General features: G+C 44.9%; 4 protein-coding genes across 8 annotated transcripts in view; 1 reads left to right on the top strand and 3 right to left on the bottom strand.

The window, feature by feature from the left end:
- Nucleotides 1–2,138: 2,138 nt before the first annotated feature.
- LOC146175877 (uncharacterized) lies at nucleotides 2,139–8,611 on the bottom strand. Its single transcript, XM_084580877.1, has 3 exons — nucleotides 8,453–8,611; nucleotides 6,439–6,519; nucleotides 2,139–2,535 (listed from the first exon to the last, which is right to left on the bottom strand). The coding sequence occupies exons 1-3, from the start codon at nucleotides 8,609–8,611 to the stop codon at nucleotides 2,449–2,451; spliced, it is 327 nt and encodes a 108-aa protein (XP_084437003.1). The 3' UTR covers nucleotides 2,139–2,448.
- Nucleotides 8,612–19,997: 11,386 nt separating this feature from the next.
- spri (Src homology 2 domain-containing protein sprint) lies at nucleotides 19,998–53,904 on the bottom strand. 3 transcript variants are annotated; one of them, XM_084582237.1, is made up of 19 exons: nucleotides 53,587–53,904; nucleotides 50,654–50,807; nucleotides 48,137–48,317; nucleotides 44,550–44,690; nucleotides 41,807–41,994; nucleotides 39,735–39,826; nucleotides 36,864–38,329; nucleotides 34,818–34,962; nucleotides 34,664–34,736; nucleotides 34,187–34,289; nucleotides 32,290–32,379; nucleotides 31,836–31,951; nucleotides 30,173–30,248; nucleotides 28,874–29,005; nucleotides 27,970–28,027; nucleotides 26,300–26,544; nucleotides 25,195–25,339; nucleotides 23,996–24,070; nucleotides 19,998–23,913 (listed from the first exon to the last, which is right to left on the bottom strand). In XM_084582237.1, the coding sequence occupies exons 2-19, from the start codon at nucleotides 50,788–50,790 to the stop codon at nucleotides 23,780–23,782; spliced, it is 3,597 nt and encodes a 1,198-aa protein (XP_084438363.1). In that variant the 5' UTR covers nucleotides 50,791–50,807; nucleotides 53,587–53,904; the 3' UTR covers nucleotides 19,998–23,779. The 3 variants fall into 3 exon arrangements, with proteins under 3 accessions (XP_084438363.1, XP_084438364.1, XP_084438365.1); XM_084582238.1 differs by having other exon boundaries at nucleotides 50,654–50,759; nucleotides 53,587–53,903; XM_084582239.1 differs by having other exon boundaries at nucleotides 48,256–48,317; nucleotides 50,654–50,759; nucleotides 53,587–53,903.
- A 742-nt stretch (nucleotides 53,905–54,646) lies between these two features.
- LOC146175875 (uncharacterized) lies at nucleotides 54,647–60,389 on the top strand. 2 transcript variants are annotated; one of them, XM_084582236.1, is made up of 2 exons: nucleotides 54,647–54,732; nucleotides 55,386–60,389. In XM_084582236.1, the coding sequence occupies exon 2, from the start codon at nucleotides 55,843–55,845 to the stop codon at nucleotides 59,755–59,757; it is 3,915 nt and encodes a 1,304-aa protein (XP_084438362.1). In that variant the 5' UTR covers nucleotides 54,647–54,732; nucleotides 55,386–55,842; the 3' UTR covers nucleotides 59,758–60,389. The 2 variants fall into 2 exon arrangements, with proteins under 2 accessions (XP_084438362.1, XP_084438361.1); XM_084582235.1 differs by lacking the exon at nucleotides 54,647–54,732 and adding an exon at nucleotides 54,739–55,188.
- A 7,052-nt stretch (nucleotides 60,390–67,441) lies between these two features.
- The window catches only part of LOC146175873 (hypoxia-inducible factor 1-alpha-like), a 234,861-nt gene continuing 230,913 nt past the window's right edge, over nucleotides 67,442–71,389 (bottom strand). For both annotated transcript variants that reach the window (XM_084582232.1, XM_084582233.1), the window contains exon 15: nucleotides 67,442–71,389. This exon is cut by the window's right edge and continues 1,023 nt beyond it. The gene's annotated coding sequence lies outside the window, so the exon portion shown is untranslated.

Genomic DNA, 71,389 nt, shown 5'->3' with positions numbered 1-71,389 from the left:
ATGGTTATTTCTCGACTAACGTTGAGAATGAGTTTGCATATATTAATGGCAAGATGAAAAGTAGCTAAAGCAAAAAAAAAATCTTTACTTGTCACGCATAATTATGGAGTAATCAATGCTCATACTTTCATCTTATAGTGTACAACCAACGGTCTGCCGATAAGGAGACGCGAATGAGCATTCACTGCGACGATGCGGTAGTCACGAGTGCATTAAAATATGCAAATGCACTAAGATGCCATAGCTAAAGTATAAAATGGCGTTCGAAAACGATTCTCTGTAGGAATAAATGTATCAACCCTTACAAAAAAGCTTAATGAGTTTCTGATTAAATGTTAATTACATTTCTCATCATGCACATTAACATTTCTATACATTTTCTTGATGCATATTTAATGAGTTTCACAAGAAAGTTGGCCACCGTGCTTCTGGTTGGTACCTAATGTGTGCATTTCTTGTGTGTTGACCAATGAGCGCCTCATGGCTTTCACTTTTGGATAAAAAGTAAAAGCTAAAACGTAGCGAAGCCCCTCAACTACATTAAAAAAAGCTAAAAAATAAAAAAAAATGAAAACTAAGCGAAAAAAAAAAAACTGCACCTCTGGCGCGATTCGAACTTGGTACCTCTTACTCCGTAGCTTTCTACGCTAACCACTCGGCCACTCGGGAACTTGTGACGTTGGTACCGTATTTGATTCTTATATATGTCTGGACTGCATTCATAAGATTGGGACTTAATGTTTCGAAGCATGTTTCGAAGTGTACAGGCCATTGCGGCTGCTCTAACAATTACAACTTCTTGACCATTAGAACTTGCATCTAATGTTCTGGATACCTATGCGTACTATTTTGTCCACTGGAGTCATTTTAACATGTCGAGTTTGGCATCGCTGGCAAATTTATCAGCGCTGGCTCTTCGGTGGTTGCTACCTTGGGCGTAATTTTCGCTGAACACGGAGCTGTAGCACGAACCTTTAAGGAAAAAAAGTGCGACCAAGCTTCAATACCGGCAAGCGCAGCAGCGCCAACACTATTTTACTGGTAACTAAATCTTATTTGTATCTAAACATTTCGGGAAGCGATGCGATGACTGAGGGCTCGGCTAATCTATACGCAGAGCAAGAAGGAGCTCGAAAGCTTAAGAAACACGCAAAATATCATGCATTATAAAGAAGGCATTGCTTCTCGTGCCCTGGTCGCGCACATGCTCCCAGGACGGTCCAGTTCCGAGTCAACGAACGGCTCGGGTTACGTCCGCGCGTCGTCGTCGGCGCAGGCCTCTCCAAAACGGCCTGCTCGCAGGTGCGAGGAGGCATTGGAAATGGAGCGGCCTTGCGTCCGTTTGCTTGGAGGCGGTGTGGCAGTGCGTCGGTTCGCGTACACAACAATATCCTTGCCCGTAACACCCTCAAGCATATTGTCCAACCACAGCACCCTTTCGCTTGGCAAGAAGTGATTTGCAATGGCACAAACACCCAAGACGCCGGGTGTAAGCGTGTTTTGAATAAAACAAATGTCCAAAAAGTTGTTTTTGTTTTTACAGTGCATGCTAAACAGAAATGAAAACATAGTAAAAAATATACATTCGCTTAGTGATGTATAATTTCCCTCATTTGAGAAAGTCAATGCATTTCTACATTAGCTCCTATACAAAAATACTGTTGTGTTTTCCAAGTACAAAACTTCTTGCGTAATCTCAAATGAAAGTCTGTTGCGGATCTCATGTTAAAACACATAAAAATTGTTTCTTAGGCAACATCCTACATATGCTAATCAGAAATGAAAACATAGGGCTCTGAAAGTGTGCAGTTAACAAAGAAATAATATATATTCACTTAGTGATGTATACATTTCCTCATTTGAGAAAGTCAATGTATTTCCACATTAGATCCTACCCAAAAATACTGTTGCGTTTTCCAAGCACAAAACTTCATGTGTGATCTCAAAGGAAAGTCTGCCGCGGATATGATGTTAAAACACATCTAATCTTGAATCTCCTTTGAGTGGTTGATGACTCATCAAAAACACATTACTTGGGTAACAGAAATTCAATATCCATTTTTGTAAGGGAAAACTTTAAAAATATGCCGATTATCGCGTAGGAATACTGAACTTTGCGCTTTTCGGAACAAATGCGCGATGCATAAAATTATCTTTGGTGTCTCTCGAAGCAAAACGTCTGACCTTGCTGAAAATTGGGAACACTAGCAGTTATAGCAGCGTCGTAGGTCCTGTCATATATTGTGCATCATTCATTGCGGAGCATCATGGTCAGTGCTATAGGTGCATGGACACCTCGACGGGGACTCCTGCCGATGTGTATCATCTCGTGGCCTCTGTGCATCCTCTCGAGGTCATCAAGGCCAGGCTGCATTGGACAAAGGGTGAAGGAGCTTGGGGCAAGCGGTCTCATCGCGGCTGGTTCGTGGATCCAGCGACGCGGCGCCTCTAGGAGTCGTTTGACGTCACCGTTACTGGAGGTGCGGTGACTTTCTCGGAGAACATCTTCGAATTCCGTACGCGCTCCTCCAGCACCTGCAAGCGATTAAACAGATGATCTCAGTTTCTTTATCTGTCTAGGAAATCCTGCGTGTCACGCCAGACGACACGCAAGCCGTCCCTTCCGGGCGTACCAGCTACGTTTACGTGGGTGCATAGCATCTTATCGCGCTTGGGCTGGTATCTCAAAGCGAAAAATAGCAACACTACTAGCTAAGACGCTAATAGCTCTTGGTTTAGGCAAGCTATTTTGCAGATTGGAGGAGTATGTGCTGTAAATACGGGCAGTAGACGATGAAGACAGAGAAGAAGGAAATAAATGTGTGCTTTGTGTTGTGCTCGCGTTTTTTCTATTCCAAACGTATCAAAGCCTGGATAAAATTCTTCAGATACCAAGTCCCTGTGTTAAACTGTTGTTTTGCACTGAGATTAAAGTGACATCTTAGGTACAAACTTGGCGGGCACTTAAGTTCCGCCTTTGTCTGCGGCTCCCCTGTCGGTTCCTCATTCGCGTACATCGACTTTGCCACTCGCCTAATAACTATAATCAGTTAATTATCTCAAATATACTCATAACTACACAGTCTTATAAGGCGCGTTCGTACTGCATTATGTGAACTTTGTAATACCAGTTCGCATATATGAAGAGTCGCTTTAACCCAACCGTACTAATGTGCCTGCAGACTAGAATGTGCATGTATAGGTCCAAGGGTCGCGGTGGACTCAGTTCCACTCACAAAGAAGAAGTATGCAGTGCCTGCCAGTTCGCCATGTCACGTGGTCTCATGACGTCACACGACCCACCGACCAGTGAGTTTCTGGTCATGTCACGTGCAATCTACCATCTGCAAGCCCTTGAATGTTCGGTCACAACGCCCGATTTTGTGGCGATTGAACGGGACCTAAAGGGAGATTGAACGAACAAAAAGGTTATTTTTATTTGGCTCCTAAAATACCTAGTTTATTACCAAAGAACATAACCTCCAAACAGCATGCTTATACCTATAAAACTTTGGAAGGCACTGAGACATAGCACATAGTAACATAAAATAAACCGCCAGTGCATACACCGGTAAAAGTGTAACTTCAGGAAAGCGTCATTTACATAGCCTTTTCAAGAAAAAGAAACCGATGAACGGGAATTTTTTCGATCAACTTGATATTGTAATATTGTATGATACAAAAAAAAAACAGCAATTGCTAAGGGTAATTGTTCCCGGCGAGTGTATTACTCAGCTGAACAGTAAAGAAAATCCATCTCTGATATCTGACTACCAAACAAGCCAGAAGTATCGAAATTCCTGAGCTTATAATTTGTCTGTAGTGGTTAGGTTTCTACTTAGGTGACCAGAAAAACTTCCTGTCAAGGAGGAATGGTTTGAGGCGGTCAAGGAGGAACGGTTTGAGGCGGTTACTGTAGACTTGAGTTGTATCCGACATATTGCGTGTACAGTTTCCCATTTTGAATATCTCAAGTTTGGGGCGATGCGGCAATGCCTGTTAATATCTGACTGTAGCCACTTTCTTTGTTGTTCGTGCATACACCCCTATATAGCTTATGAAATTCACGAAAGGTGCGGTGGGTGACGAATAAGCCTTGTAGCAGCAATCCTTCGCCGCGGAGCCGTAGGTGCATAACGACTGTTTAATTAGTCCGGTTCCAGTTTGGCCAAGTTTTGTTTTCTAATCATTACTTAAAACGCAACAGATCGAATGTCGGGGGAGAGAGTATGTTGCGCGAGGACGCTTTCGCAAGACCGCTCGATAAAAACGATCGTTGAGAGTGTTTTAATCGAACGGCCCTGGCACTGGCCTTTACAACGCACTGCGGTTTCGAGGGAGTGTTACGCCACAGCAAAACACTTCGTGGAATAAACAGGTGTTCCACGTAAGCTGAATCAAGGATTAAAAAAAAAAAAAAAAAACAATGCACGGGAAACCGGATCTAGGTGAAACAAACCAGACATTATTCGTTTGCCTTCATGGAAGCTTCTCACTGCATTTTATGTTCCGTTTAATTAGCTAATTAAGGAAGATTGCGCATGCAAGATGCAAACACTCCATTAGGACCAAATGTGTTTTGTTAAGAAGTAGGGGTTAAGAAATAACTTATTCAATATCTTCTACCGACATATCTCCTGCACGGCCCTTTTCTGTGTGGCATTTAAAGAAACAATATAATGCTGCGCTAACGAGACAAGGACGAAGGAAAGGCTGGACGCATCCTTCGTCCTTGTCTCGTTAGCGCAGCTTTTTATTGCTTCGAATTATGAACCAACTAGCCCGACAAGCCGAAATATGAAAAATAAAATGATGGTGAGCCTCGAGGCGATAAACGCGCACACGTTCGTCCTTTCAAAACGCGTTTGGCCGCGCTATCGCAAGAGCTCACCACGTGTTTTTATTAGCTTTTTCCGTGCTTTCTGGCACAAGGTGGAAACTTGACATGCCATTGATTTCGTCAGATGCGGTGCACCAAGTTTGCCGAAAAGCCACTGCCGCTGTAGACGGCGGTCGAAAACAATCCTGAATGGTCGACAGGGTAATGACGTCATAACCACATGACCACGCGCGGTATTTTAAACAGCCCACGTTGAAATGAAGCTTACGAATTGGGGGAGGCTCCAAATGGAGCCAAAGCTAGGTGCATGGCTATATAGGAAGCAAAGAGGCCCTGGCCCGCTGAACGCCGGAAGGGCACCACAGCATGGGGTGCTGGGGTGCGCGTAGTGAACGCGCAGTGGTGCGCATGACATTGTTAACGTATGTTTGCGATCTTTACGGACGTTACAGTAATAATATTAATTTGAAAAAAAAAATTTAAACAATACATTTTTAAATATGACGCGAATGAAAACGCAGTGTTAAAGACGCTATCGCTTCTATACTCTTAACTCCTTTTCTTTTTTAACCTTTGGCTCAAAATTACATTAATCCTGCACGCTGGTTACTTCGGCGAACATAGAAATTTATAAAGAAAATTGAGTTCGAACTAGAAAAAATACGTTTACACGAACAAGAGGACGGAATCGGCTGTAAACGCACTTCTAATAATTAATAACTAAAGATTACAAATAAACTTTTCAGTAGACACAGTTGAACAGACACTTTTCAGAACTTGCTGCTATCACATGCCCATCTTTATTTCTTGAAATAATAGCGCGCATACTTGCTCAGTGAAAATCTTGTATTTGTATAACTTACTTACACATATATGTTACCTATGCTGTTTTTCATTTCTGTGCGCCCCACCCCTTATGTAATACCCCCTAATGACCCTTTAAGGTATTAAAGTGAAGTGAAGTTGGGCGGTTAGTGCCTGTGGGGTGTTCGAAGACGGGAAGATGACGACAATTGAAGACTACAAACGTCTGTCTGAAATTCTGAATGCTTTCTTCAAAATCACCCTGTCGCAACAACTGGATGCGTATTTTAATCGTCAACGGCCAGGCGTCCGGAAGATCTCGTGCAGCCGGGATGAAGTGGAAAAGACACGCACTGGATCGGTGAGTACGATACCAGGCCTAATTGTTTAGGTTTGGAAAGCTTTGCCCGGCCAATCCCATAGTTAAAGTCTTGAATGTATTTGTAACATTGCTGATGAAATCAAGTAACTATTAAATACAAGCATTTGAGAAAATAATATACTTATATATTACTAACTCTTCTTCTTTCTGTGTCCGCCATATCCCACTGAACGTGTCCATCGCCATTTTTCACTCTGTCACCCTCACTATACCCATCATCGCGTATATACGTCTACTGAATTTTGCAACAAATTTTCTGAACGTCCGCGCTTGTACTGCCTTCCTGCCTATTCTGCGTCCTCGGTTACTTCAGTACAGTTTACAAACGAGCCCAATAAGCGTCTGACTCGCGCATCGTTCCGGAGTATATGGTGAAACGGCTTTGAGTTTTCCTCCAAGAAAAAGCTCTTACCTCCTGGCGTCTCTGCTCGGCCTTGGCCAGCTTCTCACGCAATGCCTCGGCAGTCACCGAAGAGGACTCGGTGGTGCGCCTCTGCAAACGAGTCACGTCTCACCAATGACACGCAAGTTCACATTAATCGCCTATCAGCGTTTCAAAGCAAAAGCCGCCGAACGCAATATATCCACTTACTGTTATTCATACAATGGTGAATCTTTGAAGCATGTATCTAAATACAAATATTGAAGTGTTCTATTTTCATTTAATTTGTCCTAGTCAAAACACATTAACACAATATGCAACAATGCATTGCGGAGGCTATAGGGTACCTGAAACGGTCTCTTTCTGTTGCTCCTCAAGAAATTAAATGGGTTACTTACAAAGCTCTGATCCGTTCACTTTTAGAATATGGGTCAGTCATTTGGAACCTCCATAAACAAACCGACACCAATAAGCTTGAGTCGGTTCAAAGGAAATCAGTGAGGTTTATATGCCGAAGGTGCGACAGGAACTTTTCCCCATCGTCTGCTATTTCTGATCTAAATATTTCCGTGTTGAGTACTCGCCGCTACAATGAGTGATTAAAGTATTTTTACGACATTGTTCATTCATCCCGTTTTGCACTATTGAATGAATGCCTAGTTTTCAAAGCCTAATTGATCTACTATTCATTGAATGTGTCGCCTATTTACGCACGCACAGACGCTTTAAAATTTAGCTTCTTCCCTTGTGTCATTGAGAGCTGGAATTCACTGCCCGGTGATGTACAGCCTTTGTCAAAAGTTGAGAGCCCAGAGCGCTTGATTTTAAGCCGTATATTATGACTTCTTTAACAATCGTAGAAATCCTAACCATTGGAGAGGGTAGGACGAAAAATCTTCTTGCCTTCAGCAAATTTGAAAACCTGGGATAACATTACGGGCCAGATAGTATGGCTCAGAAGTAGACCCCCTGGGCTCTAATATTTTGACAAATGCTGTATACGCTCGTTGCCATCAGAACACTTTCTGAGCATTGTAGGAAATTCCTGATTATGTTGTTTATTGTTATGCTGTATGACTGGCTGTTTTGACTATTGATAGTTTGAATGCAGCTAACTCATGACTCTGCCGCTGACTCATTGTACTGTACGATTGCTGTTTACAGTTGATTATGCTCCTGCAATAACCCCTGACGGCGCTGCAGTATATGTAAATAAATATAAATAAATAAATATACAGGCTATCATATCGTACGGTGCGTTATGCGTCCGTGCACAGATATATGAACGAGAGGACTGAAAATCGTTCTTGTGCTGCATGCACTTTGCTCGTGGCTGCTGTGGCTCCACGTCTATCACGGCGTTCGAAGCTGGTCTAGTCGCCACCGAAACGAATAACGTGACTTCTGCCCACAGCAGACAGGAGCTCGTGCTGTATTGTGTTGAGGCAAGCGCCCAATCGTAATACTTAGTCAGGGGTGTCTCAGCGCGAAGCTCTGTGAGCTTCATTGCATGTATATATAGCTTCGAAGAAACCCGTCTGTGCTACCAAAATGCATTCATTAGGCTATCACTACGGGGGATCGACATCAAAAACAACACCGGGGATCAGAGGTGGCCCCAGCATGAGAGTCCCAGACATTGGGTATAAATGAGAGGAACTGCATATGAATAGCGTATACTGTCGTTGGTGGAATTGGGAACATTGATACCTTTGCCACTATATGTCTATGACATTGTACCTTGCACGCAACTACTTCAGGACGCAGAGTCCGTTTTAAGAAGTTACGAAAGGTGGTTGGATATCTCCAGGTTTCTACGTAGGTAAACGTGATTTTATTATTTTTTTTTTTTTCACATGTGCACACCATTTGAAGTTCGATCATCTGGAGCCCTGGACTAGCATCTATAGCTTCGTGCTGCATTTATCTCGATGTCAATAAATATTTATAACTGCATGATGATACTACTATACTACATCAGAGGCGATGTCCGGCTGCTGTACACCTCCGGTATGGTGCTTCACAATACCTCCGGCATGCTCACCTGGAAGCGCTCTGGTGGTGGCGCAGCCGTGGCCGGCGGCGCGTCTCCCAACGGGACGTCGAAGGCCACGGCTCGTGGCACCTCGTGCTGGGACTGTTGCGACGGTTGCTGCGACAGCATCTCCGCTCCCTCTGCTGCCTTGGCCGCTCCGCAGCCCATGGCTCGCGCTGCCCCGGTCGATGTCTGCGGGTCGCGTGACCGACGCGCTGCGGCGCCGCGCGCGGGGCATTCCCCATCAGCTGTGGGCGCGGGAATCCCGCGAACCGGCCCTTTACCAACATGACAGTTTCACGCGTTGCGCTCGAACCCCTCTCCCTGCGCTGATCACCATGGCAACAGAGTCCACGGCCTTAAAACATTTTCGGAGAACTGCTGCTTCATGCATGGGCCACACCTGGGGGACGCAGGGAAACGTGTGCGCGCGCAGAGGAGGAAAGCTCTCTATGCACCTCGGGGCTTAAGGCCCTTCCCAAGAGACAGCTAAAGCTAATAATCAGGTCTGCACACACCTTGTTCAGAAAAACATACTATCTGCGCTATAAAAGGTCTCTAAGACATGCCAAAGTGACCTAGACTAGCAAGTACTATGTAATGGCATCCTTCGTGGAGGATGCTTTAGAGCACGTGATTCTGCAACGTGGTGGAACTTCCCCCCGCCCTCCGCATAGCACCGCTACCGTTTCCTCTTGGCTTCTCAGGCAGCGTCAGTGCGGCTAGTGTGGAAGGCGAGACGAATAAGGTTGAATGGAGTAGAATCCCTAGATGCCTTCGGGAAGTGTACGAAAAGACGGCTGGAGTTCTGGTGGTCGCCAGGAGCGGTGCAACTGGTGCTACGCAGGGAGACACCAGGAAGCGCGAATGGCTGAGCTGTACGGAGTAAAGTGCATTAGCGGCGCGTACAATATCTTATTCGGGATCATGATGTTTAGGATTTTGGATTTTGAAGCTTTTCAATTTTTTTGTTTAATCAGTGGGCAGATACTTTTGTGTGATCGTCCGTTCAAAAGAGTGCACGGCCTCATCGCCATCACTGAATCAAATTACATGAATCCGACTTTCACATCTACACGTTTGGTCTCTAGACACTAGACTCCTTAACCTTTCTTTAGTCAAGCTTATGATCATGGTTAGACCGCACGTGTGACAAGGGTATAACAGTTATCGTCTATACGTATTTCAGTTGCCGCTCACGTATACGAGTCTTCTTGGTTCCCGATATACCCTACATCCTTTTCAAAAGCTTGGACCTTAGGCAGTTTGCTTCTGAGTGATGCCGTGTGGCTTGTATATGATTGTGTTCCAAATCCCCAGTGTTCCAAATTTCTCTAGGGTCAGGAGATTTTCGATCATACCCCTTACAATATGAGTAGGACTTTCCCGAATTTGCTGTAGCAGTCCCCTTACACTAAGCTGTGTAAGGGAGCAAACGAGCCGTCTGGAGCAAACGAGACGTTTTACATACACTCGAGGGTGAAAGGGCTTTCGAATCCTTAAACTTGACATGATGATCATCTAATTGCCCGTTAAAATTTTTAATTACAGCCAGGTGCCTTACTGTGTCTAACGTACGTAATAATTAAGTTCGCTATAACAATATACTCAATCAGCTTTATGAGGCAGTAACTTAATTAAGTTTGAGATTAAGTTCACATAATTCACATTTTTTCTCGTCCGTCATCTCCATGCTGCAAACGCTATCTTATGACTCAAAAAAACCTATTTTAGGAGCTGGATGAAACACCTTGTGGTATATATAATGTATTGTCACATACCATATATGAAAACGAGGGAAATCATTACAAGGTGTGCGTACGCATTAGAAAAGGAAACGTCCAGCCATATGCTTTAAGAGTGACTCAGTAGGTTGCAGATTTTAGTGTCAATAACCGCGAGTCTGCGACCTCTTGTGCACCTGTTGCGTGCGCGCGGGCAGCGCAGAGCGAACCCAACAGGTGGGGCGGCGTTTCACCTGCTGAGACCAATGATCCGCAACTACGTTAGGTCGAATGCATCTATCATGTGTCCGTACTTCTGAGAGGCCCTACCACATAGGTCCAATTTGCCTAATGTTTCAAAATCCAAGAGATTAAAAGGGGTTCAAAAATGCGAAACTTTATATATTATCGCGCCTATACATGTCGAAGAAAAAAAAAAAAAACTGCAGTCCTGACAAAGCAATTAATGCCGCCTCCATCTAGTAGAGGGCGCCTCGGTCATCTAGTTCGCGGGAAGTTTTTAAAGAAGCCTGCCGCTAAGTGTGCCCTCAGAGTGGCTTCAAAGCGAGTTTCAAGCAAAGGACGTACAGTGTTGCACTGCTCCTTGCAGCTGATCGGCGCAATCAGATTTCCGCATGGTCGATCCGGGTGATGTGTCGCGGGTTATGTCGCATGACTTTCGGGCTTGCAGCAAAAGGACGGTCTACGCTCGTGCCCAGCGTGGCGTGACAGCGGAGCACTCTTCTTCGAACTGCCTGGCCAGATGCACGAGGCGCATTTTGCTCATCGACTAGCGCGCGTGTCGATTCCGTTGCTAGGAACCACCGTGACTAGGACGCACGAAGCGGGCGAGAAACGCGTGTTTGCAGTCGGCGCCCTGCATGAAGGTGGTCGATGCATCGGCAGGCGATCGACATGCGCCCGCGGAGACGCCCAGCCTTCTCCCGCGTGATATACTTTCACGGGAAGTCGATGCGGTCAGCGGGTCGCCCAAGTCGACGCGAACTCACGCTACGGAGTTGTGTATACGCAGGAATGTCGCGCCCCGCGCTGTGATCGATCGCTTGGCACGGCTTGGAGAAGCAAAACGCTAGCATGGGCGTCATTAAGAGAGAGAGAGAGAGAAAGAAAGAAAGGAACTCGCGCAGTGTGAAAAAGTCACACAAGCCGTCGATTATCTTCCTTCCGCTTCCGTTCTACGAGGAACAATGGGTGAAATTCGAGCAACACTTCGGTGAATATTCGACCAGTGCGCCGATGGCTCAGAACTATATACTTCTATGATGCGAACAAGCTTGCAGTCTTGTAGTGACCGCCATCCATACTACGTGTGAGAGGCGGCCTTGGAAGGTGAAAAGCCTAGCAAAAAGTTCAAGCGAGTCCGGCTAGTACGCGAGTCGACTTCTGCCAGCATTCCAACCTGATCTGCTCTACAATTCTCCCACTCAACTTCAATTTAGAAATAAAAGGTGCATCATCATTATCATCGTCGTCGAAGTACGACCCTGCAAAAATGCGCTGCACGTTGATAGCCAGCAGCTTTGAAAATTTCCGTCGAAACATCTCCACTACGGCGTCTCTCATAGTGTCTCTGCTGAATTTTTTCGTAGTTTTCTGTGAATCCCTCCGTTCAGTGCACGTCTGGAGGAAAGCGGCGAGGGGGAATGTAACGTCTAAAAAATGTATTAATTGGGGCAATACGTGAAATGACGAAGAAAATATTCATTTTCCCCACTAAAACCACAGTCACCCTCCACCTCTTGTAACAGTTCCATCGCTCCATTTCTCTTTTCGAGAGGGTGTAAGGAAGACGAAGAACACAGCACCGTGGCATATATCTATATCGCCATCGCTTGACTACAGGGCCCATATCTCTCGCGCTGATGCTGTGGTCTGGCTGGGGGTTCTGCTTTGCTTCATCTACTGCCAACGTTAGCTGTCGAACCAAGACAAAAAAATCCTCTCTCGAATTGGTGGAGGTGCATGCGCGTTCCAACTACCGCCCTCGCCCTGAACTACGCAGAACAACGCTACTCGTCCAAATGACGGACACGACGGTCCCCGCTGCCGCCCGTCACCTGCACTGGTACCCTACCTCAACGGGACGCCGCACTGCCTTTAGTGGTAGCAGTGACCGCGGCGTCGATGATTGGTTGTCCACCTACGAACGGATGAGCCGTCTCAACAACTGGGTGCGATTACCGATATCGGAAGCTCATCAACGTCATATTTTATTTGAGTGACGTAGCCAATCTGTGGTTGCGAAACCACGAATCGGACGAAACGTGGCCTACCGTCAAGACCAAATTTTCTGGTCTTCGGCCGCCCCGCCGTTTGCAAATTCTGCGCGGAAAAGCCCGCGAGCGCAGCTGGCCGGTGAAACGTTCACTAAGGACGTTCTTGACTTGTGTCGACGTGTTAACCCGGCTATGACATAGGAAGATAAAATAGGCCATGTTCTTTAAGGGATGGATGACAAAGCCTTCAACATGCTCCTCGCCAAAGGTCCCAATGTACGGCCAAGTCCGTGCACGACCTTTGCCAAAGCTTTGACGAGCTGCGCAAAGGAGTGTTTTGGTACGTCGCCTGCCTCACGCTTCGCTCGCTGGACTGGCCACCGAGCGCGAATCATTTGGAGTTTCCGCATAAATCAAGGCTCTTTTGCGCGAGAAGGTCGCCTGACAGCGGATCTGCTACCTATATATCGGAGTCACCATCCGGTTGTTGTGTATCGTGGTACTGCCGCTCCAAGCGCCGCTTCCCGTGCTGTACTTTGTCTGGCCTGAGCATCGTATTTCGCTCAACACCTCATCCCCGCGTCCCCGCAGCTCTTCGGTCCTAGCATGTACGAAGTTACGCGAGGACACTGAACTCTCTTTACTCCCTCTCTCTCTCTGTCTGGACTGTCTACCCTGCTTGTACGCTTTCGCTGGAATAAACAGTTTTGCCTCAGACTCCGACGTGAGAACACTTCACTGGCGACGAGGATGGGATCGCCGCGATCCCGAGTGCGCAAGTTCAGTCAATACTGACCGCCTCAGGCAAAGCTCCTGGATCCGCTCCAGCCCTGCACAGCCGTCGACATGGCAGCGCTTCTGCCTTCGGCCACGATCGGAGAATTCTCGCCCGCCGAGCCTTCCTCCTGGCCAGTTTACTTAGAACGCCTCGAGTTCTACTTTCAAGCCCACGACATCCAGTCCGATGAGAAGAAACGGGCTTTCCTCTGCAGCGTATGCGGTGTCGACGCGTATACCCTGCTTCGCTCGCTCTGCGCACCCAAGGCACCTTCGGAGGTTCCCTTCTCAGAAATTGTTTCCAAGCTCGACAACCACTTCATCGGGAAACCTTCCGTCACTATGGAACGCTTCCGCTTCAACAAGCGAGACCAGCACCCTGGCGAATCGGTACCGGATTATCTCGCCGCTCTTCGACTCTTGGCCCGCCACTGTGAGTTCGGGGATTGGCTGGATCGACTTCTTTGCGACCGCCTAGTCTGTGGCCTGCGTGAAGAGCCTATTCAAAGACGTCTCCTGGCTGAACCAGATCTAAAACTCTCTAAGGCCATCCTACTGGCACGTGCTGCAGAGGAAGCGGCCGCCAAGACAGAAGAGGTTCGCCGCTCGAGGGTCCCCTCGGAAACTCATCAATTGCAAAGGAACCCCAAGCGCCCGGACGTCAAGCCAGCCAACCATCCTCCGAGTCAGCAATGTTGGCGTTGCACCGGCGAGCATGACGCTCGTACTTGCTCCTACCATTCCGCCATCTGTCACTACTGCGGAAACAAAGGACACCTCGAGAAGGCCTGCAGGAAAAAGGCAGCAAAAGAAAAACCTTCCAAGCCTGTTCAGAATCGAAAGGAGTTTTCCCGCAAAAACAAGCACTCTCGTGGACGCAACCACCAAATCTTGCAATCAGCTGATCCGGCTCAAGACGTAAATTCTACGACTTCGGTCAGTTTTCATCGCGAAATTCAAGACCACAGGTCTACGGGTAGTGCCAACAACGTCACTTCTCCGGCAGTCTGCGTGGACGTCTTGATAAACAGTAGGCCTCTGACTATGGAAGTTGATTCCGGGGCCGCCTGCAGCATCATCAGCGAGAACACCATGCAGAAACTTCGGCTGTCAAGGCAAGACCTAAAGCCATCTTCTCTACAGCTGCGCTCTTATACAAGGGAATGCTTAGAGATTGCGGGATCATTGGAAGTCACTGTCTCATACAGAACGAAGAACGCTCGCTTACACCTTCTCGTTGTCCGAGGAAATGGCACCAGCCTGTTAGGGAGAGACTGGTTTTCGGCGTTGGGCATTTCACTCTGCGGAATAAACCACGCGTCTCAAATCGAAGTTCCGCTGACCTTGTTGAACGCTGTCTCTGAATACCCAGAAGTCTTCGCTGAAGGACTAGGGAAGAGCAAGGGACCATCCGTTCGCATCGAGCTCAAGGCTGAAATCAGACCCATCTTCATGAAGGCACGTCAAGTTCCGGTGGCTCTACTGCCCAGAGTGGACGAAGCCATCGACGGTCTCGTACAAGAAGGCGTCTACCAGCCCGTGCGATCCTCCAGATGGGCGACACCGGTAGTCTGCGTCGTTAAGAAGAACGGCAAGATCAGGCTTTGTGGTGATTACAAAAGCACCGTTAACCAAGCAATCAAGATGGAAACTTATCCTCTTCCAACCATCGATCAGCTTTTTTCGAACCTTGCTGGATGCACTGTGTTTTCACAACTAGACCTCAATCAAGCCTATCAGCAGCTTGCCGTGGACAATGAAACAGCCGATCTCCTGACAGTCAATACGCACCGGGGACTGTTCAAAGTTACTCGCCTGCCGTTCGGAGTGTCGTCCGCCGTAGCCATATTTCAGCGCTACATGGAAGAGCTCCTCTTGGGACTACCTGGAGTTCACGTGTACTTGGACGATATTATAGTGGGAGGTCAAGATGCCTACGAGCATAACAATCGCCTGCGAGCTGTGCTGAAATGCATAAGGGACGACAACATTCGTCTGAGCCGAGAGAAATGCACCTTCGGCACGCCGGAAGTCACCTTCCTTGGATACCGCATTGACGCCGCCGGTATTCATCCGACCGAAGAAAAGGTCGAAGCACTTAAAGAAGCTCCCAGTCCAAAGAACAAGCAGCAACTTCAGTCTTTTCTCGGACTGCTAAACTTCTATAACAGATTCTTGCACGGTGCAGCTCACACCCTCGAGCCTCTATACCGCCTGCTTGCAAAGGATCAGTCGTGGAGATGGCGCCAAGAAGAAGCCGACGCTTTCAAGCGCGCCAAAGAGCTCATACAGACATCCGATGTCTTAGTCCATTACGACGTGAACAAGCCGCTCACGCTTGCCTGCGACGCATCTGCCTACGGCATAGGATTTGTCCTTAGTCACGAGGATACTACCGGACACGAATCTCCTATTGCCTTCGGTTCTCCTACTCTCAGCTCGACCGAAAGGAACTATTCTCAGACAGACCGAGAAGCTCTGGCTGTCGTTTCCGGCGTCAAGAAGTTCCATCAATACCTTTATGGAAGGCATTTCAAGGTCTACACGGATCACAAGCCTCTGCTGGGTCTGCTGCATCACAGTCGTCCAATACCTAGCGTGCTTTCACCGAGGATGCTTCGATGGAATTTGCTCCTTGCACAGTACGACTATGAGCTGATCTATCGACCAGGGCGTCAAATGGGCAACGCTGATTCACTCAGCCGTCTTCCGCTGCCCTCGACAAATGCTGAAAGTCCCACTATGGCAGACGTCCTGCTGCTCGAAAACCCACCAGAAGCCTTCGCGGATGCATCCAAGATTGCTCAGCTGACAAAAAAGGATCGTGTGTTGTCGCGAGTACTCAAGTGGATTCGTACTGGATGGCCAACAAAAGTAGAGGACCAGTTCCAACCTTACTTCGTGCGCCGTGACGAACTCTCCGCTTATCGTGATTGTATTCTGTGGGGCTCCCGGGTCGTGATTCCACCGCAACTCCGCATGGAAGTGCTTCAGCTACTTCACTCATCACACCCAGGAATCGTTCGCATGAAGGGACTCGCGCGAGGTTACGTGTGGTGGCCGAAACTCGACAGCGACGTGGAGAGCACCGTACGTGCGTGTGAGACCTGCCAAGAATCCAGGAACGCTTCACCACGCGCTGCAGTCCATCCCTGGGAGCAGACTACGAGACCGTGGTCTAGGCTGCACGTGGACTTCGCTGGACCAGTCCAGGGCAAGATATTTCTTATTGTCGTGGACTCGTTCTCGAAATGGCTAGAGGTCTTTGTGGTGAACACTACTTCAGCTGCAGTCGTCATCCGAGAACTCAGAAGGCTGTTCGCCACACACGGACTTCCTGACGTCGTCGTGTCCGACAACGGTTCTGCATTCACCTCAGCTGAGTTCCGACAGTTCCTCGCCAGGAACAATGTTCGTCAAGCTTTAGTCGCGCCATACCATCCATCTTCTAACGGACAGGCCGAGCGCTTCGTTCAGGAAACAAAGAAAGCCCTTAAACGACTGAAAGGAGGTGACATCGAACTTCAGCTGAGTCGTTTCCTGTTCCAGCAGCACTTGCTGCCCTGCACGACTACAGGAAGAAGCCCGGCGGAGCTACTGTTCTCACGTCAGCTAAAGTCTGCCCTAGACTACTTGCACCCTGATTCCCAGGAGGGCGACCCGCGACGTGACCAGCTGTCACAGAAGTTCGGCGCTACACCGACCCGCAAGTTTGGGCCCGGTGACTCAGTTTTCGCAAGGAATTTTTCGCCATATGGGTCTCGGTGGCTTCCCGCTATCATCTGCTCCTGCAAGGGGCCTGTGTCCTATGAAGTCAGACTCCTCTGCGGTACGTTATGGCGCAGGCACGTCGACCACCTTAGGAAGAGGGACTACAACCTACCCGATCTTCCTCGCCGTGCACCTGAACTCGAAATGCCTGAGCCGCACTCCGAGTCGGAAGAGCAGAACGAACAACCTTCTCGCACTTCCCTGCCCGAGCCAGACGCCGACTCACCAGAACCCGAGCACAGCCGCTCCGGCTCAGAGAACGCAGATGCCTCCGACGGAATTCCTCCGGCAACCGGCACCGTTCTTCGACGCTCCGCCCGTGAAAGAAAGTTTCCTTCTCACCTGCGAGACTACTACGTCTAGCAAGGGGGGAGGAGTGTTGTGTATCGTGGTACTGCCGCTCCAACTGTGTATCGCACATGCTGCCGCTCCAAGCGCCGCTTCCCGTGCTGTACTTTGTCTGGCCTGAGCATCGTATTTCGCTCAACACCTCATCCCCGCGTCCCCGCAGCTCTTCGGTCCTAGCATGTACGAAGTTACGCGAGGACACTGAACTCTCTTTACTCCCTCTCTCTCTCTGTCTGGACTGTCTACCCTGCTTGTACGCTTTCGCTGGAATAAACAGTTTTGCCTCAGACTCCGACGTGAGAACACTTCACCGGTCTTGCTCCGGAGCTTCGCCACGCAATCCAGCGACAGGTCTCCGCAGCCATCCCTAATTTCGGTCCTCGAACAACTCAGGTCACGGCCCCAATAAGATGCACCACAGTGCCTCCCTATACAAGATCACTGTTATTTTCTTGTTAGGGCTTTAGTGGTTTGATGTCCGATCGATCAAGGGAATTGTCGATGCCAGGGAAGGGCGCGTCTTTTTTATTGTCATTTGGTTGAGCTTGGGGTAGCCGACGCAAGAAAGCTGCTTTCCTTTTTTTTACAAGTACTATCGTACATGTGATGGGACGTCTAGGACTCGGCGGCGGCTGGATATTTTGGCCACCTGGCGCTGAGCCGCTTACATTCTTTCGAAGCTATATAACACGGTAAGGGCTCTGTCGGATCGGGCGAACCGCGTTGTCCGTGATATCCGATGCTTGGTCAAATGCATTTGATTGACTCGCGATGATCAAGCGAAACAGCCACGAAACAGCCTACCAGGTCATTCTGAATATGCGACAAACGGGCTCACGCCGATGACGGGTGCCTTACACCGCCTTGCAGACTGACGCTTCCTGTTGCAGCACAAAACAGTCCTACAGATTTGGGAGCCCCTCCTCCTCTTTCTGCATGGCGACGACGGCACTGGACGGTGTTGGCCCCGCCGGGGTGGTGCAGTGGTAAGACGCCCGACTACTGTGCCGGAGTACCCGAGTTCGAACCCGACCTCGGCGGCTGCGTTTCGATGGAGGCGAAACGAAGAGGCGTCCGTGTGCTGTGCGATGTCAGCGCACGTTAAGGATCCCCAGGTGGTCGAAATTACTCCGTAGCCCTTCACTACGGCTCCTCTTTCCACTTTCACTCCCACCTTCCCTCACGGCGCGGTTGAGGTGTCCACAGAAAACAAGTGAGACAGTTACCGCGCCTTTACCTTCCTATAAATCAATCAGCTCAGCTACAGAGCCAGTGGCAGGCCCGTGCGTTTTCTTTTCCTTCTTCCCAGAGCCAGTCACATTATCTGTAGACACCTGAACCGCGCCATAATCCCTGGGAAGGTGGGGGGTGAAACTAGAAAGAGGCACCGTAGTGAAGGGCTGCGGAGTAATTTCAATCACCTGGCTGACATTGCACAGCACACAGCCACCGAAGGTGGGGTTTGAACCCAGGTACTTTGATTCAATAGTCGAGTGTCTTCGCTGTGCACCGAGCCATCGTGGTGAGGCATGTGGCATACTCTGTCCCACTTTTGGAGCAAAGCTCCACTTCTGAGCTTAAGGTCAAATCAGGCTTGGAAATGGCCTCTAGTGAGAGACGCCGTAGATCCTCCTATAGATGTACATTTTAAGAAGCACGCTTAGACAGTGGCACCACTTCCCTCCAGGAAGTGCACTTAAAGCTCTTCCGTTCCTTCTCCTGGCCCGCCAGGGTCAATAATTTGCACTGCGGGCTGTCATTTGGGGCCGCCTTTGTAATTAGTTTTTAGCGCACTGGCACGACCCCCTTGGCATCCCTACAAGGATTCAGGTCGATCAGATTGTGTGTTGATGTCGAGCTTTCATAGAGCCAATGTGGGCCGGCTAGTCTGAGGCCAGTAACAAAAAAAGACCAAGCAAGGACCAAGGTTGACCTATCATGAGGTATGTCAACGTTGGCAACACAGGATCAAGATTTCTCACTTGGGATATGAATGAAATAACACCATAGTGTGCACCTACTTCCGCATTTGGCCGATTTGTTAGCACTGTCCTTGTTATGACCATGCCCTTCACAGGTGACATGGCTTGGCACTGATTGGTCAGCAGGTCCGTGACGCTGCAAGACTGTAGTAATTATACAAAAGTGGCACAAGCTTTTCCTTTTAAGCCTAATTTACTTTCGAGATGGGAATCAAACCCTCCCCTGCTCTTGGTTAGAGTTAGATCAGCTACTCCAGAACATGCACACTCATATACAGTTTGGCTAAAGGAGGGCTGAATATCTGATGGTGTTTCACAAATGCCACTGAAACATGAACAGCATTGCTGCCCGGCTCATTGGCACTCCTGAATTGGCCACAGTAACTGTAGGCTACTATTGTCAAGTGCTGTCCCATTTCCACATCTCGGCTGGGAGGCAGAAATGTGAAAATATTTTGAGGAAAATCAATTGTGGCCTTAATTTCATGGCTAGACATCTGTACTATCAACATGTTTTGGATGCTGTATGTCATCCAAATTTATATGGCCGTATACTGTTTGTATGCACCAAATGGAGAAAATTAAAAATCCTCAAGCCATCTCATTCTTCCTGACTTTCCAATATGTAGCAAATGGTGTGAGTGGATCCAGCTCCTAAGGGAGAGCAATGCCCGTCCAATGCTAGCGAAGCACAACTCAGACAGGCGACAGACCATCATGCTTTGCCTTGGGAACTTTAATCAGGTATGCATGGAGCACAGCTAGATAATGTTCACCAATACAATATTCACATATGGTCATAATCTTTCCTTGTTTGCCTGCAAACAAGAACAGCTCTGTGCCAAAATATCAGTTTATGCTCCAAAACTCCAGCAGCGAAGAGAGAGAGAGATGCCATTGTCAGAACTGGAATGGCAAGCAGTAGAGAGCTCTCTAAATGCTACAAGTCTAGACTAAGCCATGCTTGCAAAGTGAAGGCTGTAGCAGCACACCACAGAAGAGAGCACACCTTGCACCGGAAGTGAGCAAGGTATGGAAAAAGTAAAAGGTGATAAAAATAGACGCATGTACAGCACTATCAGCACGGGCGGAAGTTTGCATAGGCGAAAAATGTTGTGCATAAAAACAAGCTCGCATAGGCTCTGTTGATCACAGAAAGGGTTGGTGCCAGGGAGATGGCTGAATATCAGTCCGCCCCCAGTAGAGTATTCACAACTATACTTGTCTTGAGACACCGTTCCTAAGCCTCAGATAAAGAACAGGACGAAAGTGCAACGTGTACCAAAACGATTGTCACAAAAATGTGAAACCATGGAACGAAAAATATCAAGGCTAGCGGACAGTCAGCACTTCCATACATACTGGACAGATTGCACATGGTGGCACCACAATGCATGCATAGTGTTTTCGTTGCTCCATTCGTATTTATATGCAGCACCTTTTAGCAACACACAACTATCTACACTCCCTTGTACATTAAAAAAATATATTCCCCTACAGAATTAAACATAATGTACAGCCTTGGCGAACCATTCTTAGCAATTCGTCACCATATGGTCTATCCAAGGACCAATATATTTGGTAAAAGTACTTTACGAGCGAACCTGTAAAGGGGGCCTAAATAAAAACACAACTTCCACAAGCCATTAAGCATTGAATAACATTAACCCTTTAAAGCCACACTGCTAGGCCTACTTTGAAGCCCCCAACTAAGCCCCCTAAAAAATTATCCATGCCTTTGAGACACCTGCTTGTCTACCTCTCATATTGCCTAATTTCTGCAAGAAGCAGAAAACATTGAAGGCATAAATTTTTTCAGATGCCAAAGAACTACAGTAAATATACATTAATTCTCAGAGAAAAACAAGTTTTCTTTTTTAAATATATGAACAGGGTCAGGTTGCAGGACTGGGAAGAAAAGTGAAATGCTTTGCCTTGGTTATTTTCAGGGGCTGCAATTCATAATTTACTAACGACTAGGACGGCGTAAATTTCTGTGCGAAGAAAAAGACTAAAAGTAAACAAATAAAATGCAGACAAGGAAACCACACCAATGTCTCAAACTGATAAAAGTCCGACATACACTAGGAATTTCTGTTATGCTAGCATGGGACAATGTATCAGCCACTGCTGAGCATGGCCCACAGCACAAATTTTTCATGTAGCTCACCTCTACGACAATGACAACAATAAGAAAATACCCAATACATTACAATATAATATTGTGCGCACTTAAAGGGTTAACACCAACTCGCAAATTTCCACTCAAAGCCTACTTAATTACGATAAAATTTCGATGAAGTCAGCACATTAAGGCTAGGCACCCCTTGCAAAAAATTAGATACACTAGATTCATGCCATGTACATTGAAGTCTGGCAACTAATCCGAAGGCAGCTGAACAGCAAAGGCAGTGTCTATAAAATGAGTCAGGAATATGCTTTCTGCAAGTGCATATACGATACTACACAAATTTTTTTATCAGCAGCTCAGTTTTCACTGAATGCTAGTAGGACTAAGTGATAGCCTTTTGTCACGAAGATCAAAGATGGTAACGACTTTGTTAGTCAAAAGTAAAACAACCCAGTTATATTACGTTAACTATTTGCTGAGCAAGGCAAAAAAGAAAAGCTTGCAAGCACCCATAACACTGGTAAGCTGCAAAGATATGTCCAGAATGAGGAACAAGATTTAAACAAAGCATATAGAGAAACACTAAGTGCAATAAATTGAGCGAGCAGACATAGTTGCTATGAGAAATGATTTGAAACTTACAGGGAATTCAACTTTCAATGGCTTATGAACTCTTTAGCATCTGCATTAAGCGTAAGAATCACCAACATCCCGGACGTCCAGTCCCGGGCCTCGGCAACAGCACAAGAGGTCGCTGACGGACTTAAACTGCTGGCCACCAGAAGCAGCTGAGTGCAACCCAAGACCGAGACCATCTAAATCACTGACAAAGTTTCATCTCTCTCTCCAACCTTAGTTTAATATTATGCAATGCTGTTTCCTTTATGTCTGACACAATTGTTATAACAATGCAATGTGACAGCCGTGTTCGAATTAAACTATTCATAACTAGAACTAAATCATTTGTTTAAGCATATGCCTGCACGTCTATGAGGTCGACACGCAACATGCATATCCTTTAGTGGCAGTGCACAATATTAGCAGCTGTTTCGAACTTTGTTACATTTTTTCAACACGGAATGTTGTCCACCACAAGCTATTGGTATGTTCTGTGCTTTTCCAGTCATTTACACATGCTGTATCGAGTCGTTTATTCCTAATGAAGGTTCATTTAAAATCCTCCCTCAACTAAGAGAATAAGATTCTTCTTTCATGCTAAATTGTTAGATTATTACATAAAGTGATGAATAATTAGCTTCTACTTTCCTTCCCACTGCTTATACAAAAAAAGATGATTTACTTAACAATATTTTTGCTAATGCCATCTAAATGTAAGAGAAAAAAACCCTGTGTTATTTAGGATCAATTTTCGGCCACACAAAGATTCAACCTGAACTACACAACCCGCAGTCACGATCAACAGGTGCATATAGCTAATGAACAAAACCGATCACAAGGCTTTTTTTTGTTTGTTTGTTTTCCAGAAAAAGCGTTCAATCAAGCAACATGCTTTATGTGTATATGTGACACCAGTAGTTTTTACCTTGTAAACTTGTGCCTAAATATAGTGAGTATTTGAACCCTGAGGCACTGATTAATGCCTAAATACCCTGTATTATGAAACCTCATCCCAATTTTGTTTCCCCTAGCACGAAAAAGTTCTCTGTGCCTACCTGCCTGTCACTGCAAAAACAAACCTGTACAAAAAGACTGCAAGCTGTAGCAGTAAAAAGAATGTACATGAGCTCAACTTTGCTGGCAGTCCACTCTAAACACAGTAGAGAAAGTTCAAAGTAACATCGACACTGGCCATATCAAAAAAGGTCCAAAATATTGACACTTCCTGGGCAGCAATCAAACCATTTCGTTGTGCGTAAACTACATGAGGCCCACGTATAGTCAGGAAATTGATAACGCTAACCAACACTACAACATTTACTTATCGAACACAACTCTTCTGGGACGATTGTAGGCAGAGATCGATAAGCCAACCACCCAGAACAAAACACAGAACAGCATTTCGCTTGTTATCAAGTAAAAGAATGTGAGTACCCACCCCAAGAAATGTCATTCTATGCATGGCTTGGTTGTCAAACAGAAGCTGTATGCTCACTGATCTTAGTGACAGTGAAACATCATGGTGTGCTTTCAGTAGCCCGCAGTGTCCTCACATGCATAAAGTTTTACACCGCCTTTTTTCTGTCTCACAGAACAAAGCGTCATGGTAGACAGTGCACCACCTAACCACCCAAAAGCAAAACATGCATCGCAAGAACACACTAGCACACACAATGCTGGCAAGTTTTGTTCAAGACCGTATGTTCGAGGGGCTTGGAGAAGCGGCTGGTTTGGCTGGCGGTGGTGGTTCAGGCTGGCTTTTCGCTGAACGGCCACACAAATTTGACGTCGTAGCGCTTGTAAGCAAAGCGGCAGTCAACGCCACTGGTCAGAAGGTCTGCCTTGATTGCCTGTGGGCAGTCACTGTCCGCCAACTGTGTTTCTGCACGAGGAACACACATCACAAGTGAAGGCAATTTGTTTCTTTGTTCCGTTGTGCCTGTCTTAATTGAGCACTCTCTCACCTTCTCCTTTGACTAGTTTGAAGAGGCCATAATCCTCTGGATTTGTGACCCTGAATTTGTGCGCTATCATCTTGCCTGGAAAAAAAAAAAAAAGACAATAAATAAAAGCATGAAGCCTTTGAGCTGCACTTAAAAGGGACACACGAGAGTTGCAACAGCGATAGTTTGGCTCACTATTGCTTGTCCAGCAGCAAAATACACTTTTAGTGTTTAAAAAAAATTAGGATTTAAGTGAAAATTGCATTTAAATAAGTGACAGCATAGCCTTGACTAAGGAGCCTGCAGGAGAAAAAAAAATGGCCTGATAAAACTGCAGTTTGTTTCCGAAAAAAGCCATTGATGGCAATACCCTGTATAAGCCTAGAATACAAACTGTTTTCTACAAACTTTTCTGCTCTCCCAAAATGAATATATATTCAGTGAAAGCAAAACAAAAGATGCTACAAAATATGTACTTTCTCTAGCATGGTTTTAAATATTGTTTCACTACCGTAACATAAATGTACTTTCTTGCACTGCTAATTTCGGTGCTGTGTTTCAGGCCCTTTCTAGAGAAAAAGTTACAAATGTGTAAAAAAAAAATAAATCATAAAAACTTTTGGAAAATAATTTTTCTCAGACTACAGCTTCTGTGCATTATTTTTTCCAATATACAATACACCACTGCTATGAAATGTTTTATGATAACTACCTCTAAAGTCCCGTTTCACCTGAACTAACTAAATCTGAAGACCAGCGGTCAATTCAACACCGGAATGTGGCTCCCCGCTTGTAACATGTTCTTGTTCAATGTAGGCATCTGTCTATTCAGGGTCCTCAACTTTTTCTATAAGTGAACTACATATCAAAAGGCATCGAGGAAGTCTTCCATGTCATGGCTTTCGTTCCTTCCTACCCAAAATGCATGCAAAGAGCATACGCAGTCCCTCAGGAAATGCTATAATTCAATTAATGCCTAGAGTGAAAATGCACCACGGGCATTTACAAAGTGGGCAGGTAAAAAGGTGGACGTTGGATGGAATATGCATACATTTAGGCGCTCTGAGAGCCCCAAAAATATTCCGTGGTACGCAGGAGCACACAGTGGAATGCAGTTTGAGAACTCCTGCCCCCAACAATAACCCCTCGTCGCATGTTTCAGTTCTTTCTTTTGCCGACTCGACCACAAAACAGTGTGAGAACTCCCTACGGACACTCACGGACTTCCTTGGCAGTCATGTGAGGCAGCACGGGCAGCGTCTTGGCCACAATGCTGCCGCTGAGCTCATCTGGGATGACAATCTGCATGAAACCCTGGAGGTCGGCCACTCGAGGGTAGCGGAACATCACCGGCTGCGAGGCCTCCTACAAAGTAAAGCAAGCATTAAAGTGCCATTGTGACCTCAGCTGAAAAGCTGCTTACCTGCCGACATTACTGGTTGCTGATCACAGGCAGCACAATACACTGGGCCAATATTTGTAAAATTTTGGCTATGTCCGGCCCAACATAGGGTAGTGCATTGGAAACATGGTAGTGCCAATATTTGGCTGATAATTTGTGCTACCTGGTCACGTCTGGGCATTGAAAACTGCTGTGTTGCAATGACAAAGAGGCTAAGCCACACTGCCCCGTTATCAAACACAAGTTTGCACCAGGTAGAGGGGACAAAAATATTTAATTTTGAATTACAAATTACTCAGCAAATAAATGTCCCTTGCTGAAAAGCGTGAACAGAGCGACAAACAAAATTCGCTTTGCGAAGGAACTGTGAAACAGAACAAGCACAAAAAAGTGCTTCCATTAGCGTCTCTCCCTTGTGGTTGTCCTGTATCGTGCTTCTTTCTCAAGGTGAATAACGTCCAACTTGCCATCTTGCTGCACAGGAACAACATGGAAAGCTAAATTTTTACAAAGAACCAACAACTGGATGTAGTAGACATTCACTGCGTCCCTCCAAACTTACTTGCACACACGACAAAAATTGTGATGGACATTTAAGCTCCGCCTTTAAGGGTATGATGCAATAGCAAAGGCTACCAGCCAACATATAAAGCCCTGCAATAACGAAGCCATGTAAATGTGCCTGCGTGGCCTAGGGATAATGTGAATTCAACTGTCCTGGCAGGCTGATTCTGATATCACCGTCTGATGTGAAAGGAGAGGCCCGAGCTGGCAGCTCCTGCCAAACGAAACGTCAGGCAACCCTAAGCTACTGCCTGCCAGCGCCATGCTCGCAAGTTTTCGCTCACTGTGTCAATGCCGACACCACATTTTTGGTGAATGGGGCCTTTAATGCTATCGCAATAATGTGGGAAAGTGCACACCTTGGACGAGGATGAACACTGAAAGGGCTGCGACGCTGAGCTAACAGCGGCTGCAGCGGCAGGCTGATCCTGACCATCACGCAAAGCCTTGAGAACATGGACTGCGCTGCTCAGGGTGGTGAGGTAGTAGCCGCCTTCTCCGGTGAGCAGGGAAGGGTGCAGCAGCCCCCACATATAGTCGGCCTCCACTTCGGCCGACACCATGCCACATTGCACCAGCACGTGCAGGAAGATGGGCAGGAAGTCTGCGCAGCACACAGCAGGCCCCACAACGCCACGTCAAAAGCTACTTGAGCAGTGCCCACCGCACTTCAGTTAGTCTCCAAGCAGAAATAACCAACAATGCTCGCGACCTAACAGAAATGCATGAGTAGGAACCAACTCTCCTTAGGTTCCATAGAACTAGGAAGACGTTTTGGATGTTCAGTCATTTTTTTCTCACATTCTTCAAATGATTTGGGTAGTTCTGGTGGTCTGCTCACATCTGCTGTTTCAACTTGTAAAACTGATACACTATTTCTTTTTATGTCAGTCTGACTCATAGTCAGGACTGAAATCTTGCCATCCAAAATGAGCTGTTTCGGTCACCACCTTCAGCCACTCGTGCATCCATTCCACTGCAGACTATGCATACTGCTGTGACATTAGATCCTACTCACATATTATGTGAAAGACCACATGACAATGCCATAAAGCCCCACTTAACCAGGTCATATTAATGTGCCTGCGTGGCTTAGGAGTAGCATGTCTGACTCGGGGGTTCAATGTTCTCGGTGGATTCGATTGCTAGCTTACTTCCCATTTCATAGTGGCTGTTCAAGTTGGTGGCATACGGTCACTCAGTGTATGGCTATGTCATCGTCCAATTAACCAGATGCATGACTATGATTTCATATGTGTACAGGGTCATCCATTTCTAGCTATAACATGGTCACTGCTTTCAAAGCGGCATTTCGTCTGACCAGGGCACGCAATAAACCTAAGCGGTAGGCCATTGAAGCCCCACTTCTGCGTCCCTCTGTGCTTGTATTGCTTTGCTTCGGACGCAGTATTGTTTTGAAAGCAGTGAATGTGAACTAGAAGTGGATAACCTTGAACACATACATATCCTTCTTATCCTCTGCCTGCATGGCCTAGAGTAGCGTTGCTAAGGTTTCCCACTGCACATACTCATCACAGTACGTTCTCTGCACCATATCACCTCTAATTCTTACATGTTAAAAAAAAAAATATCCACTTTCAAAATATACTGTGTTTTGTGACGAAAAGCAGTGGACAATAGCTACATTATTGGTTTTTCTTGATGTTTAGTGCAAATCTGTTAAAGTGAAGCCAGTCTGGGAGACTTCAACCTTTCCACAATGCAGCACCTCGCACTCTCCTACCATATTGTGCTGTAGCCGTAAACCCTCACCCTTTGTGCTGTGCATTATCCTATTTCCTTTGCCATGCCACAGTTTCTGTCCACCCCAGCCCTTCAGTGCACTGTCCTACCACTCAAATTACACCTCCCACTTTCGCTTGCCTTGTAGGCACCTATACTGACGTCACGGATCAGAGGGTTCCGTTAACAGCTACTGCTGTAAAACCATATCAGAAGCTCCTTCACACTGAAGCATCTCCCCACCCCAAAGCAAGTAGAGAGTCAGTCAGATCATGCCCCTACTGACCGTCAGCACCCAAGGATAAGGACTCGCTTTCGGGCTGTGACCGGCGGTCCTTCTGCACCTGTGGTGGAAAAAACAAGCCAATGTGAATAAGCGGCACAAAGAACACAGTCCAAGAACGCAACTGTAGAATCATACTCTGCAGTTCCGGAGTGGCTAGAATGCCACCACATAACCCTGACAGCACATACTGCAGGCAGAGATGTGGGTTTGAGTAAATGGTAGCACTCGGACTTGTACGTCCTTGCGGCATCTGAGGAACGTCATAGCAATCATGCCAGGTGAACAAAACTGCTAAAGATTTATGGTAATACTTAGATGGCAAATAAACTGCTCACACAAAAAAATTGCACGGAAGTGACAGACCCAGTGTTTGCTAAGACAGCTGTGCTCAAACATTACTGCAATGCATATCTAAGAAAGTCTATCACAGATCACGCTATAGAGCTTTCCACAGAGCGAGAGAGATACGTCAAAACTCTTCAGCTCAGGACTGTGCCAACAGTTTTCGCTAGCACTTTCACCGTGATGGCGCCAGGCGCATACAACAGTCCAGCAAGCAATGTGGCTACGCCCAGGGGTCCCTTATTGGAAAGGACCAGTATACACACAACAAAAGGTGCCGACAACGTCATGTCAAACAACTGCACTGTGAAAAAGCAGATAGCATTAGTATGTCCCAATGGTAATGTGCAAGCTCCCGAGACTACTGGCATGTCTTCTATTGTTCCAGGGCAAGAAAACAGGTAACAGCATGCAATGCTGTTTGTTACTTTCTATTTTTTTTTCTGCTCTTTTAACTAGTTCCTTACCAGAAACAAACCCATCCAAGCCAATGCACTGGTTTTATCACGGCCGTTTTCTGAGTGTACATAAATTGGCAGCTCCATGGCTCTAGGTGACTTACACTGCTGTAGATGACAGATATGGCCGATAGTAGGTTCTCCAGTTTCCTTAGCGGTGAGTAGGCCTTCTGCAGTTTGATCAAGAAGTGCTGCACCAGCTCCAAGGTGACGCCTCGCGGTGGCTCAAGGTCACTCTGGTTGCAAAAGGAAAATGTTGCAATGGACATATATTACACACCTGTTGCTACCAGGTTGCAGTACAGTCCTAGTACTAGTAAAGTAAAGTATACTAGTAAAGTTACGGTTGGACCTGAAATTCATTATACCGGGCCCCTTTTCCTTGCAGCAACTTGAAAAACTATCAGCATGGGAAAAAGAAAGTCAACTTCAGCTCATAAAATTCCATTAGACTGCAAATTTTTCAGCTTCCCTTGAAGAGGTAGGATTCCTCAAACGGCATTGATATTTCAGTACATATAAAATTCCAAACTTTAAATAGCTACCTCAGAACAATTTTGGGTAATTTTGCTAGCTAACAGTTTTCAACACAAAACCAAGAGCACTCACTTATCACAAAATTTTCTCCAAAACGGTTCACACCTTCTTCACCAACTCAATAAGGATGCTGCATTGCCAAATTCAAAAACCCTGTGTTTCACTGAACTGGCACAGCACAATAACAGTGAATTTTTAAAACTGCAAGTGAAGTCTGAGATGGCATGTGCAAATTAGCAAAATGTTCAAAAAGAAGCTGTGTTCAATTTGAATTAAATTGTCGAAAGTCATCATCGAATTGTTGTCATTGGAGACAATTTTTAACACATTGGGAGCTCTCATGAAATAATTCGAATACCCCAAATAGCAGTCATTACTGAGGTGAAGTTTTCATCTATATGCACCCAGTGCTGAAAAAAGAAAAGGAGGGGGGGGGGGGGGGGGGAGGGGGTTAACGCAATGAAAAGTCATCTTTGAAGCAAGCACTGGTATTGGCAAGAATAAATGGCAAGAACAAGCAAGTAGTAAAATGTGCCTTGATCTGAAACAATTTACAATTTAGCTTAGTTCATGGGATTTAACGTCCCAAAGCGACTCGGGCTATGAGAGACGCTGTAGTAGAGAGTTCCGGAAATTTTGACCACTTGGGGTTCTTTGAAGTGCAATGACATTGCACAGCACATGCCATGGCCAGTATTCATCTCACATCCTTGGGCACAGCAGTAGAGTGCCACGACTGCACAAAATGCAAACAACATTTAATATTATTTTTTAAAGAATTAGCTAATAAACTACTGGGGTGAACACCGCTACTTCACTGATGCGCAATACTGACAGCTAACCATAGCCTTTAACAGTTCTGGTACCTTTATTCCGAGTTCTTGTGGTGTTTTGCTGCGAGCATACTTGATGTTGTCCGAAAGCAACTTCAATGAGCCCGACCTGCAAAACGACAAACATGCTTTTCTGTAATGCTAGAAATACATAATTGAAAATACTGTGAATGATGCAGGTTATATGGCAGTGACTTCTGAGTGCCACACTTCTGCAACACCTCTCCGACAATTCCCTGCAGAAAAGATTTATTTGTGCTTTGACTGAAGCAGTCCCAGCTGCATAAACCAGTCACTTCCTAAGTGCTTTCATTGCAGTATAGTATTTAAAAAGTGGAAGCACTGTGCAGAGTAACTGCACTGCTATTCTGACAGCACGCAGCACCCTCTGGTTGGGCCAGGAAGTGTTGACAGCCATGGTGCAAATCATGCCGAGCTTCATACAAAATGTACGAAGGTAGTGATAACTAGACCAAAAAACTGAGTGAGTTGGTGCTCTTTCATGTTGACATAGTGTGAAAAACAGACAAAAACAGCGCTTGCATCATGTAAATTCCGCTAGCTGCTTCTATGGTTTTTGCTCAGTTTGGTTTATATTAAAGGAGTGCAGAAGCATAATTTTTGAGGTCGTGTTTTATTCTTTGTAATGATGCCTAAGACATTACTGTGCACGGACCGCCCTGTCACATTTGCCTACAACTGTTGAATAAATTAAAATCGAATTTCTTTTCTCACCTGTTTCGGTTTCAACAGCTGAGCGATGGCTGTGACATCACAGTCAAGTCTAGGTCACGCGAGGGATGAAAATACAGCGATATAATCATTGCTGTGCCATTTGAATTCACTACGATGGTAAAGCCAGCCTGCCTCAAGAACAGGAATCACTACAAGTGAAGAACCAGCGATTATAACGCTGTTTTGTCATGCTGCGCATCAAGACATGATTATGACGTCACAGCCATTTCTCAGCTGCTAAAACCGAAATTGGTGAGAAAAGAAAATTCAATTAAAAATTATTTAGCAGTCGCAGGCAAAAGCTGCGTGTGGATCGATATACAGGAATGACTTACACATCATTAACAAGAAGAAAAATGTCACCAAAATTTGGCGTCTATAGTCCTTTAACATCCCCAAGTGGCTCCGGCTATGAGGGACACTGTAGGGGATAGCTCTGGAAATTTCAACCACCTGGGGTACTTTAACGTGCATCGACACTGTGTAGTATACAGGTTCCTTGCTTTCCACCTCCTTCGAAAAGCAGCCAATGTGGCCGAGATTTGACCAGGAGTCCTTGGTTTCAGCAGGCGAGTGCCTTGACCACTGATGAGCCGCCGTGGTGGGGTGGTTCTCGCTCTAGTGATAAGTAGACCATACTGGCATGGTAAATGTTCACTGCATTTACAATGTTGAAAGCTATCAGTCACACATCTGCTATTTGTAAGGGTTAAAAAAAAATTAATTTTTACTGCATTTATCCAAAGCAAAAAGCAAACACTTCAACTGTAAAAAAAAAAAAAAAAAAAAAAATCAACCCTTGCCAGCAAAGAGGCCAGTCAAAACTGTTGTAACACACAGTACTCCCCCCACTTTTTTAAGCACAATTTTATTTAATAACACTGGCTCCATAACAACAACGAAATACAATGCATCAACAAGGTTATTATAATTTCACAGAAATTATGGAGGCTCTACTCACTGTGTGTACTGCTTGACAAAAAGCTGGTACAGATATCGTCGCAGAGGCTTGATGACCAGCCGGTGCAACGACACTTCTATGATGGCGTCAATGTTCATGAACTCATCCGGTTTCAACTGCAGAAATACATAAACGAATTTCACTTCTCAACACAATAAACTGCATGGCTCGTAAAAGGAGCGTAAATGGCACGCTGAAGTTCAATCAGTAATGTAACTAAACTATTACATAGTAACATCTGGTATGTAACACGCATGCACACTATCCAGGTTACGTTACGAACTGCGAATCTGTTGCTCATGCAGCTTTATGTTGAGCTGATGGTAATGCAACAACTAGGTGGCCAAGACATCATGCCTCTATCTCAGACGGGCCAAGACGAAGTGATCCTCAGTCTTAAGAGCTTGCCAATGTCCCCACATGTTATCAGCACAAGCTGCTGTGCCAAACTTGCCTTGGACTGTTCCTCCTGGACAAGCTGCTCAAACTGGCCCTCTCCATGCTTCAGCAAATAGTTCTTCATGCCGCTCATGAACTGCCGAATCTGTAAACAAAGGCAACAGAAATGTCAGGCACCTAACTTCGACCAATACAGCGGATACTATTAAAAGTATTATGTTTTCGAAGCGCAGCTCTGTTGCAGGAAAGTACAACCCTAAATTGATATATTACCAAGCTAGAGATGCTCAAACTAGGTCCTGCGGAACTCTTGGGCTTCTTAAGGTGCTTTTTCTTTTGGGGGGGGGACAACCGATAGGCCATCGTTCATACATGAACGATGCTTTTGCATGCTGTCAAGCTCAAACTGTTGAGCGCTGGTATAGTTAGTGACATCTAGAAGCTACGTTGAGATCAAAACTTTCAGTTTTAGCATAACTTGTTTTTTTCTCAGCAGGGGGCAATGAATAGCAAATTTTTATCTGGAGCGTGGTGCAGCTCAACGGAGAAAAATGCCATCAACCTCACATCAGGCCATGCAAAGAAACCAACCACATCACCTGTGTAATTCAGTCTGTTCGGCTGCAGATTCTCTCTCTCTCTCTCTCTCTCTTTCTTTTTTTTTTTTTTTTTTTTTTTTTTTTTTATCAGACTAGCAGCCAAGATTCGGAAGATGACCATGCAAGCCCTGATTCCAGCTCGGACAATTATTCAGGTCACCTGGAATGCCAACTAGTGGCTGAAGGTGAGCGAACCTTTAGTTTCTGCTTGGTCCTGAATTCGTACGCCTGATCACTACACGTCCTCACAGTTTTGTCTCCGTATGGTAAGGTTTCCGAAACCTACAGTAACAATCAGCTGCTTGACCTAGGTGTACAATCTACTTGTGAAAACACTTAATTCACAATTATACTCTCGCAAACGCTTTCCAAAGCCCTTTTGGTATAGGTGCGGTAAGTGAGCAAAAACTCGTGTCTGTAGCCATTTGGCACAGTGTGGAACACTTAGCACAGCAGTTCCACCACTTAAAATGGATCATGCAGCAGCTGAAGCTGTGCACCCATGAGACAGTACCAAAGACAGGTTCAAATGCTAATGCGTACTCTTCCAAAAGAGTCGCACTTGTCACCTGACTTGTTCCTTGCATTTAGGCATGTGCTGAGTTGAGGGGGAAGAAGAGGAGCATTCTTTGATTGCCAACATCCTCAATATATTATCAAAGCGAGCTTAAACCTTTTTGTGATGCGCTGACAAGTGATAGAATATTGAGAGCTTTCGTGCTTCTTCTAGCCTTAGCAAATATTTTGTCAAGGTTCAATTGAATTTGGGCATTTTTTGAAGTGCTGTGTGTGAGATTACTCAACACCTTTAGAAAGCCATCGTGGTTCACCAAAAATAGACTAAGTATCCTTGTACACCAGTCAATGCTAGTTCCACAATAGCTTCCCCCTTTTCATCACACCCACTTCAAGACCATTTTGGCATTTTATGCTGAGTACAAGTAGATGAGTTCAGTTTTCAGCTACAGATGATGCACTCTCATGCAAGAAAAATACCAACAAACCAGCGTACAGATATTCCAGCGCATACTACAAGAAACTTGCTAGCCCAAATTTATCGACAGCCATCAAAGCTAAGACATGCTTTGTAACTGAGCTGCAGCTTCAGCCCGACCAAATATGTTGTGGGAAAATTCCCCCCAAAAAGGGCGATTTTAACATTCTAGATAGATATTTGTAAATTTTTTTTTTTTTTTCACATACTTCAAAACCCATCTGTTTTTTAGTCATATCCAAAAGTATAAGCAACACAAGATAACCTTTAGCAGCTAGTGACAAGAAGACACACCCCAGAAGACAAATAAGACCACATGACTAGCTGTAGCCAGTACGGGATTTAGGCAAGGGACTTACATTCCGCATGACAACTGCAGGAGAGGTCTCGCTGCTCTCTCGCGTGCACTGGATGAAGTTCTCTATAGTCATGGCAAACGTGGTGTTCCTCTCTTGCACCAGCCTGGTAAGCAAAGTGGAGACAGCATCAACAAGAAGCTTGCATTTCATCCCTCTAGGAACACGTCTACTTTGGACTTTTCAAAAATGCCAGAGTATTTTAGGCTACGGCTGTTGCGTCTGCTTCAAATCGCAGAACTGCCATGAGTGCTAGTCCTCTAGGTGAACAATACTGCTGAAATAAGCTGTTTAGAGCAAATAAGGAGCACATATTCTCCCGATTTTGTCGGTATTAAGGCCTTGAAAACCGTTATGAGCAATAAGAAATGGACTCTGAAGACTAGCGTCCCCACTTTTGCTAACTAGGAAAAATGATTTTGTGTATTTTAGCACTCACGAAGCTTGCTACTATAAGACGTATTCTGCCGTTTCCCCTACCTGAATATATAGCTCCTCACATCAGCACCGACAGTAGAGTCTCTTTTGTACAGGCCACCTAGTTTCCTGGAAGCTGAAACACAACAGCAACAAGATAGAATATGTGACATGAAGCTAGGCACTGCAGGGGTGTGTTGGTAATGCAGGGACGCACCGAGAAGCATGTCCAGGTGCTCCTGGAACCGGCTGGACCGCCTGTGTTCCAGTGCAAGGGTTGGGCACTCGGACAAGAGCAGGTCTTCACCACTGACTGCCGATACTGTCTCCAAGGAGTCAGCGGACATCTTTGGATCTTCAGCCTGCAGGAAGGGCAGACATTTTATTTTCTCTAGTTGGACTTAGGTATGCTAAACTATGAAGGCGATGAATAAAGTTACCCTTAGTGCTTCAATGGTCAGCCAAGAACAAAAGAAACACCTCGAAATGACAAAAGCGCTACACACAAGAACACACAGCTCTATCACACGGGATTAAGAATGTCGCTAGCAGATATGGCGTTCGAGTCATGTTTTTTGCCCTCAAAAAGCTGTCAAGGTTAAGTCCTCTGATTAAAAGAAGGTCAAAGCATGGCTCAATCAAAAGAACAAGGGGTTGTGGAGTTAAGCACATCTTGCCGTACACTGATTGCAAGGTAGCGGTAGTTTACAACATACTTTGTCATGCGATAAGAAATATGTGGGCCAGAGTGGATGGCGCTTAAATGTGTGGCTTGTGGAACATGCCAATAGCCTTGATAGAGGTGACACTTCAAGCAATTTCAAGGCGCACTGTCAAAACTGCAACAAACACACAAGAACAAGAAGGTATGCTATTCATTACTCTTGACAAGCAGTGTTATGTTCCGTCACCAAGATCGGTTAACATGGGAGATACAGGACATAGTGGTATCAAAATAAGAAAATACGTGTGTTAGTGATCCACCGGTTTGTCTTTCCAAAAGGGAGATAGATTTTTTAGATACACGAGTGACGAACGCGCGGTAACATTTTTCTGCGCGTGGGATGACACGCAATCGCTCGCGATTGGTGATCGTGCGTGTGTATGTTGAAGCTTCCAAATAAATCCTTTTAGTTGCGACTAAGCAGTGTGTCTCCTTCGCGTGTTCATGTTTAGGAGATGAATATATATCACCATGCTTAGTTTTCTGCCTTGATTTAACTTAAATATTTTGTAGGAACAAGCAACGGTGAGAGGCTTCTTCCATCATGGAAGTCCATGATGTCGACGGAAGCAATCTGAAATGATAAGACACTTCTGAATTGCCTTCCTCAATGACAGAAGAAAAGCCTCAACCGCCAGAAACATTTTGCACACATCTGCATTCCTCCCCATACATTGTGTGAGAAAGAATTCGGTTATTAGTCTGAATGACTGATTCCTCGCTTGTACGAGGAATCAATAAACCAATTCCAATTCCACTTCGAATTGTTTATCACAGCTAGCCTGTTTACAAATTAAATCACTGTTATCTGGCATCCTGTGCCTGTTTTGTTGTTTCAGCACATATATAACGAAATGCACAACTTTTTGTTTGTCTCGTCTTGCTCAACAAGACAAGACAAACAAACAAACAAAAAAACATGCACAAATGTTTAAGATATCAACAATTCGCAAAAGAACAATGTTCCTACATGTTCAAATCAAGTAGAAAAAAAATCTAGGTATGTCTCTCATTTCAATGAACTTCTTGCCCCAGGTGTCACAGAGGTTAAAAAAACTGCCTTTTTATGATGCCAGGAAGAAAATCAAAATGACATCAGCTGTCTAACAAGGACAATAGAGTGATACCACAAGTTAGGAAAAATCTGGGCACAATAAAAGTGAAAGATAAGGGTAAAAGCCTGGTTTTGGCCTCCAAGATGCTGCTCATGGCCCCAAAAGGTTACACTAAAAAAGGCACTGCTGTTTTGCATGCCTGCTTCAACAGCTTAGACACTGCTTATCCTCGGTAGAAGGAAAGGTACTAGGCTAATTCCATGATGTACAGGCGCGGACATAGTAAACGGAGCACGCTTTACCATTCGAATTAAAACCCTGCCTTCTGCATTGTAGATAAGAAAACATTATTTATCCAAGTGAAAGCACACTGGCATCTACAACCGGTTTGCGCATACGACTGCCAGTTTCAATTACAGACAGCGTATGCCATGTATGCATTCAGCCTCAAAATTAATCCAGTAATTCAGACGTAGGCCCTGACCTTGTTTTCTGGTGCTTCCGGAGAAGAGTCGACCAACCGGAGGAGCCGTTCCCAACGCAGGCTGTCCCAGGGTTCACAGAACTCGGTCAACGCATCATCTTCACCGTGGCTGTGCTTGCTTGCAACATCAGTGGCAACACTCTCCGCTACTGACACAGTGTCGAGGTTGTCGTACCGCGATGCCCTCAACACATTGCCTTCCGTCAGCGGTTGGGCTGGAGTCACCATCAGGTCTGGTACAGAGAGGCTAATGATCTCTTCTACTGTCGACAAGTTGCCCTCCAGCCCACCTGCATCGGAATCATCCACATCGTCGGTCGGAAACTTTGGGTCTCCAGCAGCACTGTCATTTTCCTCATCATCACTCGACACAAGCCACTTCCACGATGGGTCCACTGACCATGACCGGCCACACCGACTCGGCGGCCCGTCATCTGAGCTGCCGTGCAAAGCCGGAGCCGACACTGCCACCAAATGGTCAGAACTGCAGGAATTCGTCTCATCAAATGTGGTCGTCAGGTCGGAAGATCGCAGGGTGCTGCTTCGCAATGAATGCATGTTCGGTTCTGAATGTCGAAGCAAGGGTCGTTCCCGCGGCGCTGCAGATGGTGAGAGCTCATCGATCTGTAGAGGTTCAACTGCAGATGTCACAACGAGGAACAGGGAGTCCACCGGTTCACTGTAGAAAGGGCTGGAAAACTGGCCTGGCTTGGCTGCATCGCCGACCATGCCAGGCATGGAGCGAGACAAGTTCCGTGTCTGTCCAGTCATGTCCAGGCCCTCAGGTAAGGAGCCCCCATGAACTTCTGTCTGTGTAGACTGGCACACAAGTCCCTCCGGCTTAAAAGTTGATAGCACCGGAGCTGGACTGTCAGCACCACGTCCATTTGCTGTGCCCCATATGTCTTCATAGTCACTGATTTTGTCAGCAAGGCTGCTAGAGTAGTAGGTCTCAGGTGAAGACTCGGGGAGTTTTCGCCGCCGGCGCGGCGATGGCTTCTTTAGGCACCGAGGTTTTTCTTCATCCTCTGACTTGTTTTTGTTGGGTGCTGCTTTGCTTGGCACAGTTTTGCCAGGTGCATTCTTCCTAGGTGCAGCCTGAGCGGGCACTGCCTTGGTTGGTGCAGTCTGAAGAGACTCTGTGGCTACATAAAATGCTGACCTGCCAGCCACTTCGGAGACGGCAATGGCTTCACTTTTCACAATAGAAGAGGGAGAGGGAGGGTCCGCAACCTGCATTGCTAGCTCACCGACATCAGCCGTGGAATTTTGTAGTGGAAGGAAGCTGGGCCTAACTGCGGCCGCAGGGGTGGTGACCGCAGGGCTGGCTGACACAGTCTGCTTAAAGCTTGACACATGAACGTTGGCATTGTGGTCTGCGTTGAAGGATGCCTGAGAGGAAGCACATGAGTTGTTGGACCCCAGGCTCGATGAGGCAGACTTGAGTAGACTTGACACCCACAGGTCTGAAAGAAAATGAGGATGAAACCAGAACTTAGGTTAACTGCTATGTTAATGCTAAAAGAGCTCACACACTTACAGATGCTAAAACCTTTCTTCCAAAAAATTCAGCCACTTTAAAATTGCAGTGAAGCTTTGCTACCAGCCAATTCAATCTCCATAATATGTGAGCAGGCATCATTGAAAGAACACAGCATTTTAATTAAATTTCTGACTAAAGCATGCTAATTAACACAAAAGAAACACGAATCACCATTTGGGCAACTCAATACTGCATTTCAGTCCTTAATGAATTATTAAATATTCGATGCATTTGAAACGAAAACCCTTTGCATAATCCTGACTGGTAGAAGCATGTAACGGTTAACACAAAGATTGGTTTGGTTTGTGGGGTTTAACGTCCCAAAGCGACGGTTAACACAAAGAAACTAAAAGCAAATTAAAAGGCACAAACATTATGCATAAGCCTAAAATGAAACAGTAAATCAAGTATGGAATACTGGAGTCAAGGCAAACCACTACGGCATTAAGCAAAGAAGATGCGCCATTGCTACACAACTGAAGGAGTGCTGTCGTATACAGAATATTTGCGAGGTGTCTGCAATGGATGCTGAATAGAGGTTCCAATGAAGCCATGCTTAAATACTTATACTGCATCAGACAACAGCATAATCAATTCCCTTGGACAGTGCACCAAAGCGGGCCCCAAATGGAAGACATCACTTTTCATGCATTCGCCATGTAAGCACAAATTTGTGGTGACCTGTCTTGAGTGGCACATTCTTTGCTGGGAAGAAAAGTGTATGTTTGGCTTTCGCCACAAAAAGCTAACAAAGAGGGCATGAAAATAAACTTGACCCATGACTTTGACTTTGGCTGACAAAGCTGCATTCACTAAATACTTCCGCTTTAAGGAACAGGCTCCAAGTCCAAACTTTTGCGCATAGTGCGAATTTTTTTACTGAGGTCTCACTTTCATCTACATATGGTTACATAAGATCCGAGTGACACATTGTTTTGCTAGAAAGCATAGGATGGTGAAATCAACACTGAATGAACTTGCATATACGACTGAGGTATCACATAAATTTCAACCCTAGATATATACCCCTTCTAACTGACATCTCATGTTCTTTTTGGAGTAAGGCTATCTGAATGGCAGATCGGCAGCAGATGCTGTACCAAGGTCGCTCTGTGGAGCAGTCAAGATTGCTCTGCCAAACTCAGCAGCTTCAACTTGCAGTATATGTGACAAAGCTATGCTTCCTTCTGACACTTAACCATCTCCTGTTTCGTAGCAGATGGCATGCACGAGAGAGCACAAGGAATGCTGGGTACTTCTTTAATCTTAGAGTGAGGGGACCAGTCTGGATCTGCGACTGGAATTCACCAGCAGTAGTGCACACATACCTTGCCCCAGGAGAGAAAAAGCAGACAGTTCCTGCCGCGTTGACGCCTGGAGCAAAACTGTGGGTAGGCACAACTGTACGGGCAACTCGTCACTGAAAAAATACAAATGTTCCCCTGAAGCGAAACACTAGTTACCTTTTGGCACATTCGAAACATCTCTGCAGAGGGCCTAAAAAGCACTGCTCTAGTCTTTCCTTCTAAGGACAAAATCTGCCACAAACAAATTCCGCAACAATGAATGCTTGCACTGCTTATCACTAAGATACACTTTATCACTAGTGCTCCAACATTGTGTGAGACAGGAAAAACCCAGTTAGTTCCCTGTTCTTTTCAGACCTATCTACAAATGTGAGGAAGCTGCAAACTTTGAAACCATTCCCAGCTAAACCACTCCCTCCAAGAATGACAGGCTGCATATCCTGGCAGCACCCCAACTCACTACCATTAAACAGCTAACTTTATCAATTGGATTCACACAAATGTATTTGCATTCATATATGTATCTTAGTGCCTGTAAGCTGAGCCCAGTCCAAAGTCCATCACTGACAGAAATCATTATCAGCCAATGAAACAACCTACAACAATATATCTGCTTGCCCTACCTTGGTGCACTACACCAGGAATTCGATTATGGTTCCCGTGCAAGCAAAGGATATGATGCAAAGTTCTGTTACAAACTTCGCTATGCGACCATTCTGCTGTGCACTCTATTCAGTTACTTAATTCCATGCCACTCTGTCAATGTAGAAATATATTCATTTATTATTCTCTGTCAGAAAACATCAGTCATAAGTAATGCAAACAAGCACACTGTACATGAGGCCCAGTAAATAAAAATGAAATTGATTTCACCAATTTTATATTTTAGGTTTTGTATTAGCATTATCTTTTTTTATATATATACAGTTTTTACTGTAAGTTCTTTTTCCCTCCACTGAGCTTTCGTTTCAGAGTGACCTAATCAAATGCAAGATACACCAGACTCCCGGTACTATGAGCTCGGTTAAGATGAATTCTGAAAAAGATGAACGCAAGACCACTGGTTGGTTTTGCGATAAGCTCAATGCAAGAAAAATTATTAAGATGAACTGTTTCATGTGTCCCCTTTTTTGGTTAAGATGAACTTTTTCAGCGACCACCAACAATGGTAACTTTAAGTAACGACGCTCATTGGATGTCTGCGCAGCACTGTCAGGAAAACAGGAAACAGTAACGTCCTTCGTGAAAGAAGGTGCACCCCTACAAAATGGTTTTGGAGAAACATGGAAACTGTCTTTTGGTTGTTGGTTGGTTGGTTTGTGGGGTTTACCGTCCCGTTTACCGTTACCGTGTTTTTCGCCTCCATCGAAAAACAACCGCCGCGGCCAGGGCTCACAATCCTGCATCTTTGGGTACTGTAGTTAAGCGCCCTGACCACTGCACCACAACGGCGGGACGAAGCTGTCTCTTGGGGGCAAGCTATCTATCTGACGCAAAAACAACAGGGCACCGTCACGCTTCAGCATCGCGCGTGTATCACAGGCCCTGTGCTACCTTCCATAGGTTAAAAGATGCGCTTGTTGACCTGAGGCTTAAAAACTCAGGGCAGCATTTTCAACTGACACAGCACGCATTATCGCTGTGCAGAGGTGGATGCATATCGGCACTAATGTGGTGTGGGTAACCAGTGTGCTGCAGATAAAGTGAGATAGGAAAGCCACACGGCTACACTGCTAGCACATTTGAAGCGCTTGGGAGTAGGATGGAAAGTAAAAACAAGGAAACAAAACAAAACGTAGCAGCTGCTGTGAGACAGTGAAAAACGAACTAGACAAATGTCATTGTCCACCAGAATATGTGAGCTGGTTTCATGCTTTCTTCAGTTCACTTCACCACAGTGAAGTTAATATTCTGTAGATCTCACATATCTACTTTAGGGGCACTTCTGTTCACGTTAGCCCTAAAGGCAGTCTGCTGCATGTGCACTTATTGTTACTATGTCTTGTTCACCCCCCTCTGTACTAGCAAAAAGGGCTTCTAAGATACATTAATGAAATACAAAAAGAGAGGGAAACGGCACATGCAGAACACACCAGCACTGGCAGTAGTGGCAGACCAGCACGGGTATGGAGGCAAAGTGATTCTCGGAACCCTCCAGGCAGTGCTTGGCGTCGCCAGTGGCTTCGATGAGGTAGTGCTCAATGTAGGGCCCCACATCAACCGGGAGACGGACGGACAGGGCCAGGGTGCCCTTCTTGCTCGACTGGCGCACAATGAAGTTCTGCCAAAGACAAAGCAACAACAATGAGAATTACATTTCAATTCACAGCACCCACATTGGAGGTCGAGATTAAACTACGAGTTCAGGGCTTCCACTAATGTTTAAATCAATGAAATGACAAAATTTGCTCCGCACTGCAAGCGCAAACTGTCACCAGGCAGTGAAAACAAGGACAGGATGGGAACTAGGCAAAATACTTTGATGACACGCATTTAAGCAAAGAAAACGAGAGTGAGAACAGGAGTGATGAAGCTCAGTTTGCCCAGTTTCTTTATTTCCTTTCTTTTTTCAACAATAATGTCCCCATGATAAGCCACCATATTTTTTCATACCACAACTTTTTAACATGAAAATGGAAATTAAAACCACTTTGCCTATTTCTACACAAAATTCATCAAAGTTTGATGTATGCATGCAATAAATTGTGGCTAATGTCTCAGTGCCCATTTGCAGATCTTTATTTATCCCCCATTCAGTGATGGCAGAGGATACTGCCAATAGCTTATGTGACCAGCGACACCCCGTTTTGTGTACCGTTAAGTCCTTAACTTTCTGTGTCAGGAAAATTCCACGAATTGGAAATAAAGAACCTGCAAAATTCCAAAAGAGCTGTCAAATAGCAGTTCAAGGTGCACATCGTGTTATAGTTCATACTAACATATGAACACCGTGTGACTACTTTTTCCCTCTCAAGGATTTCAAGATAGCTGAAGTGATCTTGTCCAGATGACTAAAGAGTCACTAGGATAAGCCAGCTTTTTTACTTAGGTTGGGACAAAGTGCAAATATGCCTAGGAGAAATTAGCTATGGATGCAGAAAGAGAACGCTCTGAAAGAGTTGAATGCAGCAGCAAAAGCAAATAAGGACGGGCGCAGGACTGGAAAGACTGGAACATTTAGCAGCAGTAGCATGATGGTGACAGCTGTTGTGATGGAGGCTAGGTGCACTATACTGCTGAAGGCTTGGCTTCATTTGACAGGCACGTGCATCCAAAATGCTGCATCCTAAATGACGCCGACATATCTCCTCCTTCCGTATGTTACCTACTGTTCCAAGTTTCATTTCTTATAGGTCTTTGGCTATGGTTGGCCTGAATAGTGTGAAACTGAATTATAACGACAATAATATTTCTTATAATACTTTCCTGCTATCTCAAACTCAGGCCTGATGTTACATTCATGAAACCAAAGTAAAATGGTGATTTTTGTTTTTTTATTTAGTGTCACCCTAGTCACACCTGTGACAACAGTATCAGAAAAATGGATCTCCTTGCTAACATGTAATTAAGCAAAAATGATTGAATCCATAACTTTTCGTGGGGTCATAAAAAACTGGGGGCCTTATATAGATTGCCTGGCCACTTGGCGTTGCTGCAATATATTTACAGCCTTGAGATGTATGCAAATATTTAGATACCTATCTGAAAAGTAAGACCGGACAAGTGGACCTTTTATATAATTAGTATAATTATAAGACACCTTCAAACACTGACGGCTGCCAATATTTTTTTTCTTCTCTGCTTTTAGTTCGAAAAGGGTACCACAGCAGGCCTAGTGCAATTCTCACTAAGTTTCCCAAAATGTCACCAACATTGTGCTTCCATTCACACCATTGGACTCAGGCCAGAAAATCAGGAAGTGGGCAATTGTTAGCACACAGTTCCCGCAACCCACACCAACAGTGCTGCTGATAATGGCAGCAGCTATCATAATACACTCTTCTGGGCACTTTTTAAGTTGATAAATTGTGTAGCCACCTCCCATGCAGATAATCTGATAACATAGTTCCTTTTCTGACCATAATGCACCTCTGTGGAGGACACACTGAGTGCAGTTTGCAAATTACAGTTGTCCAAGCTGGAAGTATTAGTGACCAGCAGTATGATTTCCCACTCCCTATTTAGCATAATGTGCAACAAAAGCACAACTCTTCTATAGTGAAAGTTGTTGCGACTGAAGGAAGAAGGAAAAGAAAATGCACGGGCCTGCTACTGGCTCTGTAGCTGAGCCACCTCCGCTGCCTCGTGTGGACAGAAGACAAATTAGAGAAGAAAGAAAATAAAGAGGGAGAGAAAAATGCGTGCCGCAGCAGCCGTCGTCCACCACCTAAAGCTGGGTGCAATGACGGCCTACAACAGATAAAAATTCGGTGGCAGGGACCTACCAGTCCCAGCCCCGAAGGGCCAGGAGCAGCCACCCTCCACCCGAGCTCTAAGGCTTGCCCTAAATGTAATATATAAACAGTGCGTAGAAGAAACAAACACATTAGACGAGTGCATCTAGCACAAACACAAGCATCCAGTATGAAGCTCCTGCATTTGTCCATGTCTGCTGCAGTTACTTGCCCAAGTTGATGTTTCTCCGGTACGCCATTTGCCAACCCTCAAGAACATGCCTTACGCTGCTTGCCAAAACTGGTTGGCCAGACCCATTTTGCTATATTCTCTGTCTCTTCCAACACAAAACTCTTTTGGTGGCTGCTGGCATCAGACTGGCATGAAACTTATCTCACAAACATGTTGCGTGAGAAATTTACAATCGCGGGAGCCACTCACCCCAACTTCTTTGCCTTGCAAATAGTGCACGGCCCCTGTGCGGCCAACGTCTGGCAGGAACCAGATACTGCTCGTTCGAATGAGCCGTTCCAGGAGGGTCATCGAACAGTGCACATCATCCGTACTGCTGGTCGAGGAACCCTGAAGAATTTCACCACACTCTTCAGGAAACACACAAAGTGACCGTGCAATGACTTGCTCTTAAAAGTTTGCACACACTGCAAGTGTTGCTTAAACTATAAAGCACTTAATTTTCATGAAGGTGAAACATGATTACCTCACACAAAATACAGAAGAATTTCGTTAATATGTTCTTGGTTGATACGATTTTCCTTTCATACATTCAAAATCGCGGATAGTACAAAATCTCCTGTAGACTATTTCTCTCCCGGTTCATATGCTGCCACATAACACGATTTCCCGGTTACTAATCAAAATTTTGATAAATTGCGGTCATATTGCAGCGTGCACTAAAGACAAAGACACGCGGAGGTGTGGAAGGAAGAAACAGCGCGCTAGCTCAAAGACCGACTCAAACTCTGTTTCTGGATCCTGAGCCCTGCCTCGGAAGCAACTGCGAGGGTCCTCATTTACGAGACATTTGGTGGAGGTGCTAGGTACGGCTTGTAGGGGGCATCCGGTGCATGAAAGTTGTGAAATATGCACGGCGATTAACCGGACATGTGCTAACATGGGAGGGGGCCGAACCCTGAGGCTCATGAAATGAAAAACTAAACAGCGGCACTCACCCACCACAGTTGCTTTTCAGGTCATATGTTTTGCGAACAATATGTTTTCTTCTTCCCACATTAAAAAAAAAAGTGTATCAACAAGGTTTTAGTGTATACAATGCTTCACAGCAATACAGCACATTGTCCATCTGGAGCGAAATGCAAACTGCTTCAGAATTTAGGAAGCTGTTCTTGCTTGCTTCACCATCTATGTTTCAATCTGAGCTTGCAGTCAAGATATTAAACATTTCCAGGCACCATCACAACATGCCACCACACCTTCAATAAAAAGGCACAGAGAAAGAAGGTAGACAATTTGGCGGTTTTGCACATGCTCTCTTCCAGCTGAATAGGTACAGCAACGACAGCATTATTACCCTTTATAATACAGGTCATACATTTTTCTTGAGAGAACAACCCCTAACTGCAAAAGCCAGAGCCTGTTAACAGTGCAGTGATGAAGGCATAGACAATACTGTCCACGCACTTTTCTTTACAAAACTAAGGATGAAATCGTTCAGCACACATATGGTAGCAAGAAGATTATGGCTGCCCTTTGGGAGGTAGCAAGAAAAATAACCCTTAAACCCTTATAATCACAATGCAGGATGCCAAATGGCAGCACTGGGCCACGAAATTTTTCAAGTCCATACAGAAAGCTCCAATTTGGTTTCTGCACAATTTCTGGCATTATTGAAAGTCAGCTTCTTTCCTGCCTGAAATTAACAAGACCATACCTCAAGTCAAGTCATTTAAAGCTTTCCGGCACACCCAAATAAGCAGAACTATAATTTGTTGCCCACATGAAAGTTCCTGTAAGCATTAAAGCTGCCTACAGAGGAGTGTTTGAAGCTGGGAAATGCAATGCAGAATGGCAAAAGCAATACGGAGGTAGATACATTATCAAGAGAATAAAAGGCAGCAGAACATTTCACGCTCCGCTCATGTAAAATGTGAAAAAACAATGAAGCGATCATGCCTTTGTAGATGTAAAGCATGTTAAAATACGAGCCATTAATTTAAAATGTTTATAAATGTACTCGCATTACACGAATATGTTTCATGGAACTTTTTGTTAGATTATGCAAACTGCAAAGTTAGTGTAACACACTGTACAGTCATATCAATGACAAACTACAAAATGCGGCTGTTGGGCAAGTCAGTGTATAGGGCAAAGAGTGCTCAGGCAGATCTCTGAAGCCACATGAGCATGAACATACACAAAATTGGCTAGCTGAAGAATGCAAAGCTGAAAGGTGGGCTCACTGGTAGAGATGCATGGCAAAAAACTAAACACTTTCTGCATCCTGTGGCTGCTGCATGTCGCAAGTTTCGACTTAGCTGGGACACGGTTTAGTTTGTACTTTGGAAGGAAAACAGAAACAGTTGTGTGCCCATACTGCCACAAACTATGTACTGCAATTTTTATTTGTTCAAGCTCATGTGCTGCCAGGACTCAGCTTTATCCCTTTCTTTGTTATGTAAGATGCGCCGAGATTTACCTCATATGATTGCAGCCATGCACAACTGCTTCCGCATTGCTCCAACGACCTGCAAACGATCTGTTTACCTAGATGTTTTTTTTGCCAGGGTTTGAACTAAACCCTGCTGCAGGCATTTTGCAGTTCGACGCCTGCCAAGCACATTTGTTCTATTGCCATCGCCAAGCTGGACAACTCACTTGTGGGTACAAGTCAAACCAATAAAGCGTTTCTTTAGTGAGCCTTTCATTGTCTTACAGAGGGCACTTGTACTGCCGTCACGACTAAGTGAAAATATGGCGGGACATGGAATGAGTTCAGTATTATAGGTAATCATGGTTGGAAAGGTATGACTGGACCTGAAAGCTCGAAAGAGATGCAGTAATTCAGATAGGCATTCATGCTTTACACAATGCTGTATGTGCTGTTGTGTAGTGCTAAGCAGTAAAGAGCTGTACTAGTGCACTCGGACATGTGCAGTTCTGCAGAGCAATGTACTTGATATGGGCAATAAGAGCGAGGTGAAAATGTGAGAACAAATTTTACAGTCAGACAAGCTTGAAATTCTGCGACACATAATGTTCATAATGCCCATTTATTGTTATTATTATTATTAACAACCTGAAAACGCCATACACTGTTTAGAAGTTGCCCGACATACAACGGGTTGCTATAACAAATTAATGCTGCAGAAGCTAGGACACATCAAGGCCATGGATAGTAGAAGACAGCATAAAAAAGCTTAGTCTAAGCAATGGTACAAATGAACTGGCATTTGATAATAAAGTAACTGCTAGCTACTTTACGCAGAATGACAATACAAAATAACTAGAAGACTGATTGGCCATGCAAGGCAGCTTTCATTGTTTACAGATCAGCAACTGGAATCAACAACAAAATACTGATGGAATGCCATACCTTACCATAGCTTACTGCTACTATCCTCTAGCATTAAGAGATAAAGACTGAGTGGCTCTAACCATGTACAACGCATCTTGACCAGAAACAGCACAGTGCTGATATTTAGCAGTACAAGAAGAACCAAATGTGATAACGGGTTAGTGCCCGTCTTGTTTCTGCTCGTTCCCAATCTTGAGCACGCTGTTGAACAAGGAGAGCCCTCCTAACCCACCCAGTTCACCATCCTTTAATCGCATAATGCAACCGAGACATTGGCAAGCAGACATGCCTATCTGCAAGCGTGTGCAAGCACATGTGCTTGAACAATGTCAAACATGTTTCTTGTCGGCAGGTCGTAAGTGAGATGCTTGGCAGAGCAGGCCAGCGGCATGCAGTGATTCCCAGTAGAGTGCATGCTTCACGGAGGTGGGTGAAAGGAGTGGGGGTGGAAGGGAGAAAGGAGTGAGCCCAATACCTGAGCAGGCTTCGAGAAGGAGGAGAGAGGAGTGCCAGCAGCACAGTGAGAGGCATACGTGCTGCCCGTCCGCACCACAGGTGCTCGCGGTGGTATAGGTGGTGGTGACGTCTCCCTACCCTCCGTTGGTCGGGGCTCCCAGGGGGCTCCTCGTACAGTGGGACCACAGCCTCCGGTGACTCTGCGCAGACCGCGGTTGCAAGACATCGCATGTTAACTGGTGCGCACACAATCTAAACTAGTAGACTAAACACATAGCCAAGCCTTTCAAACACGCATGCCACAGCAAAGCAGTGACTGAAGTGATACTCAAAGTGCACCTTTCATAACAAGCAGCTCAGTGAAGGAACAAACATTAATCTTTTTACGCTTGAAAGGGGATCGGGAAATTTGATGTGGAATTTCTTGTTGGGCTTCGTCCTGGTTTTAACCATAAAGATGGTGCTGACATCATTTAAGATAACAAAATGTGCCTTTGTGCAGAGTGCACGTGGTGGTCTGTAAAAGAGAAAATGAAAATGCAACTTAAAGTGGCCCCATCTAAGCTGCTACTGTTGAGCCAACTGAGGAGCAAGCTAGCAAGCAGAGAAAACATTTGTTGTATTTCCTGAATTACAGAAGCACTAAGAGCAAACCTGGTGTTCTATTGCTTTGTAAACATTCTAGTAGCAGGCCAGTACCAAGAACAGGAGCACCACGTAGCTATAGGTCTTAAGCATGGAGTGAAAAGAGAAGCTGGCCTAACAAAATGTCCAGCAAGGCTTTTAGAAGATGTGGTTCAAGTGAAATTAGGAGTTCCCTGGGAACTCCAATATAGACCATTCAGGTGGCCTGACATCAGGGCCACATCATAAATGCAGAACCAGAGCAGAAGAAAGAACCCTCACTGCTGTGCATTCTGCTGTGACTGATATGATAAATCTATTTTGTATTGAACCATGACCAAGCCTCACTGACTATACATGCAGATAACTTAGCAGGGTAGATGTGTAGGCCAGTTGGTGAGACATAAGGAAAATAAAACCGCAGCAGACACAGGGCGAAGGCTGGAGACAACCGCCCTGTGTTGTCTCCAGCCTTCGTCCTGTGTCTGCTGCGGTTTTATTTTCCTTACATGCAGATAAAATTGGTGTTTATTTTTGTAAAACGGCTGCAATAATTTGAGAAGCACATGAAGGGGCGCTAGTTGGTACAACATGAATGTAGACCACAAGCTGCACAACGGACAGAACAGACCAAAGATGCAGGCAGAAGATGCAGACAGGATGAGCATAGAGTTTGTGAATACACTGTTTGACGAATGAAAGGGAACACAAAGCAGAGCCCTGTGTAGGAGAAATGATTTCGAGAAGTGTACGACAAGAAGCTATCTTGTAAGACATGCATACCAACAGCCTACGAAAAACAGGCAGGACACAAAAGTGATCCCGTCTGCATTCTGCGTTCTGCCTGTATTCTGAAGGTTATTTTGCATTTATAGACTGCAGTGAAAGTTGTTTGAATTGCAAACAAAATAAAATTAAAATCCTTTTTGGGGATGTACAAAGTACCGAGCACATTGACCACAGGCAAAGTGGCGTACAGAGATACGCTGAAGAGAAGAGGCTTTCAATCATCATCCATGCATCATAAAGATTAAATAAGTAACAGCTTTAAAAGAAGCCATGCAAAATTGACAGTAATTTCAGCAGCTCTGCTCATAGATTTTAGGTTAGCTTAGAAATTCATACTATTAAGTGTTCTTGCTCTAGGTTCCCTTGCTGTCGATAGAACATGAAAGTTGTTTGAATTGCAAACACAATAAAATTAAAATCCTTTTTGGGGATGTACAAAGTACCGAGCACATTGACCACAGGCAAAGTGGCGTACAGAGATACGCTGAAGAGAAGAGGCTTTCAATCATCATCCATGCATCATAAAGATTAAATAAGTAACAGCTTTAAAAGAAGCCATGCAAAATTGACAGTAATTTCAGCAGCTCTGCTCATAGATTTTAGGTTAGCTTAGAAATTCATACTATTAAGTGTTCTTGCTCTAGGTTCCCTTGCTGTCGATAGAACATGCCTTAGAATTTCTTGCAGCATCATGATAGGTATTGGTTCGGGCTGCTTCCACTCATGTCCCTTGCTAGGTCCATTCTATTCTGTGCATGGAATACTCTCCTGCAAGGAGTGTAAGGTACAACACAGCTTTTATCAGCAGAAGGTGTGTCGTTAGCAGACAATGCTTTCCCCACTGGCTGACACAACCATAGAACCTTCCCAACACAAATGGGGAACTACTTACACATGTGTGCCTTAAGTAATTTGTTGAACCCCCCCCCTCCACTTCCTCAAAAAAAAGAAAAAGTAAAAGATGCTTTTGAACATCATTTCATGTGACAGTGAATTCCAAAAGATCGGAGCGATCAACTTTCCATTTCTTAACTAGGAATGCTATCCAATTAAACTGCTGACAGCTTTGCTGCCACTTAGTGTTCACATACACATGTTCAACGCTGAAACACAGTTGGAGTACCTGTGAACACTGGTGTCATGGGAGAGACCATGTTGGCTTGCGCAGATAGACGACACCGCTTCAGAGAGTCGGCCCTGCAGCATCACCTTTGGTGCACATCCACAAGCTGTAGAACGGGTGGACACATGCACTGCCATGAAACGCTTTCACACAGCTTTAATAAGGATCACAGCAGTGCGACATGCAAAGAGAAAAACATCTGTCAAAAGCAGCTTTCAAAAGTAATGTTACAAAAAGAAAAATACCAAGCAGTGACGACAAAAACACAAGTTGTTTTAACCAAATCACTCTTAGGCTGTTGAACCTGGTTGACAGGGGGAAAGGAAACGGCAGCACAAACATGAACATACAAAGAGCCACATGGGGCGAGTAGCATAAAGAGAGTGAACAAATTCCACAAACAAAGAGGGAGAACGTCTGCACTTTTCAGCGTGCATACCACTGATGTGTGTCTCCGACTGTTGCACCTAGATTTTTTTTTTCTTTTTCTTTCACAAATATCAGGCATAAACAAGTTTGACGATAAGCTTTGTTTAAACCACATTTTATTTAATGAATTTAATCTTTAATGAGTAATTCTAAGGCACGAGGCTGCATATTTTAGTCAACTAATAACAGCCTCGATAATATAACAATTATATATATTCCGATTACATTTTGACTGTGAACTCTCCAACCTTTGTTACTGGCTCCCGCAACCTTATATCACACATTTTGTATTAATTTGTTGTCACTTCAAACCTTGCAGTACAGTGAAATGGGGTCATTCAAGCCATTGACAAAAAGCAAAAAAACAAAACTAGAATAGAGTTGGAATAGAATCATCTTACTGAATGGCCCTACACTCGAATGCTCCAAATTATCAGCACTTCGAAACAGCCTGAAAATAGACGGAGGTTGGCTATTGTACACTAGGTCATCATGGGCACAGCAGACAGATGCCAGTCATGAACTACTTTTATGTGCACACAGCTTTGAGAATTCACTTCTTTCCCTGCTAAAACAAGCTGCAATTTCTACAAGTGCTTCCCAGTTACAGTAAGGCAAAGCACAGGCCACAGATATATATTTGTGCGTTTCTTGTTCAATAACCCTTAGTTCAAAGCAACAATGCATTTCAAGCATGCCGTAATGCCAAAGCCAAACGGTGCCTTCCATAAACTTCCACTGGAGTTGCATAGAAATCAGTGCAGTGTGCACGGGCCAATCGTAATAGAAACCTATGCTTTCAGGTCACGATAAAAATCTACATCGATGCACACTGACCATTTATAGAAGATGTTATGGCATCACCAGAGGCTACCACAAAAGAGCAGATTAGTACGAATTCTGTGAAGCACATATAGCAACATTTGCCCAAGATGACAGAGAATGTACTTAACACACTGGATTTACTCTTTTAACAAGTTCATATTTGTACAAAATATTACACGAAACACTGACAATAGTGCACAATTATTTTAACTTCCACAAACTAAGACTGACCTGTAACATGGGAGAAAAAAAACAACAGATCAACTTCTTGCAATGAAAACTGCCACACACGGGGAGCTTACAGGCTTTCTTTCACGTGATTTTCAGCTTCCTTCAAAATTCAGTAAAATGAAATGCATGCAACGTGCATGCCTCAAAACACTCCCAAAAGTTAACAGTACCACATAGTGTACCAAGAGAAAAAATTGTTTAGCCTTGTGCTCAAGCTGAAGAAGTGTGAACAAGGGTACAGTAGATGGCACCATGACAAACTTTTAGCTTTCTGTCATTGAAGATGGCGAAACTTGAATTTCTCTTGACACCATAGTTGCTATGCCCCTAGATTTGCTACCTCGGGTCTCACCTTATGTTGTTTGAAACCACACCAACTTGGACCCAACAGGCGACAAGCACATGACGATCAAAGCAATGCACAAAGGAAAGTTAAGAGGCATGAGATCTGAGTTGATGGTGGCATAGCAATCAAAACATTCTGACTCAGATCAAGAATGACTGAATTTTACGGGTGCTGACAAATGTGTGCCGACAAATTTAGCAGACCCTGATGTGTATCAACGCAATCGAAAACCTGCTTGGACACAATAGCCTCCATAAACTTTGAAAGCAGAGTGAAGCTTATGATTAATTACATGGCGCTGCTAGACAAAATTTTCTCGTATAACACGTCTTCACTGATACTGAGTTGTCTCCCGCTTATAATTCCCTACCTCAGAGGAAAATGTCCATCACGGCGCCACTACAAAGTAGAATTGATTGGAACTCGGTGTGCATGGCGCATTTCAATAATCGTGGGCACCCAACGCAGCTCGCTCGACATTACAGCTGGCGACGAGACTCAGCAAACGACCACAGATTTACGCGGAATATCTGTGGCCCGCCGACATACATTCCTAAAACAAACGACAAACGTGGACGTTCAAACAACAGTTGGCGGCATGTTGCAGTAATATGCCTTTCGATCACTGCCGGGCGTAAGTTACCGCGCATGCAACAGCTTCCTGCGCGGATAAGCAGGGACAATTCGTTGAACTGAGCGTGAAGGCTACAGTTGGTACTTGGTCAAGAACGCGGCACGACCGAGCATTAGCGGACGTTCCGACGTTACGGTGTCATGCGCCAAGTGTGACGCACGAATGACCGCTATGACTTGCTGCGAGAGCGCTTGACCACAGAAGGAATAACGAGGAAGGAGGCTCACGAAGTGTAAAACGAGAAAACAGGCAAGCAGTTTTGATGTTTCCTAGAGACTCGACGGGAACGTGAACACACTTTTACCAAATATTACATATAGTACTGTTTACAATAACTGCGCGGCAAGCAGCACCCCAAGGGTAGGCCAAAAGCAGACAGACTGTCTAATACGCGTTTTTATACGTTTAGTGCAGCAGCGAAAGTTTGAAACCACGCAATACGTCGCCACAGCAGAAACAAAAACTCACCTATGAGTTGTGATTCATGAAACTCCACGCATTCTCCGCCAGCACCTCAGACGATCACATCTTCCAGCGCTTTCACCTCGAGAAAATCAGCTCATCTGGACGATCGAACCAAACTGCAGCTGGAACGACTACTGTCACAAGCGGGGAATACGAGCTTTGACGAGCACAGTAAACATTCATAAGACACCGACCCACTTTAGATCCTGAAAGCAGTTGAGATCAGTCGCCTACTGCCCTCACCTATTTTAACGCTTCGTGTTCGCAACGTGAGAAAAATGCGCCAGATGACACTACAGTGCGTCACAAGATTTATGCCCATCCTGTGGTGCAATAGGAGATGGGCACTTCTCTGCACTATACCTGCACCAAACCCGCCCTGTCTTATGCACATCAGTGTAGTGCCGTGGCAAAGAGCAACGTTTATAGATAAACGTTGACAAAGAGCAACGTTTATAGATATACTATATCTATAGAAACGTTGGCAAAGAGCGGTTATTCGGGATCGGGATGTTCGGGAACGTGTTCGGGAATGATTCGGAATGCACTTTCTTTCATGGGTTTTGATGCAAGGAGGTTACATTTTGATGCATTGAGTTGTTTTATGGATTGCACCTGGGTTGCACACCACGTGTGCGTTTTCCCTTGATACTTTTTTAGTCCTGCAAAGTGCGTGCGATGTTGCTATTCGCACACATTTTCAACGAACGTAACAGTGCAGAAACAAGACCAAGATCCTGACACGCGCTTTTTTTTTTTTTTAGTTGTCCCAGTAATACGAACTTTTTTCAAAATATTGTTATTGTTTCCCTCCAAACTTTCTGAGATTTGTTTGTTTCTTTCCATAAACTTCTTACATGTACATGATTAACATTTGTAGCATTTTGTACCTGCGGTTTGGAAATGCTTTAGTCACGTCAGTTGCGTAAAATCATAATTTTATTTCGTTTAAATAGTGCATAAATAATTTTACAAATGGTTTCTCCGCCTGTTAGCTTAAAACACTTTATTTTTTCTTGCTATGTGGTTGCCAAGACCCTTGACAGTTTATTGGGTTTTCTTTTTTTTTTTCTTTTTTGCTTTGGAGTCTGTGTATGTCTGTATCTCTTTCTTCTGCACGTTTGCGCATGCGGACATTAAAAAGTAAAGGTAATTTGAATTGAGATTTTACCTAATAACGCATTTCTTACGCGCCTCTATGTTACGCGTGACCTACGCGTGACTTCGGCTACTTAGCTTGCACTTTCGCGGCTAACACAATTTTTCGTGAGCAGCTGCTGGGCGGCTGTGCAATTTGGATGGGTGAACAGCCTTATCGGCCTTGTGTGGAGTTGACAATGTTGTTGACAATTTAAGATCGATTTGTTTGAGGATTGTGCTGCGCTTAGTATAATCGACGATTGCTGATTTCAATGAGTAGATCTGAGGTTCCCTGCGGTTGACAAATCCCCCCCAAAACTAAACGTTGTTAGGCCATTATGGGCAGAACCGATGTTGGTGTTCCTGGACACACGCTCTGAAGTTGGGAGCTGTGCGAAGTAAACGCGGCAAAAAACAGTGCAGAGACTGGACTAGGAAGAGACGAGCATACAGAGCGCTGCCCGAGTAAGTTAAGTTTTCAAATCAATGCTTGAACTGCTCGCGACGCGGGCTGTGAACACAATGGCATCTCTGCATGGACGTCAGATTAGTTGTGCATGAAAGCGTGCTTTGAAAAATCGTGTTTGTAGAGCTCTAAGCATGCGAGCTGCCTACTTGCAGCCACAAGAATCTAATAGCTATGCGGTTCTTTTGTCTTCTAGGAAGCGTGGAGCTGACGACCACGCGTGTGGGGAAACCACGGATGAAGTTCATAGTGTCAAGCCAACGAAAGAGTGCCACGAGTGATGTCGCGATTACGTCCCTGTGCTCATGGTGTCATCTTTTCTCAGCCTTGACTGAGCTCCTCTTCGTCACTGTTTTTGTTTTCAAGCAGCGAGGACAAGGCACAGCTGACATTTGCATCAGGCAGTGATCGCAAAGTACTACATACTCAGTCGGTGGTCAGCATTGTGTGGACAAATTGTGGCCGCTAGTGATGCATGTTTCCTGTGGGCAGTCTGTGCGCGACAACTGGGTACTTTGTTGTTGTTTGGACCTGACAGGTTCTGCAAGAATCCAATCTTTTGAGTTATGGAACTTGCCGTGACCCTTTGCCAAACTTTCTGTTCTGGCTGTGAGAGTGCTGTTAGTTCATTGCATCGGCAAACCAACAGGTAAATGGCGAGTTATACAGCATCTGTTGTTAAAAATTTCTCTCCAGAGTGCAAACAGGTCCAACAAGACATCCAGTCTGCCACCTCTGCACACTGCATCTCTCCAGTCACAGTGTGCGCCAATACTTACACTTGCCTTGCTCCTAAAGGAGCAACCTCATCGTCAGTTGTCCTAGAAGGTTGTGATGTGAACTGTAGTGTCTCAGATAAATCTGGATGTCCCATTGCAGCCATAGAGAAAGCAAAAATGAACATGCTTGGAACAGTCCTTTCAGTTGGCACGGGCAAAGATGGTTCACAGGCTTCTTTAGCAGTAAGTAAAGTGGCGCTTAATCAGCGTGCAGATATTGAAGACAGTGCAAGTGGTGCCCCCAATAGAACTGCATTTTCAAGCGGAGGGGTCATGCATGATTCAAGTCCACGTGCCTCAACATGTTTTGCTTCCAACATGAAGGACAAGTTGGTTCAGAGGTCTTCCTTGCACACATCAGGAGAATGTGATAAGCCTCAAAGTCATTGGGCTGTTTCCATTGCAAATCACGCTAGTCTAAACTCTTCAAGAAGCACAAAAAATGCTACACCTGTGGTGGTGAAAAGTGAACCTTTGTCTCCGCATCGTCAGGGTAGTCCTAGTGTTTTGTCGAGTGACACGTCTGCATTGGGTGTGTTGAGTGGACAGGCCATGTGTAGCGGCAGGCAAGCAATGTTACCAAGTTGCAGCTCTGGAAACAGTGACCAGAGCTGTGCTTTATCTCCTGCAGTGACCTCTGCAGATCGACTTGTTGTGCAGACATCATCTGTCTCAGGAATGCAACATCCAAATGTACCATGCTTGAATGCTGCTGCTCTCAAAAATGCTTCATTTGTTAAGTGCCAGTGTGGCTTTGGACCCGTTGACCTGGAAGCAATGGAAAAGCACATCATGACAAACCATGTCAAGCCATTTAGTCATGGTTGCGAACTTTGCGACAGAAAATTCTCTACACGGCGGGAGCTCAGAGATCATTTCCACTTGCATGTGCAAGAAAACATTACTGAAAGGCATGACCCCTCTGATGTGCACTCAGACCCAAGTAATGTGCAAGGGGCCAGTACCAGCTTGAATCCCACACCGAAGCCTGGCTCATCGGGAACAGTGAAACTGGAAGAAGCAAATCCTTCACTAATAAGCCATGCTGGCGACGGTGAAAATTGCGAGGCGAGGCACGAACCAAGCCACAGTGGCCCTATAAATGCAGCTGGCAGTACATCCCACTGGCTTTTAAGACGAGACTTAGCTGGCTCAGAGCTCCTGCTCTCCTTTTTCAAATGTACAGTGGACCAGTGCAGGTACACGGGCACTCGGGCGACTGATTTCTACAATCACCTCAGCTCACACAAGCCAACGGAATTAAGTCGCCTTCTTTGCATCTACTGTGGGAAGACCTTTGATGTTATAGCTGACCTTGTGCAGCACATGGAGAGTGCCCACAGGCATCTAGTTCACCAGTGTGGCCACTGCCTGTATAGGTCCAAACTGCCTATTCACGTCCAATTGCACCATAAGCACTTCCATGCTAATGAGAAGCCGCTAATTTTCATTTGTACAGATGCACAAGGGCACACTGCTCTTGCCAACATTCCCTCGCAGCGCGTGAGTCTGACACACTACTGGTGCACCACGTCCGGCTGTGGGTTCAAGTGTTTCAACCCAGATGTGTTTGAATGGCACCTAAGCACATCTCATCCAAAAGCCGAAAAGTATACTTGTTTTATTTGCGATCTGCCTACCCGCAGCCCACGAGCACTGGTGCAGCACTGTATCGGTCACGACATGGATGTCGTGCAGTGTGGCATCTGTCACCATTCTGAGTCAACTTACGAAAAGATGCTCAAGCATCTCTGCGATTACCACTTTGACAGCCCTCTCTATCTGACCTTCCGCACAGACGATTTGACGGCAAAATTTAAGAAGTTCATGACGGTACTTCAAAAAGACCCTGGACAATGTACCATCAACTTTGTTTCTCAATACGCAACCTCGGTGGAAGAACTTGTGCATCAATCCACTGTTGCCACCTCAGACAACTCACTTGTTACGCCTTCTAGACTGTCACCACTACAGTCAATGAAACCCTGTCCTTTTTGCCCTGACCATCTTGTGACACTGGCAGAACTCATGCAGCACTGCGTCAAGGTTCACAACATCAGCCTTCGAATCTCGGAGACACTGGAGCTTATGCTTAAAAGGCAGAGCAGTGTATTAGCCAAGGAGAGGTGTCTCTTCTGCCCATTTTGCAGCTTCACTTTTTTGGATAAGGGAAAGCTCCAGGAGCATATGTTTCTAGAGTTTCATTATGTGCCCATCAGGTGTGAAGCCTGTGGCCATCGCACCTTGAATGAGGCTCAGTTGAGACTGCACTCTCTGTCAGTCCACCCTCATAAGGCTCCAGCATTTGCTGTTTGCAAAAATGAAGATTTCGAGGCCTGGGTGGCTAACCTTATCTCGCAACAAGAAGCTCATTGTAATGTTGTCGAAAAGTCGTATCGCTGTGTGGATTGCGAAGAGCGGTGCGTTTCTGCAGACGAACTGCGGCTTCACATTTGTTCTCATCTGAAATACTATCCTTACCACTGCCGCATATGCGATGAATGTTTCATCAGCCAGGAAGAAGTTGAAAAACACAAACGAACGAAACACAATGTCTTGAGCAAGTATTCCACTCAAGAAGTCAGGTTTGAGAGCAAGGAACTGAAGATTGACAAGCTCATTGATGAAGCAACAAGTAAAGTGCAGGAGCTTTTGGAAAACTCGTCTGCCCAGCAGTGCTTGTGGAAAGGATGTCTGTACAAGCCGTCAGTCCAGAGCGAACTTGCTGCACATGTGAAACAACACATCGGACAACGCAAGATATGTAGCCAGTGCCATTTCAGCTCCTACAGTGCAGACGTCGTTGCGTGGCACAGCAGAGAACAGCACAGCCCCGTGTCTAGCAGCTCTGAAATCCCTTCAACCAGTGCTGTCACGTGCCCCACTTCCACAAACCTGCGCGTATTTGCATGTAGCTTTTGCAGCTACAAGGGCCCCAGCTCTCAAAGCATTCGTGAGCATTCCAAGCTCAAGCACCCGGGTAAGGCCACAAAGTTTGTCGCGCCTCGAAGGAAAGACTGGGAGGGCTTAACCTTCACGGTGGCAGAAAGTGCGCAGAAACCGAAAGAAGAATGTTGCACAGAGAAGTTGCACATTTCTCTTGCACGTCCTAAACAAGACACCGCGCGTTTCTCTTGGCAGTTGCTGAAGAAGAAGGAGAAATTCAGATGCAGCGTGTGCAATTTCTTGGCATCATCAGAGCATCTGCTTCACGTGCACAAGTCGGATTTTCACAAAAGTCGACCATCCATAATTTCACGGTCGGACGCTGCTATTAAAGAAATGTTGAATGACATTTTGCAGCCGGCCGCACGTGCAGAGTCAAGTGCCACTGCTGCTGTAAAACCAAAATCTGTGCAAGCTACAGCCAGTGTGCCTCAGTCAGTAAGCAATTACAAATGTTACAAGTGTTCCATACATTTTGAGTCGAAAAAAAGCCTGTTTGGCCATTTGGTTCAGAGGCATCATATGCATGCTGTGTGTGACAGCTGTGGTACCGGCCTAATGAACACTACTGCCGCACACTGTCATGTTGCAAAGCACATTCCTAACCAGAGCACTTTTACTGTACTTAGGTCTTACCTGCAGAATTGCTCAGTCGAATCAGAAGTGCAGAACACTAGCAATCCCTCCAGACTTGAAAAGCCTTTGGAGCACACTGCTGAAATTTATGTGGTACCTCCTTGGGCTAATGGTACACGGGTACCTCTTCAAGAATTTCGTCGTAATTGCAACCTAAACGTGCGTGTGCTGGTGGAAGATGCGAAGTTAATGTCATCTCTGTCTTAGAAAGTGCTTTATCAATGAATATTGAGTAAGAAACTGGCTTATCTGGAGCATACAATTGAAGGAATTTAAAGGAGCCAACAGTCTACGACTCCAAGGCAAACGCTAGGGATAATTTTTTTTATGTTTCATTGTTGGTATTGACAAGAATTAGTCTCATGATGATTTTAGGGATAAAGAATATTTAATGCAAAGTGGAAGGAAAAACAATGTGCCGGGAATTTTTTTTATGTTGTTGGTATTGACAAGGATTAGTCTTATGATGATTTTAGGGATAAAGAATGTTTAATGCAAAGCAGAAAGAAAAACAACGCACCGGTGGCGACGAAACAAAAAAAAATTATCCCCAACGTTTGCCTTGGACTCGTAGACTGTTGGCTCCTTTAAATGGCTTATCTGGAGGCCATTCCAATTGGTTATCTGTGCTTTCAACTACAGTCATCTAAATATTGTATTGTAGACTTTATTTGTGCCGTATGTGTTTTTGTGTGTTATTTGTGTGTCCTACGAGTATTACAGTAGAATGTTTTCATAACATCTTTGTCAAAATCTTGCTGCTGTTAAGGATTTCATACACATGCTTTTTTTTTTTTCAGCACTTCTGCATAAATATACATTGTCATGACTGAAACTAGTGCTACACTTTCATTTCCTAGGGCAGAATCTTCCTGGCACCTAGGTGTTAATGCTTTTCACCTAGATAAGGCAGAGACATTCAGGCTACTGAAGCCTTTCCAGTTTGCAGATACATGTGGTTGTTGCTTAAATTAACAGCCGCTACTGTGTGTTACTGAATAACAGAAGTACTGGCAGAATCCAACATTCACGTGACTGGCATGAACACAAACCACCATGCGGTCCGCATTTGCCTATGAGCCTTCATTTCTTGGAAATCTAGTGTTGGGCATGATATCAGTGAAGTCTGCACCAGGGAAGAATTAAGTGTTTGCTTTGCAAGATGCAGCATGTAAACCTGAGCAAGTTTTTCTGTGATCTGTTATTGATTGAAGGCCAATAACAGCTGACATCAAAGAAAATGCTGTTCCTGGTTCATATATATCATGCTACTCCCGGTTAGTCTGATTCAAATCTATATCTGAATATTGGGGCACATATACAGCAAATGCAGCAATGTATTAGACCAATGCACACCTGTATTGAAATTTTCACTTGAGATGGTGTTACTGTGACGCCACTCAGGTTTCAGAGGTGTCCTGCGTGTTGGCCCACTTTAGAGCTTTTTTTTAGCCTAATTTGACTGTGACCCAAATGAGCAGGGGTAGGAGCACATTTGTAGCTGTTGCCAATGCCAACTACACCACTTTAACACAAAAGGCAGGGAGTGAGCAGTTGATGCCATACTGAAGCAAACTGTACTATTCACCATATTGCGATCTGCTACAGACAGAAATTATAAAAACTAAAAAGGATTACAGCTTCCAACTTCCTCCCTTACCTTACAGCCTGGTTCAGATGTCCACCTAGACGTGTGACGTACAGATAGTACACCTTTCCTTCAAAAACTGTAAAAAAGGCTTATAGCAACCTTTTTACACTTTAAGATAGTCACACATCTCGGTGGACATCTGAACCGGGCTGTAAGGTAAAGGGTGAGAGCCTAGGGGAGTTGTTGGCAGTGAAAAAAAAAAAAAAAAAAAAAGTGCTGTAGTCAAACATTGAGGAATAATTTCGACCATCTGGGGATGTGCACACTAGGCGCTTTTGAGTTTCTCCAACTTCGTACTGCAACTGCCAAGGTCATTCACTTGCAGATTTCACCTTAGCCGAGAGACGGCATAGTGGAGGATTCCGGAAATTTCGATCACAAAGTGCACTGCATGACCACGTGGCTAGGTGAGGGTTTAACTGCTTTGCCGGCGCTTGGTTACTCAGTCTCGCCATATAGTGCTGCTCCATTGACCTGCCGTTGCCCGGATAACTAGGCTCAACAGGGATAAACCTTAGCATGTTTTTTTTTAAGAAGCTGAAGCCGCGTATCTCTGCCACTTATTGGCACAAGAGCGCATTTTGCATTTCGCCTCGATCGAAAAAGTGGTGTATCTTATCAACCCTCAGGGAATCTTCGCACAGGGGTGCATTTATGGCCAAGCTGTGCAAGGCACGACCGACAAGCGGCATCCGTAATTTTTAATTTTTTTGTGTGTGTCGGACGGAGCAGGGTCGTGGCATCGCGTTCATTCGCGAGGAGGAGCTAGAGGAGTTCAGCATGAGAATTGCCTTTTCTTTCGCGCCATATATGGTTTTCTCCCAACGCATAGAAAAGTGCCGAAATTATTAATTGAAGCGGCTGACAAACAGCTAGCACTTCTGACGGCGCATTTAAAGCACTCGTCGATCGGTGCGTCATCGATCATGTTTAGTTTACTGTTCCCGAAGAGGACTGCAGCGATGTCGGGCGCTCGTCCGCCCACTACGCTGCGGATCGGCCGGCGGGCACGAGCGGCAGCTAGCAGAAAACCACGGACGTGAATCACTCGCAGATACAAATCGTCTGAACGGCCATGAGGAAATACACGGGAATCGGAAATGCACAGTGCTTAACGGAGGCCGCGCTGTAGGTTTAGCGTGCATCTGTGTAGCAGTGCGCACTTAAAAGTTCCCTTAATTGAAACAGAGGGCACACGAATGCAAACATTTTGATGTCAGTGCCTTCCTGTATACCTTTCCTGAGCATTGCTACATTGCACACTGGGCTGCTGTGGGTGCCTGATGGTACCATTGGCACCATTACTTGCGGCAGCACTTGTTTACGCCAAGTGCACAAAGCAGCCCAGTTAACATTATCGCGACGCTATATATGTATGCTTAAACAAAGGAGAAATAGAAAAAAAAAAGTGGTGGAACACATAAGCTCTGCCTTTAAGGATATGAGATGATAGAGTTAACGGTGCCTGTTGGCGACTCATAATTTGCCCACATGTGGTTAGCTGTTCGCTTAATTAGTAATCCTCGAGTTTGTGCTACTATTATGCCATATGCAGTGGTAAGCTGCCAAATTATGACCCGGCACGGACATCTAAAGAACTGCCGTACAAATGTGCCTGCATAGCCTAGGAGTAGCCTGCCAGACTTATCAGAGGGGCAAGTTTAGTGTCACTTTCAACAGGTGACACTCACCTTTTAGTGTCATTTGCATCATGTAGATTCCCTATAATTCCAGTGTCACCCTTGCATCTTGAAGGATAAGGCGCGATTTTCAGCTCCTGCCATGCCATGTGGTCTTGTGATGTTGCACAATAATAATAACAATACTTTATTCTGCATACATTGTGGGTGAGCCAGGCATCCACGGGTAGCAAATGGCAGTACTGCCCATACCAGAATGGCTTGCTCACCCTGCCAATTCACCTGCCAATTACCTCCTGCGAGAGCTATGCACTTCATTTTTCACTCACAACGTCACATTTTCAGCAGAGCGGGGCGTTTGACGCTCTCACATTAAAAGAAGGTAAAACAACAGCATAACATGGCGCCTCGAGTGTAGCAGGGGGGTGCTGCAAAACCCTCAGTTAGTCAATCCACAGAACCACCGTGTTGGAGAATCTTTTCAGTGAATCCTTTCTGCAATAGCAACATACCATTAGGTCAGAAACTGACCCTGGCAACGTTTAATGCTAGAACCCTAGCTAGTGAAGCTAGTTTAGCAGTGCTGTTAGAGGAATTAGAGGGCATGAAATGGGATGTCATAGGGCTTAGTGAGGTTAGGAGGCCGAATGAGGCATATACTGTACTGAAGGATGGGCATGTATTGTGTTATCGAGGTTTACCAGAGAGGCGACAACTAGGAGTAGGTTTCCTTGTCAATAAGTATATAGCGGGTAATATAGATGAATTCTATAGTATTAATGAGAGGGTTGCAGGGATCGTAATTAGGCTTAATAAGCGGTATAAACTGAAGGTTGTACAGGCCTATGCACCTACATGTAGTTATGATGACCAGGCAGTTGAAAGCTTCTATGAAGATGTAGAATCGGCAATGCGAAAAGTAAAGACGCAGTATACTGTACTAATGGGCGACTTCAATGCCAAGGTAGGGAAAAAACAGGCAGGAGACAAGGCAGTAGGTGACTATGGCATTGGTTCTAGGAATAGCAGGGGGGAGTTACTAGTTGAGTTTGCAGAGCGCAATAACTTATGAATCATGAATACCTTCTTCAGCAAACGGAAGAACCGGAAATGGACATGGAAAAGTCCTAACGGAGAGACTAAAAATGAAATCGACTACATAATGTGTTCAACCCCCGCCATTGTGCAGGATGTAGAGGTAATCGGGAAAGTGCGATGCAGTGACCACAGGATGGTTAGATCCCGAATTAGCCTAAATCTGAAGAAGGAACGCAATAGATTAGTAAGAAAGAAATTCATCAACGAATTAGCGGTGAGGAGGAGGGCAGAAGAGTTCAAGATCTCGATACAGAATAGGTATTCAGCTCTAACTGAGGATGGCGACATTACCCTAGAGGCAAGGAACAATAATTTCAGAGATATCATTACTGAGTGCGCAGTAGAAGTAGGCGGTAGGATAGTTAGAGAGGATACCGGCAAGCTGTCTAAGGAGACAAAAGATTTGATTAAGAAACGCCAGAGTATGAAAGCTTCCAATCCAACAGACCAGATCGAATTGGCCGAGATATCAAAGCTAATCAATAAGCGCAAGGTGGCCGATATAAGGAAGTATAACATGGAGAAAATTGAGCATGCTGTAAAGAACGGGGGAAGCCTTAAAGCGGTAAAGAAGAAATTGGGCATAGGCAAAAACCAGATGTATGCGATAAGGGACAAGGCTGGCAACGTCATCACTAATATGGACAAGATAGTCAAAGTAGCCGAGGAGTTCTATACAGATCTCTACAGTAGTCAAAGTAGCCAGGACCGTAATGACATTGGCGGTAGGGAAAAACAGTCAGACGTTCCACCAGTGACGAAGGACGAGGTCAAGAAAGCACTAGAAACTATGAAAAGGGGGAAATCAGCTGGAGAGGATCAGATAACTACAGATTTGCTGAAGGCCGGGGTGGATATCGTGCTAGAAAAACTGGCCACCCTGTATACGCAGTGCCTGGTATCATCGACAGTACCGGAACCATGGAAGAATGCAAACATTATCCTCATTCACAAGAAAGGGGACTCTAAGGACCTTAAAAATTACAGACCAATCAGCTTACTGTCTGTTACGTACAAGGTATTTACTAAGGTAATCGCTAATAGAATCAGGACAACCTTAGACTGCAATCAAGCAAAGGATCAAGCAGGGTTTCGGAAACGGTACTCTACTATCGATCATATCCATACCATCAATCAAGTGATAGAAAAATGCTCGGAATATAACCAGCCCTTATACATAGCATTCATTGATTACGAAAAAGCATTTGACTCAGTTGAAACCTCGGCGGTGATGCAGGCATTGCGAAATCAGGGGGTAGAAGAGCCGTACGTGAAAGTGCTGGAAGATATATATAGTGGCTGCACAGCAACCATAGTTCTGCATAAAGAAAGTAACAAAATTCCCATAAAGAAAGGTGTTAGGCAAGGAGACACAATCTCCCCAGTACTATTCACAGCTTGTTTAGAGGAAGTATTCAGAGACTTGGAATGGGAGCAGTTAGGGATAAGGGTAGATGGAGAATACTTCAGTAATCTGCGATTTGCTGATGACATTGCCTTGCTAAGCAAATCGGGGGATGAACTGCAAATAATGATTGATGACCTAGACAGAAAAAGTAGAAAGGTAGGCTTGAAAATCAATATGCAGAAGACTAAGGTAATGTTCAACAGCCTCGGGAAGGAACAGCAGTTTACATTAGGTAGCGAAATACTGGAAGTAGTAGGCGAATATGTCTACTTAGGACAGGTAGTAACCGCAGATCCGGACCATGAAAAGGAAATAACAAGAAGAATAAGACTGGGATGGAGTGCATTTGGCAAGCACTCGCAGATTATGACTAGCAGCTTACCGGTATCGCTCAAGAGGAAAGTATACAACGGTTGCATCTTGCCTGTACTCACCTATGGGGCTGAAACGTGGAGGCTAACCAAGAGAGTTCTACTTAAGTTGAGGACAACCCAGAGGGCTATGGAACGAAAAATGGTAGGGGTAACATTAAGAGATAGAAAGCGTGCAGAGTGGGTCAGAGAAATAACTCAAGTTACCGACATTCTAGTGGAAATTAAGAAGAAGAAATGGACATGGGCAGGACATGTAGTGCGAAGAGAGGATAATCGATGGTCGCTGATGGTAACAAACTGGATTCCAAGGGAAGGAAAGCGTAGCAGGGGGCGGCAGAAAGTTAGGTGGGCGGATGAGATTAAGAAGTTCGCAGGGGTCAAGTGGATGCAGCTAGCACAGAACCGGGTTAAGTGGAGAAATATGGGAGAGGCCTTCGCCCTGCAGTGGGTATAATCAGGCTGATGATGATGATGATGATTAGGTCAGAAACAAAGGTCATCATCATCATCATCAGCCTGATTATACCCACTGCAGGGCGAAGGCCTCTCCCATATTTCTACACTTAACCCGGTTCTGTGCTAGCTGCATCCACTTGACCCCTGCGAACTTCTTAATCTCATCCGCCCACCTAACTTTCTGCCGCCCCCTGCTACGCTTTCCTTCCCTTGGAATCCAGTTTGTTACCCTCAGCGACCATCGGTTATCCTCTCTTCGCACTACATGTCCTGCCCATGTCCATTTCCTCTTCTTAATTTCCACTAGAATGTCGGTAACTTGAGTTATTTCTCTGACCCACTCTGCACGCTTTCTATCTCTTAATGTTACCCCTACCATTTTTCGTTCCATAGCCTAGAAACAAAGGTGAACGTCGCTTAATGCATATTCAGCCTTCATGATCAACTGGTCCGAGTCGTCATTCCACACGAAAGGTTCCTGTGAAGCTTATATTCATTAACAGGTTAGTTGTCAATGTTGAGCTAATGAAGTATTGAATAGGCATGTTTATGTATAAATCTTGCTTGGTAGCAGCGTAGTCCTTCAAAACTGCTTGTAGCAGTATTGTAAAAGTGTTGTAACTGGCAGCTGATGTACAAGTAGCATAAGTGAATGTACGCATCTGTGCATACTCATCCTGCAGATTTGTATCGGTGCTCAGCAGATTACAAACTACATTTTTCACTTGTTTTGTCATGCTATTTGTGTACCACATTTTTTGTTCATCGATACTCGAGACTTACTACACAGGATGCATGCACTTCATTATGTCTGTTTTCTGTGGATGCCACTTCTTTTACGTGCATGCATCATTTGTACCAAACATTGTTTGTAAATGCATGAAGATCTTTTTATACAGTGAGTAAATAAATATCAAATATGGATCATGCGTATTCAAGAGTATGATTGGTAGTTTTCTTTTTACTGTGTTTGTTATATGGGTGTCATTCAGTGTGATCCTATCATCATTGTTAGAAGTAGCAGCACCATCCACGCATGCTGCACCCAGCTACTCTAATACCGCGTTCGGATACCTACCATCAGCTGCTAAGCATTCCGAGCATTACTGCATGGAAAAACACATGGTCACTGCGTTGCTTTTCTCATCCCACTGTTTGCACATGTAATAATGCAATAACTTGGCAAGATTGCAGTGGCTTTAATAAAGAAGCATTCACTGCTTGCAGCCACCAAAAAAAAAATAGCAGACATGGAGCAAGTGTGTACTAAATGGAAAAGATACTTTTATTCTTCCTTGTAACTACATTGTACTTTACAACAGCTTGTGTAATGCGAGAGTATTGATGCGTGGGTGTCCATACAATTAACAATATGCAACAACTTTGCTTTCATGTTTTAAGTTTCAGCCTGACAAAAATACCGTTCAAAACATTCTGCTTGATGGTGGGATATATTTAGTCTCGTGTCATGTAGTCCATGCCATCCACAAGCTGTAGCAGTAATCACTCAGCTTGAATCAAAGAAACAAGTAAATAAAATGCAACACGCGGAGAGACCGAACATTTCCATCAGGCAAGTAAATCCATGGCTGCAGCAAGGAGACATGCACAGTGATGGTCATGTCTTGTAACCGGCGGTGATGAACGAGAGCTTCGAGGAAATGAAAACTGCAAGACAGTCTACATGCATGAGGCAGGTATAAAGAAGGAAAAAAAAATGCCTACGTCAGTACACATTGAGACATGGAATCTGTCAGGAATATGCATATGAATATATATCTCTGCTAGCCAACAAAACGGCTCATCACTCTCACTAGACGGACAGGCGTGTCTTCGATGTACACTGCCACCTTTCTCTCTTTTTTTTTTTTCCTGAGGCGCAGAACGTCGTGGGGAAAAAAAACTTAAAATATAAGAAGGTGCACCATAACCAACCAGCTATCTCAGATGTAAAACAAATCAATGCGAAAAAAGCCTCGATGCCATACGAGCGAGAGGCATGAAATGTCAACAACAAGTCGCCGCCACCCGACGTGGTGGCAGCCAACAACGTTCGTTCCCTTCCGTGTGAATGGTGGGGGCTAGTAGCGGCTCGGGAGAACTGAACAAATAGTACAAAGGTGTGGCTATGTACACAACAGTCGTGTCTAAAAACATGGAACGAAAAGAAATTAAAAAAAAAAATGGAAGGAAAATTGGGGCCAGGTTCTCACCATGAACACCACTTCCATGCTCTGCAAAAAGCAGTCCACGTCCCGAACAAGAGCCTTGCAAGTTCTGGGTAGTGGTCATTCGCCAACTCCTTCTCTAGTGAAGCTGTGCAACAACAGTTACGGAGCCGTTCTCATGGATACTGTACACTACTGCGTGCCCAGGCGCATGTCGGCTTTGAAAGCTTTCCATGGCATGTTCTCTGCATCGAGCCTACTAGCCCATATTGGGTAAAATACAGTAGACTATAAAAGCCAAGCACTGCATTACGAAAAACATTGCACAAATTTATGCTAAAGCAGCATCTACTTGAATGAAACCTGCTAGGGAAAAACTGCTGGATAAATGCAACTATTTTCCAACCTTGTAGCTAGACTGCTCCACTTGTTAATAATAGCAATAATAATAATAATAATGCAAGGTTTGTGAGGCAACAATGCAGTTTCTTGAGGTTCTCAAAGTAAGTAAAACTGATCCAGTATTGCCACATTGCCAAACAAGCCACGCATCTATGTGGAGCTTGAGTTAAAAAAATAAAGGAAGGACAGGTGATTGGGCCCCATGTATAATGACTGTAACCCAGTACAAAAAAAAAATTCTTTTGTATCCTGTTTATAAGCAAGATGCTTCATGAAAGTACAGTGACCTCTCTCCAATTTTTAGACGCAGATCTTCAATAGTGCTTTAGTAACTGTGGATTGTTCTTTCATCTCAGCGGTAGTGGCCACAGTATGAAGAGACTAAATCATCGCAGTTCATTATGAAATAAGTCATTCCTGGCAGCGCCTATCTCAACAACAGCACGGTTTTTTTGATAGGGAGTGACTGTGAAAATTTAAAGCATAAATTTCACATCCACATTATTTAATTTTCTAGTTGCCTCGAGAAGCTGTAGCATGGTTTTTTGTTTACGTTGAGCTGGTTCACCTGGCATCTAGCGATTATTATTAACCGAGCTGACGGTAGTCTGCAGTCACATCAGGAGAGAAAAATAGGTACACAGCCACTGCACGCAAGTCTTGGACGTTTTGTGTGCGCTGCATTTGCGCAGACCAGGAGGCACTTGGTTGAGTGTGCTCAACAGACGGTGCAGTCCCCAGACTTTGCTTCCAAGATTTGCAAACACCAATTCTACGTGGAGCAGAGGAAGAAAGCGACTAGCTCTGGACAGCGAGGTAGGGACAGCTGCTGCCTATGGCAACTTGTCTATGGCAAAGAAAAAGAACAAACGCATCTATATGTCATATTCTGTTATCCTAGAGCACACTTAAAAAACTACATTTTACAATGCAAGGTGTGCACCCCTAATGAGCAACGCCGTGATGGTACAATGGAACACGTGCTTCTTGCTAATCATTCTTATGCTCTTGACTGGTCCGACTGCGACTCGGGTACAGATTTTTGCTTGAAGTGCACAGAATCAATTCTTTTTGATACAGTCAACAGAAGTACACCAATCCAAGCTTGGCTAACAAATACTAAACACAAATCAATTTAGACCCATATTTACAAAAGCACTCCTCTTTAAATGACAAAGGCAGAAACAGGGCATCTCGGTTTTAGAAACGTTTTATAGCCCCAAATGCATAAGGAAAGACAAATTTGCCTGGCCCCTGCCATTTAGGTTCTACAGTGGTACAGCACGAAGAGTGCATAGACTGTGAGCTGACAGAAACACAAAGTTAATTAAAGCACCACTAAATCAATAATTTTTTATTACAAATAAAGTAAAAACAATCTTGCAAACAAGCTAAATTTGCTGCCTTGAAAACATTTAGTACCACAAAATTAAAGACCAAGGGGCTTGTCTACAAATTGTCACCAAAGAAGGGATAGAGCAGCATGCATAGGTAAGCGTAAGTTCCTTTAATTAACATAAACATCTAAAACAAACAATATGTCTTTTCAGACAGAAGTCTAACAACATAAGACATAAAACTTCAGCTAAATACAGTTGTTGAATAAAACAGCATGGCAGACATGTCACTGCTCTGACTGCCTCAATGCAATCGCTTTGCACTAATACAAGTAAGCAACATTATTCATGGCACTGTTATCACTGTACCACCACGGTCTCACTGGTTGAAAAGCAGCACTCGGGTTTTGAAACATCCGCAGTTAATCTTGTCCTTCTGCACGCGTGCACAAACTAGTACTGTTATATGGTCCTTTAAGCAGTGACTGCGCAAGAAGCAATGATGTCTTTGCTGCTGCAAGCCAAGTATTTTCCCAATGCCTATACGCTTTGGGCATTTTGGATCCCGAATCTGACAAAGCAAGAGATGGCCGGCAAAAGCCGGCTGGCCTGTGACTACGACAAAAGCTGGCAGAGCAGCAAAAACACAACTGCAGCTGTCATTGCTTCAGCTAGTGTGCTTTTTACGCTCAAAAGCATCACAGCCAACCATGGGGAGCAATGGAACAGCTGAATATGAGAACCACATCCTTTTACATATGTGCACACATCGAGACCTTGTGAGATTTGTACTCTAAGATGAAGTGACACATGTGGCACACACACACATACACACACACACACAAAAAAAAAGGATAGTAAAGAGGGGGAGAAAAAAACAACAACTTGGGAAGTGAAGGTGGAAAACAAAAACAGAACAAAAGCTATGTACAGGTGTGTGCTTGTGTATACAGGACATGTCTACACAAGCCTGAAGCATCATGCTGCATGGCTTAGAAGAAAGCTTAACCCTAGACTCACAAAAACAGCACTGACCGTAACTAAACAATAAAAAACAAGAAGAGGGGAAGCAGGTAGGGAAGGGAAGGTTTCGGTAGACGAGATGACACAGCACCCTACCCAAGAAAATGTGGTTGCCCTAAAATGAGACGCTCGACCGAAGGCGAGAAGAACGTCAACAAACGAGACAAAGACAGTGATGCCAAAGCAGTATGCCCACGTGCCAAAGCTCTCTCTCTTTTGATCCTGTGTCCGGAGGCAAACGACCCCTCTCATTCATCATGAGACAGCGTCTGCGGATGAGGT

This window comes from Amblyomma maculatum, chromosome 10 (genome assembly GCF_055883805.1).
Source record: "Amblyomma maculatum isolate TAMU_Amacu chromosome 10, ASM5588380v1, whole genome shotgun sequence".
Lineage (NCBI taxonomy): Eukaryota > Metazoa > Arthropoda > Arachnida > Ixodida > Ixodidae > Amblyomma > Amblyomma maculatum.
The sequence above is the reverse complement of the archived record's forward strand: the minus strand, read 5'-3'. Positions and strand labels throughout refer to the sequence as shown.

Excerpts from the sequence above, each read along its gene's own strand:
- LOC146175877 (XM_084580877.1), bottom strand. The coding sequence starts at position 8,611 with ATGGGCTGCGGAGCGGCCAAGGCAGCAGAGGGAGCGGAGATGCTGTCG. Across the intron at positions 6,520-8,452 it reads CACCACCAGAGCGCTTCCAG|AGGCGCACCACCGAGTCCTC; the intron begins GTGAGCATGCCG and ends ACTCGTTTGCAG. Across the intron at positions 2,536-6,438 it reads CCGAGCAGAGACGCCAGGAG|GTGCTGGAGGAGCGCGTACG; the intron begins GTAAGAGCTTTT and ends AATCGCTTGCAG.
- spri (XM_084582237.1), bottom strand. The coding sequence starts at position 50,790 with ATGGCAGTGCATGTGTCCACCCGTTCTACAGCTTGTGGATGTGCACCA. Across the intron at positions 32,380-34,186 it reads CTGCAGTTGTCATGCGGAAT|ATTCGGCAGTTCATGAGCGG; the intron begins GTAAGTCCCTTG and ends CTTTGTTTACAG. Across the intron at positions 25,340-26,299 it reads AGTGTTCATCCTCGTCCAAG|GAGGCCTCGCAGCCGGTGAT; the intron begins GTGTGCACTTTC and ends TTTACTTTGTAG.
- LOC146175875 (XM_084582236.1), top strand. The coding sequence starts at position 55,843 with ATGGCGAGTTATACAGCATCTGTTGTTAAAAATTTCTCTCCAGAGTGC.